The sequence below is a fragment of the Rhinolophus ferrumequinum genome, chromosome 12 (assembly GCF_004115265.2).
Source record: "Rhinolophus ferrumequinum isolate MPI-CBG mRhiFer1 chromosome 12, mRhiFer1_v1.p, whole genome shotgun sequence".
Classification (NCBI taxonomy): Eukaryota; Metazoa; Chordata; class Mammalia; order Chiroptera; family Rhinolophidae; genus Rhinolophus; species Rhinolophus ferrumequinum.
Window position 1 is genome coordinate 42,802,370 of NC_046295.1, and position 64,301 is coordinate 42,866,670.

At 37.3% G+C, this 64,301-nt stretch overlaps 1 protein-coding gene across 2 annotated transcripts; it reads left to right on the forward strand.

Annotated features, from left to right (window-relative positions):
• Positions 1-20,834: 20,834 nt before the first annotated feature.
• On the forward strand, positions 20,835-48,149 carry CEP78 (centrosomal protein 78). 2 transcript variants are annotated; one of them, XM_033123247.1, is made up of 16 exons: positions 20,835-21,184; positions 23,996-24,168; positions 24,263-24,335; positions 25,386-25,489; positions 27,166-27,340; positions 29,427-29,540; positions 29,747-29,811; positions 30,086-30,197; positions 33,543-33,675; positions 35,038-35,083; positions 36,429-36,557; positions 44,046-44,123; positions 45,227-45,393; positions 46,449-46,617; positions 46,940-46,987; positions 47,525-48,149. In XM_033123247.1, exons 1-16 carry the CDS (start codon positions 20,932-20,934, stop codon positions 48,086-48,088), a joined length of 2,403 nt encoding a protein of 800 aa, XP_032979138.1. In that variant the 5' UTR covers positions 20,835-20,931; the 3' UTR covers positions 48,089-48,149. The 2 variants fall into 2 exon arrangements, with proteins under 2 accessions (XP_032979138.1, XP_032979136.1); XM_033123245.1 differs by lacking the exon at positions 46,940-46,987.
• The last annotated feature ends 16,152 nt before the right edge of the window (positions 48,150-64,301 follow it).

A 64,301-nucleotide genomic window follows, 5' to 3' on the forward strand; every position in this document is an offset into this window, starting at 1 on the left:
CTGGGCTTGCCTCGGTGCCTCCAATCTTAACTCTACTGCTTGGCCTTCCCCTTGGAGCGCTGCCATCGTTGCCTCCTTTTCCTCCTCAGCCCTCACCTGCTCTCACTAATCACAAGAATTCAGGCAACTCCAGAGGTTTGTGGTAAATCAAATAATTCCTGCATATAAGTTTCTCCCGTTCTTATCTACTCGCTTTTCTTCGAGCAGGGCTCCCCTATCCTTCATCATGAATGGCCAGTTGTAGATATCTCTTCAGTAGAACTAGTAATTAGATTTTTTTCCCTTTCATGTTGATGCACAATTATGATTATAACTGATTCCCAAGGGGATCTATGACCCATTCTGCATGGCCCAACCAACCAGGACTAGAGGAGAGCACGGAGAACACGTGGATGGTAGGTGACTGGAGCAGGGGCTCTCAAACTCAGCTGCATGTTACAACCACCCAAGGAGCCTTTGAAAAACGCTGAGTCCAGAACACATCCCAGAACACTTGGGCTGGGACCCTGGCATCATTATGGTATTATCACAGCTAAAAAAACAAAATAAAGACAATTAAATAAAATGATTATCTCACTTCCTCTTTGCATGGTAGGACTATGCATTACTCTCTTTCACTTTCTAATTTTCTTTGCAATTTTAGCTTTTTGTGATAACTAGGTCTGGCATTTATGATACGCAGTTAATTCACTTTTGCTATAATAAATAAACATTTAATTTGGAATGAAACAGAGTTGCAAGGCATCATACTTTGTGGAAAGACAAAATAAAAACCCCCTTGTGTGGAGAAGTGTGGGGAATGAGTATAGAGGGAGTGGGAGACTCTAAAATGAACTTGTTTCCCTCTCACTTCTGTGGAAGACTTGAGCTTTCAGTAAAGCATGAGATGACAACACTGCAGTTCTGAATCTCAGGTTCATGGGTTTATGAGCTTTAGTCAATCCTGCAACTTCCTGGAATTGTGTAAAAGTACTGAGTCTTTATGAGTATTTTTCTGGTGATACACTTGACTGAATTAAGCAGATTCTAAAGGAAATTGAGGATCCCATTGCTTCAGCTCCTTGCTGTTTGAAAATATGATCTGAGTATCACATGTGTGGGGAACAACATGGGTTAAAATACAGGCTCCAAGTTCTACTCCAGACCCACTGATTCAGAAATTTTCAGATAAAAAACAAACACTTTTTATTATAAGTCTCAATTATTCCGTGGGTCATACTTACACTAAAAAAAAAAGAAAAAAGAAAAAAATCAATCACTGTTACCTACAACCACATGGATAAATCTCATAGCATTATGCTAAATGAAAAAAGTCAGACACAAAAGACTATGTATTGTATGATCGCACTTACACAACACTGTGGAACAGGTACATTTATAAAAACAGAAATCTGATCAGTGGTTGTCAGGGGTAGAGAGTGAGTGAGGATTGACTAAAATGGAGCATGGAGGAACTTTTGGGGGTGATGAAAATATTCTATATCTTGAGTGTGGTAGTAGTTACACAATGTGTACATTTGTAAAAATTTATAGAACTGTATACCTAAAAAGGATGAATTTTATTGTATGCAAGTTATACCTCAGTAATCCTGACTTTTTAGAAATTCATTTTTCATCTGAAATTCAAATTTACCTGGTATTTTTATTTGCTCAATCTGCCAACCCGATTTGGTCATGGAGTGAAAGAAACTCTTTTAAAAAGAAACTTTCAGTAATTCTTAGGCACACCATAGTTCTTATACACAATGCTAGAGCTCTTTTGTGAACTTAATACTATACTACCAATCATTGAACAAGAGAGATTATAGCACTTGTTTACTAGAGCCAGGGATAGACTCTGGTCCGCCCATAGAGGATTTTTACAGTTAGTGGAAGCAACCGTGTGCTTTATACTGAAGACTGCCCTGCTTTGCAATGTACAGTAGCTAGCAGGAAGACATTTTTGTTCGATCATTCCAGCTTGGCAATTTCAGACAGGGCTGGTGTGTCTTTGTGGACGGAGAACCGGAAGTCGGGGTGAAAAGTTGTTAATGAAGACCCAATGTTTTCCTTTCTGTTTCAAAAAGGGACCCGCAGACGCTAAAGACCATCTTTTTGGTAAAGGAACACTGCCACCTAGCAACTGAATCAAGTATGCTTCCCAGGCTCCAAAGGACTCACTCCAGCTAAACATTTTCAAGTGCACAGATTTGCAAATTGCGGTTTTGGTTGCTTACCACTTAGTATTCAGGGTGTTTAAGCTTTCCATGGAATGTAGGAGAAAAAGCCATTTACCAGTAGTGTCTAGGTTTGTGAAAAGCGAGTGGAAAGGATCTCTAAAAAAGGACAGTAATATAAATAAGAATGGATTCCCTTTAGTATAAACCGGTAGGAATAAGAATAAAACAAAATTAAACAGACTTTGTTGAAAGAAACTTCTTTCTGTCAAAACTGTGCGGATGAAATTCATCTTTATTTTGCAATTCATAAAAGGTTCACGTTTCTGATATATGCATAAGGCTGAATAAAAATTACCAGGAAATAATCCATACAATCTCACATATAAAAACAGCATGACTCAGAAGCATTAAGCTTGGCTTTCACTGCAGATTCCAGAATCAACTGAGTGCTCCCCAAATCTAGCTAATCCTGTAGTCTTCATACTCATCCCAGCAAAATTCACCAAGTCTCATGCCACGGGTGTTTCTAACATGGGGGATAAATCTTGCCATCAGAGAAGAGATACTGTTTAGTTAGAAATTTCCCAAGCATTTGATGTAGGGTTGTTTTTTGTTGTTGTTGTTTTTTTTTTATTTTTTGGTCTTCTCTTGCTTTGTAAGGGGGCTGCAGCTAATTAAAAAAAGAAAACTCTTTCAACTTGTCAATTTAATAATTACTCTTGGCTTAGTGCCACCAATTTTAATAAATATGTTCTTGTGAGTTGTAGCAACAAAGATTCTGTTGCTGTAATAAATATTTACTGCCCCATATTTGATGTTAATGAATCATGATTCCAAAGTAAGGTAGACTTACAGTTGGTTACCACGTGTGGATGTTTTGCAAATTTGTACAACCTCCATCAATGAGATTTCATAAGGAAAAAAATTTTTTTCAACATTTAAATTTTCAATCAAAACAGTCACCTATTACTTATTGCGCACTTAAAATGGGCCAGACATTGAGCAAAAGCTTATATAAATGCAATGGCATCATTATGCCCACTTTACAGATGGAGAGTAAAGCTTGGAGAGTAAGTCATTTGGTTCAGATCACACAGCCAATAAGTGTCAGAGCTACACTTCAATGCCAGTGGATAGAACTTCCAGAGAGTGGGAGAGATGCCTCACTGATACAGGCAGTAAATACTTGGTACATCTTTACCTCAACCAGGCTGAAGGAGGTAATGCCCACATAGCTAGCTAACCTGCTTCAACTGTGTCCTGAGAGAAGGATGGTTGAACCCAAAAGAAACCCACAGCCAGATCTAACCCTTCTCATTACAGAGGGTTATCCTACCACCCAAGGTTCCAAATACCTCAGGTAGGGCAATAAACGTTGGGTAGTGTTCCAGTAAATAAATTCTGTGTAACAAACCACCCTAAAAGTTAGTGACTTAAAAGACCAACTACATTTATTTTGCTCACAATCTTCAATTTGAGCAAGGAACACTGGGGACAGTTTCTCTTTGCTCCACTTGGCATCAGCACAGATCAAAGACTAAAATTGGAGTGGTCTGAAGGCTCCTTCACTTACATGACAATGATGAACACTAGCCCTGGGCTGGAACCTTACCTGGCGCCGTCAGCCCGAACACCTACATACGGCCTCTTCATGTGTCCTGGGCTTCCTCACAAAATTCTGGCTGACCTTAGAGAAAAAGATCCAGACAACAGTTTGATTGCCTTTAAGATCTAACGTAAGAAATTATTTAATCTCACTGCTGTGGGTTGAACTATGTCTCCCCATTCTACCCTCCCCAAAAAATATGTTCTACTTATAACTCCCAGTACCTGCGAATGTAACCTTTTTGGAAATTAGGTCTTTGCAGATGTAATCAAATGAAGATGAGGTCATACTAGATTAGGGTGGGTCCTAATCCAATGGCTGGTGTCCTTAGAAGAGGAAAATTTGGACACAGGACACACACAAGGAAGAATGCCACGTGACAATGGATGCAGGGATTCAAATGAAGTATCTACAAGCCAAGAAATGTCAAGGATTTCCGGCAATCACCAGAACTAGGAAAGAGACATGGAACAGACTTTCCCTCAGAACTCTACAAAAGGCATCAACTTTGTTGAAGCCTTAGTTTTTTGACTTCCAACCTTGAGAACTATATGAGAATAAATTTCTGTTGTTGAAGCCACCCATTTTGTGATACTTTGTTATGGCAGCCCTGGGAAATTAATATTCTCAGGTCTGCTGCATTCTATTGAGACAGACATGAAGTCCCACCCAACTTTAAGGAAAAGATAAATAAGACTCTAACTTTTGGTAGAGAGTAGTAAAGGTCTGGAAGATAATGCAGATTGGGTATACTGCTATAGTCATTTTAAGAAATGCAATCTGCCCCAAGTAGAAAATCCCAAGCCTTAAGACTTGAACATTTGTGGGCAGCTGCTTTGCTGAATGGACTCTACATCCTGGGATATATAAAATTTTCAGTATATTCTACCTGAATGTTGCAAAAAATACTAGGGTTAGAATTTCCTTCTTACCAGACTATGTGTTGGGGTTAGTTAAGTGGAGCTTTATCCTGGGAATAGCCTGTGGATGAATATCCTGTGGCTCTTTCAAACTCTCCTTTGGTGAGAAGCCCTCGGATCTCAAGAACACAAAAATGATCACCAACTTGGGAGGCTCACCTCCTGAGTCTCTCTCTAGTCCTGGTTTTTCTACCTAATGGGTGACTGAAAATCTCTGAACTTCAAGTTGGAAAAATCAAACACAATGAAAGATACGCAGTATTGTTCAGGAGATTATAATCAGAAATTAATCTTCCCAGACTCTACTCTGATTGCTCTCTAAATATGCCCCACTCAATAGGAGCCAAATGTTGCTTTTCTAGCACCATAATTCTGAAGCTAAGGCAGGTGAACAGCTTGGGGAGCCAGGGGAGCTGCACTGCCCCTAACTTCTCCACCCCTTTAGGAGTAGACAATGTTGGTACAAAAGGTGGCTCCAGTGTCCTCTTGCATCACACATTCATGGGGAACCCCCACACCTCCCTTGCCATGTCCTTTGTGGTCTCACACTCTGAAATTTTCAGGGGTGTTACTCCACTCAGCCTTTCCATACTGTGCCCCAGATGACACCAATGGGGATGAGGGTGAGGAAGCACTGGGTACCTTTGGACCTCTGACTTCAGGCTGAGTGGGAATCCAAGGCGTGCCCAGGACCACTGAACCCTCAGCACAAGGGACAGAGCCACATGAGCTAAGGGGGCCTGGAGGACACCTATTTTGGCTCTTCCAAGTTCATGAAGATCACAAGGTGGTGAAGCAACCCTGATGACTGAACAGTTTGCATCAAGGATAAGATCTGACAAATTGTCATCTAGCATGGATGGAAAAAGACACCAAGATTATCTCCCCAAGACAGCGCAATGCCTGGTCTGACAAATCATTCATGCAGATACTTTCTCTGTGTTCACACATAAAGCCATTCACAGCCCTGCTGGGATGGCACCCAAGTGCTACACATTGAGCCAGAGGCACAACGTCCTGTGGCCTGAATCAGTAGGGGAAGGGAAGACAGGATCGGAGCCAAGTTAGACAGAATGCAGACATTCCCATTCCTTCCCCTCTGCCACCTCCTTCTTTCTCCTCTTCATTCCTTTTCCTCCTCTGCCACTCAAACATCCATCAAGCTTCCTCTCACTCTCTGACTCATTCTTTTCCCAGGTCCTCTGAGGCTGCATGGTAAACACTCGCACCACTGATGGATGGGTAAGCCCTTTGTCCTGCATGAAGTCACCAAAGCAGGTACAATGGAGAGACTCTATGAGGAGGGTCTCCTCTCAGAGAAGATGCCCAACCAGCAGAAGACCTCAAGGTTGAGTTCAAATGGTTCCCAGACAGGTTAACATTCCAGACACAACAAATCCTCCTAGAGATGTGGAACTCCATAGGCTTTGAACTCAGAGGTCCAAGTAAAGCAGAAGGAAGGGTGAGATGGAGGGATTGACTAAAAGTGCCTTCAGAACAGGAGTTCCCCTCTTTAACCATTCACTTCAAGCACCCACCATTGCTTCAAAAATTCCAAAAACTAAGGCAAAAGATCAATGGGCCTTACCCACGGATATTGTTTAAATCCCAAAGAAAAGGCCTCCAGGTACAGATAGTTGACTGTCCAACCACAACAGGAAGTTCACCACACAACCCCTCTAAAGTACATACATCTGTACAGAGATAGACTCCATATACTTAAGATCTTATTCTTAAAGATGGACAGAAATCCAAAGATCACCATATATTTAAGTAAAACCTAAGACATTAAAGACAGAGACTTAAACAAACAAGCAAATAATAGAACTTGTAGGAAAAAGAGATAATAAAGGAAGCTGAAGAAAACTATAAAAAGAAATGATTACCAATATCCTCAGAAGTAACAAAAATACTGCATACTTGAAATACGATTCGAATACCATAAAAATTGAATGGCATAGCACAAGAAAGTATACTTAGAAGTCAACAATAATTTCCAAAAAGAAAATAGTTCATAGGTAGAATGGAAAATAAACTTTTAAGATAAGTCCCAAACAAGTGAACTAAAAGACAAAATAGAGAAAAGATAAGAAAACAGAGGCTTGAACCAAGAGGATCAGCATCCAGTTGGGTAGATGCTCCAGAAGGGAGAAGAGAGAAAAATTATCTTATTAGCATATGCTGTAATGTGGTCAGAACTGCAGGACTGAGCGTCACAATATAAAGGTACTAGTGAGTACCAGGAACAAAAAAACGAAAAGATCCACAGCAAGGCACATTCACAGGAAATCTGAGAGATCTGGGGATAAAAAGAGAATAGTGTGTTGGGAGGAAAACCACATATAACCAACAATAGGGAAATCAGAAATCATTGGATTTCTCAGCAGCAACCATGGAAGACAGGTCCAATGAAGAATGTTGTCACAATTCTAACTGAAAATGATTTCCAACCTTGGATTATCTACTTTCACAAACTATTAATCATAACTGAAGATGGAATAAAAACATTTTCAGACATTCAAGGTTTTCAAAATTGACCTCCTTTTCACTCAGCATCAGGAAGCTCTTGGAGGATATGTCACCACTAAAATAAGAGGGAAAAAGAAGAGAAGGAAAAATCCAGCATCCAGGAAATTGGGCCCCTGGGTGGCAGTTGTGCGCAGGTCCAGAAAACGAATAGTCTATATTGAATAAGAGGATGTAGGATTGTTAGAGGGACGTCTTCAGGGAGATACAGGCAATGCTTGTTTGAGGACTTGAGGACACAGGAAATACGCATGAGATTTAAGATACATGGGAAATCTCGCTAATTAAAAATAAAAATTGTAAATTAAAAAAATATTGCCTGTACGAAGAAAAAATAATATTCCAGGAGAGTTAACATAACTAGCGTATACTACAATATTTAAGGTCTAAAACTGATGATTCAATAAAATACTGACTAAAGCATACTATTTTAAAGTATGGGGATGAATTTTGCAAGATGTGGCTAAGTGAGTTTAAAGCCATTGCCTTTGGAAAGCAGGACTGGAGGTGGAAAGAAGTGAGGGAGAAGAGACCTATGCTTTTTGTTGTAAGACTTTTAGCAAGATTTGACATTTCAAAGTGCATGCGTTACTCTGATAAAAAAAATTAATTTGAAACATAACCAAGATAAAATGAGTATTTATCAGAACGAGACAGCAGAGCGGCCTCCCCAGCAGACGCAGAGATGCAGATCTTGTGAAGACCCTGACGGGCAAGACCATCACACTCGAGGTCAAGCCCCGTGACACTACTGCGAAGTCAAAGCTAAAATCCAAGACAAGGAGGGCATCCCGCCCGACCAGCAGCGTCTGATTTTTGCGGGCAAACAGCTACCAGATGGCCGGCCGCACTCTCTGTAGTATCCAGAACGAGTTCCTGCATTTGGTGCTTCATTGTGGAACGACATCAGGCCTTCCCTCCGCCGGCTCACCCAGGACGGCCGCGACAAGATGATCTGCCGGTGGTTATGCCCGCCTGCATCCCCGCGGAGTCACCTGCCGCCAGAAGTGCGGCCACACCCACAAGCTGCACACTAAGATCAAATAAGGTGATCCACCGCCTCCCCCGCCCACAAGGCGGCCTCCTGCCAGAATCCCTTAACCCTGGGGCTTCCATAAAGTTTCCCTTTCCTTGACTGGGGCAGTTCGGAAAAAAAAAAATGAGTATTCATCAGAGGTTTGTGAAATCGGAAGTAGACTTTGAACATTGTGAAATCTGTAAGTACCAAAAACTGTTTGTGAGCTCCATTTCTGTGAGTTTAACAAAACTAGATATTCTGAAAATCCCTCCCATCACAAATATCTAATGCTGGATAAATTAGGACAAACATACCTTTAAATTTCTTACTAAGCTCAAAAGAAATAAGATGGCCTAGAACATATTTTTTATAAGTACTGAAACAAGAGTGGTATGCCAGCTTACCACCAGTGGTATGGCAGCCCCGGCTGCCCCAACGTTTGTCCAAACCAGAAGCCTAGACATGCGTGGGTTAAGTGCCCACAGGACTGAGCAAGGCCCAGGCCTCATGCTCCTTCGTTCTCCAGCCAGGGTTGTCCTCCTGAGCCATCAGTCACCCAGGGCTCAACACTCACAAGGACCCTCATGCTTGGTTTAATATTCTATTGTCATCATCCTGAAATTCTTACTTTTATCTTTCAATTTATATTTTCTAAGTGAGGTCCATGGGACAATAGAACACGCACGCAAGTAGATATACCCAATATGCATGTCCTGTTCCTTGCTGCCCCACTCACATGCAGCAATCGCAATGCCCCACTGCATACAATTCAGATGGACCCCTGATGGGTGGGACTTCAGCAAGACCCAAAGCCTGCAACCTGTATGACTGAGTAAGCAAAGGCTCTGACAGCCCCGAGAGACCACACTTTACATTCCAATCAGAGTCCTTCATGCAGTGAAGGCAATGGTGTTCTAAAAAACATGACCACTGAACGTACTGTATCCTTCCTCACTCATTTACTTCCCTGTGTTGTGTTAGCCAATTGCATACACTGAAAATGATGACATGAAAGGGAAGGGAAAGGTAGAGCAACCCATAGCTCCTTCTCCTTTCATAGTTCAGTCCTTCTTTACACATCAGTAAGCTGAAGGTAGAGAGTAGTGGTAGGAATGCCATGTATGAGAAAGTGACATTAAAACAGCTGAGTTTTGTGCCACATTTCCACAGTACGGATAAGAAAAACATAAGCGTGTACAATCTACGAAGTATAAATTAGGTATTGTGGTGATTCTGCATAGAAGTGAAAAGTTCTTATATTTGTATTTAAAACTCACATTGCACAATATAAATAGAGATGAATGGTAAAATTCATGCTAATTTAAAATTTTGATTTTTCTTTACTTAGAATAACAAGCGATAGCAAATAAAAAATGCCCTGACAAGTTGAGACAGACTTTGAAAAATTTTTTTTTTAATATTTTATATTTTTATATTTTTTATATTTAGTACTGCTAATACCATTTTTGCTGCTTTCCATACAAGGACCCCACATTTTCATTTTGCCCTGAGCCACATAAGTTATGGAGCTGTGCCTGCACATCTCTTAAAATTAGAGCAATGGAGGGTGCAAAGTTATTTGGTGAGGAGGTTATACACCTCATCCTCCAATAGGCACCAATTGTATTTGTTGTTTTTAATTATACAAGTGACTTAAGATTGGGTCCCTAGAAGCAGACTCTGAAAGGGGGAGCTGTTCCGAGCCAATCCAGGGGTACCTGAACTGGAAGGAAGCCAAAAAGAAAGTCCAGTTTCAAGTCAAATCCCTTGAAATCTATAAAGTCATTTAGAACGAACTGCAGGGGAGGTGTATGGAATCGAAAGGTATGTCTTTGAGTTGCCTAGGCAAGGGCTAAGCTGCAGGACTCCTCATATCCTCCTGTGATGTAGCTACTTGTTAAACGCTGGAGTGAGGGGAGAGGGATCACGGATGACCCCTACTTCTGGCTCTCCAGGACACCAACAAAGGTGGCCTAGCAACAAAGAGACACAGGTGCTGGATGTTGGGGGCCACACACCTTAGGTGCCAGAAAGCACAAAACAAATACTTTCTAACTAAACTACTTGAAACATCAGAAATGTAGCGAATGAAAAGTTCAAGTTTCAGCAGCACTCCAATGCTGCTCCCCCAGAGAAAGGTAACCCTGATGATGCAATGTTTGTTCTTGCAGGTCATTTTCCGTGCTCTCACATTCAGTCCATACATATTCATGAATGCCCACTCTGTGTCCACTAGATGCTGCAGATAAATGAGACAGACATGGTCTCTGCCCTCATGCATCTTATATTCTAGGGGGCATAGTACTTGTCGGACTGTCCCGTTATCTTGCCTGCTTCACTTTACAATATGTCATCAATACTTTGCTACATCAACACAGGCAAATTTACTGCATATTTTACTGGCTACATAGCATTCCATAAAATGGATATAGCTTAATTGATCTAACCATTTTCCTGTTGACTAAGCACTGATTCCTAAAATACCTGAGTAAATAAAGCAATACCTTCTTCAGATATTCTCTGAGGCCAACCTAGAGTTCTTGCTTTAGGATGATGTGTGATGATAAATACAGGCATACCACGTTTTATTGCATCTCACTTTATTGCATTTCACAGGTGTTGCCTTTTTTACATATTGAAGGCAAGACCCTCAACCAGAAAAAGATTATAACTCACTTTATGGCGATACTCTATTATGGTGGTCTGGAACTGAACTCACAATATCTCCAAGGTATGCCTATAAAGCAGTCTGTCTGAAGTTAAACCTAAGAGAATGTTTCAGGAATATTCTGTCTGCTAAAGAGGAAGGAAGGTCTGAGAGTCAGGCCAAACTAAGCATGAAACCCACAATAAAGTGAGGAAGTTGAACCAAGATTGCAATTAGAAACCATTACAAGTCTTTGTGGGAATTTCAAGTCATTTTATAATAAGTGTATACTATATTTCCAATCTTAAGTTTGCCATGGCACCCCTGATGCATACTAATAATACAGATGAGGAAAATAAAGACCAAAGTCACAGAACCAGTGGGTGGTAAAAATCTGAATCTGAACCTGTCAGACTCCTCAACATATTTTTTCCAAATTATTGCTGCCTGCATTTTTGCTAAATTATCAGATTTTAAGTGGCAGAATATAAATTGGGTTTGTATTTTATAGCCTGGCCCACGAGAACAGGAGAGACTGATGGTTAGAGACAATGAAAGTTGCTTATCGACAGGATGGGCCTCTAGGGAAGAATATTAACTATTTTTAAGAAAATTGTAAACAGAAATGTTACATATAAAAAAAGCACAGAAATCAGAAGTATCATGAATTTTTAAAGTACACCTGTGTAACCAGATCTTGGCACTCAAAACTTACAATATTACCAACAACTCAGAGCCCCGTCATGATTCACCACAATCCTAATTCCTATCACCATGGATTAATTTCACCTGTTTCAGAACTTCAACAATGGTATCACATATGTTAGGTAGCTTCTAAATGAGTCCCAATGACCTCAGCATCCCGGTATTAATGTCTTTGTCTTTCAATTTAATCTTTAATTTTCATTTCCCTCGTTAGGATGAGTACATCATCTAGTTTTTTGATTAAATATTCTCTTCTTTGAACTGCCTGTTCAGATGTTGCTCATTTTCAGTTGGGTTGTCTGTCTTTTTGTTATTGGATTCATATAAACTGGAGTCAAATTCTTCTCAGGGATAGATATTGAAAGGATTTGTTAATTTTTGGTTTGCCTTTTCATTCTTTAGTGATCACTGTTTATCACTTAGATCAATAATACATCAGGAATTGATTTTTATATATGAGGTACAATAGGATCAAAATTAGTTTTTTTCCATATGAAGATTGACACATCAGCATTTATTGGAAAAAAAAAAAACTTTGTCCATCGTAGTGTCACTTTTGACATAAATGAAATGACCATATATATCAGGGTCTGAGTCCAAATGTTCTGTTCCACTGTTCTATTTCTATTCTTAGGTCAATATCACATTGTTTTAATTATCATAGTTTTACTGAATCTTATTGTCTGGTAGCGTATGTCCTCCAGCTTTGTTCTTCTTGTTCTTTCATATCTTCGTATTACTTGGCCCTGCTTGTCATTTTACACATACACACACAGAGAATGGATTCTGATTGCTACGCATTGCAGTCAACGACCATGATATATCTATCCATTTAAGTCTAATTTCTCTCAATAAAGTTTTTGTTTCCTGTGTAGAATTTTTGTAAACTTTTCATTATATTTATTCCTAGGTGTTTGATTTTTAAAAACATTTTTGTTATAAAACACAGATTCAAGAAACACAAAAAACAAATTTTTAGCTTAATATTATAAGATAAATACTCTTGTAATCACCACCTAGGTCAAGAAATAGAATTTTCCCTGAATCCCCTCCATTTGTCCTGATCCAGTTATAAATCCTCTCTTCGAAAAAATAATCATTTTCCTGACTTTTATAATGAACTCTTCCTTAAATTTCTTTATAAATTTATCACCCAAGTTTGCCTGCCTAGACAGCATGGTTTAGTTTTGCCCAGTTTTAAATGACTTTTTCTCTTTTAATCTAGGTCATTTTTTCATCTTTTATTGCCCTTCAATTTATCTGTTAAAGAATGCAGACCACTTGACCTGTAGAGCCGTCCAAAATTTGGATTTTGCGGAGTACATGTTCATGGTACAGTTCAACATGTTTCTTTGTTCTTTATATTTCCTGCAAAACAGGAAATTGATCAATCCTTTTGAAAAGATTGTATTATTTCATCAGGAAGCAGATAATGTCTGGTTATTGCTCTTTGTGTGATGCTAGCAGTCATTGGTATTTAATGAGTAGATCCATGGACTCGTTAGGGATTGCAAAATTGTGATATTCTAACTTGATCATTTTTTTCATTTATTGGCTGGAGTACTTAGGAATAGATCTACTTTCTCATCTACAACTGGGTTACATAGTGGACAGTTCACAGTGGAAAGGCAAGATAAAAGTTTGGTAATTCCCCCCACTCCACTCCTCACACCTTTTTAAAAATCAGTTTTCATTATGATGATTTTTCCCCAATTATCCTCAGAATTTGGTTTTTGGTGTCCACAGAAACCCATAACCACATTTGATGGGTTTCAATCCTTGTAATTACTATCCTTATTGAAGTGCAAATTGTTCCATTGTCCACCAAGAGCCTCTACACATTTGGCTCTGGGGTCCTTTTGAAATGTCCCCAGCAGTCTTGATAATTGGAAGTTTCCATGTTATTTGGTATCACAAGATTTTCCAAGTTCATCTCTCAGAAATGCTCCGCAGACCTGAAATCAGCCATTTTAATTCCATAACCTGGGCCCGATGGATGTTTTTTGCTACTGACTTTATCATTATATCTTGGCCCATTCAATGGACAGATAGGGGTGTGTGTGTGTGTCTAGAATACATCTTGGTGTTGGTTGTTCTGGCTTAATATTCTCAGGTACGTGATATACTCTTTCAATATATCTCAGGTACGTGATATACTCTTTCAATATGCAGTTTCTATTATTATTATTCTAGAAAACTTTCTTGAGTTATTCTGTTAGTATTTGTTGTTTCCTTGCTTTGACTTCATTCTTTAAGGACTTCTATCATTTGTATATTTAATTTTTTGCCAATGTCTAATATTTGTCACTTTCGCTTGAATCTCTTTTAACTGTTTCTGTTTGTTTTATGGTTTTAGAATATTCCATAATCTTCAGCTATTTTTCATAAGGCATTATTTGTTGTGTTTATTCACTCTTGTGTTTCTCCTGGTTAGGACTTTATTTTTAAATATTTTTTTGTTTTCATTAATCCTGAGATCTGTTTTATGTTTGAACATTACACCCCTTGCATTATCAGAATGAAACCAATTTGGTTGTGACATATTATTATTTTACATATCATGGATATAGTTTGTGCTTCTGTGTACAATTTTTACACGTATGTACAGAAAAGAAACTGGCCTGTGATTCTATTCGTTTTTTTTAAATTAGAGTTTATTGGGCTGACAATTGTTTAAGTTACACAGATTTCAGGTGTATAATTCGGTATTACATCATCTATATATCACATTGTGTGTTCACCACCCAGAGTCAGTTCTCCTTCTATCACCACATATTGGATCCCTTTTACCCTCATCTATCACCCCGACCCCCTTATCCTCTAGTAACTGCTAAACTATTGTCTGTGTCTATGAGTTTTTGTTTCTTCATTTGTTTGGCTTGTTCTTTTATTGTTTTCAGTTTTAAATACCACATATCAGTGAAATCATATGGTTCTCGACTTTTTCTGTCTGACTTATTTCGCTTAGCATAATAATCTCAAGATCCATCTATGTCGCAAATGGTACTATTTCATCTTTTCTTATGGCAGAATAGTATTCTATGTGATTCTATTCTTGTAATATTATTTTAAGCTTTGGTCTGAAGCTTATGCTGGCCTAATAAAAAGATTAGAACACTATACTTTTATTTCTGTTTCCCAGAAAATTCTTATGTAAGATTGCGGCTATTTCTTCTCTAAGTATTTGGAAAAATTTACCAGGAAAGCCACTTATCCCTAGAAATTATTTTTTGTAAACGTACTTAATTACACAATTTTTTGAATAGATAGATTATTAGATATTATTTTCTTTTTTGGGTTAGTTTCGTTAGGTTGCATTTTTCAAGACATTGTAATTTTGGATGAATTTTCAAATTTATAAACATAAAATTATCATAATTTTAACAGCTTTATTGAGATATAATTTATATACTGTAATTTCACTCATTTAATATATACAATGGTTTTCAGTGTATTCACAGAGTTGTACAATCATCACCACAATCCAATTTTAGAAGATTTTTGTCTCCCCATTATATATGAGTAGCTATTTTATATTCTCCCCAACCCTCTCAGTCCTAGGCAACCACTAATCTACTTTCTTATCTACAGATTTGCCTATTCTGGGCATTTCATATAAATTGAATCACATAAAAGTGGTCTCTTATGAGTGGCTTCTTTTACTTTGCATAAGTCTTTCATAGATCATCCATATTGTAACATTTATCAATATATAATTCGTTTTTATGGCTCAATAATATTCTACTGTATGGATAGTCCACATTTTGCTTATTCATTTATCAATATATTGACATTTAGGTCATTCCATCTTTTGATATTATAGATATTATAGATATGTTTCTACGAACATTCATGTACAAAGTTTTTCTGTGGACATAAGTTTTTATTTCTACTGAGCACATATCTAATCGGAATTTTGAGAATTCTTGAACTCTTGATGCCTCTCCAACACAATTCATATGATTAGTTTCCCCAAGTAATTTTGGTAATGTGCCATAAAGACATCTCCCTAAACATTTGTTAAATATAATGCAAAGTTCTTTCTATTCATTTTCTGCTTGTACATAGTTAAAATGCTTTTGATGAATCTAAAAGGGTAGAAAACTGCAAAGGAGCATCTTTACGGAAGCTGTTATTCACAGGGGAAAATTACAAGCAAAATGGGCATTTTGCTGAGCACCGAGGACTGATAGCCCCACTGCCTGCCTCTCATGCCAAGTGAACAAAGGCACTTAATAACTATTGAATCTTGCTCTCTCCACTGGAGAAGAACAGACTGTTCTAAAGTGGTGGAGGGATGCTCCTAGCAGCTATTTGCAACTCTGTGAACTTGGGTATTGTGTTGCAATGAAGCAGTGTATTATCTAAACGTAACTACAGAAACTTGAAAGTGAAAAGAGAGAGAAATGGCCAGAGAACTTGTTCTCATGGTGATCCACTCTTCATTCATTCATCAAATACTTACTGATCAGGTTGACTATGTGTTTAATACTGTGCTGAGAACTGCAATGAATGCAGAGATGTACCTCCACTTTCAGAGAACTTAGATGCCAGAGGGCAGATAAGATATGGATGACTTATGGCAGTTCCAGGCGGGTCCTAGTAAACTGTTTATAAGTTCAGAGAAGAGAAGGGATCCATATCTTGCTTGGATTCTCAGTGAAGTTTTCCAGAGAAGGAGGCACAAGGTGGGTGACTAGAAAACTTTTAGTATTATAATAGGTAGAGCTGGAATGGAGCAAAGATACAGAGACAATTAATTAGATCCATGAAATTTTCTTTTTAAGTCTGAAAAGAGAAATTAAAGCCAACTTATGGATGGTCTTAAATGTCAATCTTAAGAGTTTGGGCTGTATTGTGTTGGCAATAGGTGTCATGGAAGGTTTGGAACTGAGTAATGACATAATCAAAGAACCTTGGGAGGTGTACCATGGTGTAAGTACCATGGCTTACTTACAGTGTAAAATGAACCACTGTAAGTAAGCAGGCCTGAAAGGAGGCCATTGCAGGATGGATTACTGAGAATGAAAGGGAGTGGGGCACAAGACAAGGCTGCAGAGATCATGTCTCCATCATGCCCAGGGGATGCAGTGCCCTGTAGACTGTTGCACTCAAAGTGCCAGTACACAATGAGATAAGGAGCTGTTCTAGAACGGAACTCAACATACTGCTTCCTTCATCAAGAAAGTCTTGTCTGCTGAACTAAACAGACATGATTTTCATTCTGAAGCAAACTTCTTATCTTAAAGAACAGTAACAGTTCTCAACCAGCAGCCAGTCTGTGGACTTCATGTTGAGTAGCATTATTTTAGACCGTTGTGAGGAAGTGTGTCTTTATGCAAGAGCAATAAGAAGTCACCAAAGGATTTGAAGAGGAGGTGGTGGCGGCTGCATTATAGACCATAGGTTGGAAGGTGGCCAGCGTTAGTGGAAAGAAGACAAGGAAGTCTGTGTCTGAAACCTAATTTTCCTGGTGAAATAAGAGGTATCCTCTTCAGGTAAGAGAGCAGAGTCTAGTGGTGACATGAAAATGGAGGCGGTTTGGAAGAACCACTGTGAATAGCTGTAAGTAAGGGAGTAGAAAAAAAGAAATGGGGACCACATGTCACTTAAAATAAAACAGCCTATGTTTTGTCAGAGCTTGGGACTGGACCTAACAAACTCATTCCTCTAAAAGCAGGTCCAGAGATGATGAATGTTAGAGATGAGCAGACAGCATTAGCACTGAGGTCCCATGGAATGGTAGGTTGGCTTGACAGTCTGAGTATCATGTTGTCAGTGTGGACTAGGAGTGAGTACAGTGAATCAGAGGTAAAACGATCCCACTTAACTGTATTCTAGCCAAACATTCACTCACCAGACCCCTGAAGGAGGAGAGCCCATCTCTTGTACTGCATGTTCTTTCCAAGTCATGTACCTGCAGGGAAGCCCAAGCACTTTGTCTTAGGACAGGCATAACCATGGTTTGTTAGAGGATCCCAGAGGTGCTGTATGGAGGCAGCTTTTGCTCACTGTTCAGGGAAGCATGTGGGTAGAACTCGCCAGATGCCAAAAGGAGAACTAAGGTAGGAGCCAAAAGAACTATTAAGCCATATTTAAATGGAAATAGAAGAGTGATTATCAGAATATTAAGCCTTGAAAGAAATCTTGCCAGACAGAAAATAAGTAAGCTTGGGGAAAGTAAATTTAAAATGAGTATGTTAATATGACGAAGGTTTCCCTGAGCTGCATCTGTAGGCAGCGGCCACAAGGTGTTGATAATGGCTTCCAGAGAGAATAGAGGAGAATGCTCCAAAAGTCATTATTCAGCATTTCCTATGTACCAACACTGTGCTAGACACAGGGAATATAGGCATAAATGAGACATGGTCCCTGCCTTCAAAGGAGTTATGGTTTATGGAAGGAAAACCACCTAAAGAGATGCTTATTATTAGATACACTAAGTGTTACCATACAGGGATGTCAGGGAGCAGAGCAGTTAGGCACTAAACAAGCAGGGAAGGAGAGATGAGGACTAGGGAAAGAAGGCCTCCCAGGGAAGGTGATCCCCAACCTGAAGCTGGGAAACACGTGGAAGGCAGCCCAGTAAGGAGGGAGTGGAGGAGGAGGGTCCTAGGCAAAGGAGCAGTACCTGTAAAGTCCCAGGTAGGAATAATAGAACATCAGAAACTTCAAGCAGTTTCACTTGTTGAGGGGACATTCAGGGAAGAATATAGCAAGAAATAAGTCAAATCATGAAGGAGCCTATGTAGCAAGCTAAAAAATACAAAATTGACACTGCAGGCACTGCACAATCTTTAGCTTTCCACAAAGCAGTCTTAGGTATGGAGAAAGAGATCTTCGTTAGAAGTCATCAGCCTAGAGTGGAAGTTAAGCCTGAGCAGGGGATCAGATCGCCCAGCGAAATTGTGAAATGTCAGAAAGGGTGGACACTGAGGATGGGAACCTGAAAAACACCAACATTTAGAATCAGCAAGAGACACCCAAGAGTGAGACAGAGAAGAAGGAATTAGAGAAGTGGAATTAGGTGGCTACATGGAAAAAAAGGAAGATTTAAGAAGATAGTGGACAACTACATTAAGTGATGCCGAAGACTATAAAAATGGATGTAGTAACAAAGAAATCATACTGAAAACTGACAACAATTTAAACTTCCATCAACAGGAAAATAGACAAATTATTGCATTTTCCTACTTGGGAATCCTATACAGCAAGGAAAATATATGAACTAGATCTTTACAAATTAGCATGGATGAACCTAGCAAAGATAACACTAAATAAAGAGGTAGCAGAAGAAAACATAGTACAATGTTATATGCTGTTTAAAAATACTTGTAAATATAGCAGAAATATACAGACATACATTGCAATGATGAATACAAAGTTCAGAAGAGAGGTATCCAAGGTCAATTAGAGAGTGGTTGTGATTGGGAGAGTGGCTCTTCAACAGGAATGGTGATATTTCATTTCATAAGCTGGTCGGAGGGTAGAGGAATGTTTGCTACACAATCATGCAGCACTTAATGACGGGGCTATGTTCTAAGAAATGCATCGTTAGGCAATTTTGTCATTGTGCGAGCATCACAGAGTGCATTTACACAAACCTAGATGGTATAGCCGCCTATATACCTAGGCTATATAGTACACCAGCATCGTAAATACAGTCAATCATTAAACGAAACGGTTAATGCGGTGCATGACTATATTATAGTTTGAGCATGTTGCATGTAGAAGTCATTATTGACCACATCTAGGGAATTTTAGTGGAGTGTGCGCATGTTGGTAGTGGGTGGGGGTATCCGGAATGCAGTGGATGGGAGAGCAATGCTGTAAACATAATGCCTGAGGCCTGGGTGGAGGACTACCATTGTTCTAGAAACTGGATATAAATACGTACAGGTTATGAGGTCAATGTTGAAAGATAAACTGAAGCGTATTTAAATTTTTAAGTTTATGTGAGCAAAAATCAATTCAAATCAGGCAGCATCAAACTGGAAGTGGTTAGGAGCGCTCCACCAGTGGGAGCTGGGGAGAGACTTTCATAGGAAAAAGGAGAAAGCAAAGGGGTTGGGGGGTGGGGGATAAGGATAAGGGGGATCAAATGTATGGTGATGGAAGGGGAGCTGACTCTGGGTGGTGAACACACAGTGTGATTTATGGATGATGTGATACAGAATTGCACACCTGAAATCTATGTAACTTTACTAACAATTGTCACCCCAATAAATTAAAAATAAAAAAAAATAAAAAAGAAAGCAAAGCAAGGAAATTATTGACTGACTATAGCTTAAAGCCTAGTTGACTGCTTGTGATTGCTTGTCCCTCCCTTTTTGACTTCATAACAGTGAGGCATTTAAGGCTTAGGCTTTGGTTTTCGTATGTAGGTCGCCACAGCATTCGAGCCACATCAGTCTAACGACTTCATTGTTTAATTAATTTAACACCAATTGTCTTGAGTTCTTCCACTTACTTAGCTGGAAGTTACTTAACTTCCCGTGCCTCGGTTTCTCTTTTGTAAAATGGATATACAATAGTAAACTTTCTGCGGAGTTGTTAAGAAAATTAAATGATTTCATACTGACTCAGTGCTTAGAATAACGCCTAGGAGACAGAAAGTACTAGTGACCACAGTTAACCATCATCATCATCCTCAGTACAAAGAAATTACTAGAAACCACAACAATGTTCTGAATGCGTGGAATACTCTACAATTTGCCAACAACTGTGTGAGATGAGTAGAAACTACAGAAATGAAAAGTTCTTTGCAGAAATTAACACAGATTTGAAAGATGTAATGGACCACAGTCGTTTCTACATCCTTTTTAACTGTACCCTCCCGGGCGCTGCAAGCACAGATATTTAGGAGGTGTCCGGAATACCTTTGAAAATGCGTTGCTACCTCCATAGCACACTTTCATTCGGATTCCCTTGGAGGGAACCCCAAAGTCCTAAAACCACATACCTCTCGCATCGCCCTCGCCTCGAAAGTCCCGCCCTTCAGTCTCCTGCGCCGTCTCCCCGAGAGGCGGGGCCTGCGTGCCGACGCACGGCGAGCGCGCTGACGCACTGGCGCACCGCCCCCGCGGGCATCCGCCCGCCGGCTTGAAACGCAGTCCCGCGCCGCGGAGAGTGATGAGGCGGGCGCTAACGGCCTGCGAGCGCGGTGTGGAGGGGCGGCCTAGCTCGGGTCCCGGGCCCTGCGTGTGCTGGCCGAGCCACTGCTCCCGCACACGGTACGCGCCGCCGCCGCTGAGCTGTGGGCGTCCGAGGGGCCAGGCAGCGACCTGGAGCTCTAGGCGGGTGCGGGTTGCGCCTCCACCGCCGGCGTCCCCCGAGGCTGCCCTCTGGCCATGATCGACTCGGTGAAGCTGCGCCGCGACAGCGCGGCCGACTTCTTCTCCCACTACGAGTACCGGTGCGCGCTGCAGGATTCGGTGCCGCTGCCCGCCGTGCGCGCCTGCCTGCGGGAGGGCGTGCTGGACTTCAACGCCGACCGCCTCCGCTTGGTGGACTGGGCGCCGCTCCTGAGCACGCTCAAGATTAATAAAGATCTGCCCCTGGTCTCTATCAAAAGCTTCTTCCAGCCGTGGCTTGCCGAAATAGGTTTGTAGTTCCAGCTTCCACCGGCCCTCGTGTTGGTGCCGTGAAGCGGGATTTTAAACGGTGCAAGGTGGAACCTGGGCGCTGGAACGGGTGCCCAGCGTCGGGGTGTGTATCCAGGGGACGGTGCGTGCGGCCCAGGAGGCTCACCAGCTCGGTGACTCTGGGCAAGTCCCTTAAAGCCTCTAGGTCTCTTTTCTTAACTGTACCATGGGCTTAACAGGACCCATTCTTTGCTGTAGTTGCAAGGATTCGCCGAGTTAATGCTTGTAGAGCGCTTAGCACAGTTCGGGACATCATTAAGCATTCGACAGATGTTACCGAGTTTTATTGAATGATTTTGCCTAACGTAGAACAAAGCGATTAGGAAATTGATACATCCCACACTTTCACTTCATTTTAAGACAAAGATCTGTTAGGGGGAAAACTTTCAATAGTAGCATTATATAGTGGAAAGAGCATAGGTGTGAATGCAGCCTACGGTTTGAATTCCAGCGCTTACACTGTGACCTGGGCAAGTTACTTTGGAACTACAATCACCACACTTGTAAAATGGCATTAAAAACCACGTTTTCCATGGATTCTTAGAATTTGCAGGTTATGTGTATGAAGGATCCTGGCACTTGAGTGAGCTCAGTCAGCATCAAGCACTGCTGGACACTAGGCTCCGGCCCTAGAGGATCTCCCTTTCTACTGGGGGAGGCTGCAAGTGAACACAAGCACCGTAGTTGGTACTCTGGAAAAAGTGAGTTATGGTGCTGCAGAGACAGAATATTTGAAGAGAAGTTTCAGGGAAGGCTTCCTGGAGGAGGTGCCATCCGTTCTAAGAATGTAGAAGCTACTCAGATGGCAGGAGGGAGCTGCTTGCGTCAAAGCTTGAGAAATATAAGGATATACGGCAAAACTAAGGTACAGAAGTAGGACTTCAGGTTTGAGAAAGAAGTGAGGGTTGAGACTAGAAACCTGGTGAGGGCCAAACGGGAAGGGGCCTTGTTTGTCCTGTCAAAAAGTTGGATGTTTGTCCTCTAGGCTGTGGGAACCACTCAAAGATGATGAGATGCACTTTTGATTTGGAAGCTCACGTTCATATGCAAGGCAATTGATGGGGGAAGAGGGCAACTTGTAATCTAAGGGCCACAATAAAAGGTACAGGTAGGGAGGACTGGGTTACAGAGATCAAAAGAGAATAGAAGCGGGAGGGCAGCAAGCTTGAGTGATAATTTAAAGCAGCACTTCATCTGTGACACGCAGAACACAGTAGAAAGGGATCGGGAATGGGGAGAGGATCTTCGTATCTGATGCTTTAAAAGCAGCCTGTGGGACATCCAAACGTGTCTGCTAGACAGGTCTAGCCCAGGGTACAGATCTGTGCTCTATGGGAGGACAGGTGTTTGAAAACATGGGAGAGGACTGCGGTGACCCACAAAGAAGATCCAGAAAATCTAGGTCTGAATGTTTGTTTTAGATGGACACACTTAATTGTTTATCAGCTGAGAAAAAGTAGCCAACAGAGAGGGAGGGTGTGAAGGTTTAGAAAAGGAAATAATTATTGATTTATTTTAAAAAACCTGAACACTTGTCATGTGCCTGGCTCTTTTCTAGGCTCTGGGGTTTGTGCCATATGTTACCTCTCCTGCAAGGACAGTTCAACTCATCACCTAGATAAGAGAACTAGATTATTCAGGTTATTCTCTGCCTCTCATTCAGGTGTAGGAACTGTTCTCTGCCTCTGAAGGGACTTGACATAACCAAAGTAATAACTTAGAAATCAAGAGAAATTCCAGTTGGAAGAGATCTCAATTCCAGTCAAGGCCATTCTGTACTTAATCTTGCTTAATATTTTACATTGAATGTAAGAAAAATGTATTGCAGAGACCATTCTCTTCAGAGTTCCTTCACTGAACCTTTGTCGCTTGCGTCCAGTGGGTCTAGCTTGTAGATTTTAATGTCCTAGATTTGTTTCTTCATCCTTAATTACATTTTACCTGGACTATTGCAGAAGCTTCTAGCTGGTTTTGCTGCCTCTGAGCTCAGTTTCTCTCAATTCATCTGCCTACTCGTCTTGAGTGATCATCTAAAACGAAAAGATATGCTTAAAATAATGCTTATAATGGCCCACTCCCACAGGATTAGTGCATGTTGGTGCGCTCAGCTTGTGTTGTGCACAGAAGTATGAAATCTGAGCTGTGCTCTGCCAAGTCTCAGGAGGCTAGTTGGCCCTGAGGAAGGGGTGCTTTTTCTAATCATTCCCTTTATCTAACTAGTTGTTGTTATAGCAGAGGAGCACTTTTTCTACCCTGTTCCAATAGTAACTGTTCCAATAGAAACTGTTCCAATAGTAGCCCAGGTCCTCGTCACCTGTGGGATAAAGGCCACACTCTCTCCCAAGCTTGCTTCAGCCAACCATTCTATTTTAATTTCTGTCTCTTCTCCCTCTTGCACACCTGGCCTTTGTTCATCCCCACCTGCAATATTGCCAGTGTCCAGCAGGTGTCAGGTTTGGAAGTCTTCGCACTTATGCTCCCTCTGCAGTTAATGCACCTCCCGCTCTTTGTAGCTATTGTCATCTTTCTAGATTCAACTTCAGAGTTATCTTGAAGCCATCACTGAAATATAACTTTCAGCTTCCATGGGAATGTCTTCGCACATAGTTTATGTTTTATATCTCGTGGTTGAAGTTTTGAGTTTACGTGTCCCTCCTTAAAGAGAACTTTTAAGAGCAATCATTTCTATGCCTTAGCACAGAGCGGATGCTTTTTAATGATGATAAAATGTATGATTGAAATGACTAATATCACAATAATTTTTCTTTAGGTTCTGACAGAAATAAAGTATGTAGAAGTCGCGTTCCTGCTATCAGAAACAAAGATGTGACCTTCCAGCTATGTAAAGCTCTTAAATGCTGTTTAAGTGCATCAAGTGCTCTAAAGAATCTGGAGTTAAATGGACTAGTTCTGAGAGAGAGAGACTTAACTATTTTAACCAAAGTAAGCCTTCTTCATTGTGTCCTGAGAACATTTGATAGTTGCGTTTTGGGGAAACTAAACCAATAATTTTTTTAACTTTTTCTCCCCATTGAAGGGATTGAATAAATCAGCTGCTTTGATGCACCTGTCTCTTGCAAATTGTCCAATTGGAGATGGAGGTTTAGAAAGTGAGTTTCAATCTTGTTTAAGTCTCTTTCCATCACTCTGGCCTCATGATTCCCTACAGACCACGTTAATTCCTATCTGGACCTTTTCTCGGTGCTGCCTCTATCTAAATTGTGTCCTGTGCCTGCTCAAACCTTGGTCCAGTCTCACTTGTACCATGGAAGTTTCTCATGCTCTATACTTTCAGAACTAATTTTACTTAAGGTTGTGTTAAGCTATAAGCCACACAAATATACAATATTTTGCATTTTATATTTTTTGCATTTGTTCTTTTTATGGTTTCTCTTCAAGAAATATGGGAAGTGAAATAATAAGATGTAAAGAGAAAAATACCATCATCATTAAATAGTTAAACGACCTATATGTAATCATAATTATAATGCACTATGTGCTAAAATAAGAAGCATATGTAGAGTGCTGTGAGAGCATATAAAAGTCCATCAAACTCAGTGGTTTTGGTGGGGGTGTACCATGGAAGTAATCAGAGAGAAGGTGACTATTAACTGGGGCCCTGAAAAATTGGTGTGTTCACTGTTTTCCAGTCGTGGTCTGGAGGGGTAAGGAAGTCTGCATTTCAATTTGAGGGAACAGCGAGTTTGAGACCCTCTGTCTTACATCACTCTAGTATATTACATAGCACCTAATAAAATTCTGGGTTTATAGTTGACATTAAATCGTTGATTGATAATCGAAATGAGATTATAGGAAATGAAAATAGGAAGACTCGTATGCTGTTTAGGTTTTCTTATGTCTCAAAAGGTAGACAGTACTTTACTGAGTAGTTGGAGATAAAGGTTGCAATATTTAGAGTTCAATTTAGCATCTAAATAGAATTAAACGTTGCTATAAACTGGAATAACACTTTGTTACTGACATATTTTAGAATGCACCTATCCATCCATTGTCTGGGAAGATTGTAGATAATGATTTTTTTTAGAGTACAGCTGTAAACCTCCAATAGACTCATGAAAAGCGAGTAAATCAGGTTTGGCCAAACTATAGGTTCTTCATCTAACTGTATGTGTGTGTGTTTTTTTTTTTTTTTTTTTAAGTTATTTGTCAAGGTATAAAGAACTCTGTCACTCTTAAGACAGTAAACTTCACGGGGTGTAATCTGACATGGCAAGGAGCAGATCACATGGCCAAGATCTTAAAGGTGATTTATGTTTAAACTTTCATGAAAACATAGTATGTGATTGAAGCACATTAATGTATTGATACAATATGGCAGTTATTTCTGTTTTTTGATACATGTGATTGCAGTTTTAGTTTTGCTGAAAGATATGACCAGTTTTCAGTTTGCAGTTCTACCATTTAGTAACGGTAGTCCACTTAATCTTTGAAATCAGAGACTTAATGTATAATACATTATAAATAATGCTTTCATGTATTTTTAGTTATTGAAAACGTTTATTGTGATATTGTGAAGAAAATTTATGCTATTAGGCCTTCAAAAGACTTAAATGCATCAAATATGTATTGTTAACGTCTGTAATTTATAAACTAATAAAAATCACTATATTAGCATTTTGTAAATATAGTTTGCAAATAATGTCTTAACTTTACAATGGTTATAACTACTATATTTAGGCCCAAAATTAATAATTGAACATGAAGCCTTTTTAATAGTTTGATGGTACAGATCAGAGATGAGGAGACTATGGCTGGTGGGCCAAATCCAGGCCAAATCCAGCCCATGGCTTGTTTTTGTAAATAAAAAGTTTTCTTTGGAACAGCCACGCCCATTTATTTACATGGTAACTATGGCTACTTTCACCCTGAGTTGAGTAGTTGCAGCCGAAACTATATGGCCCACAAAGCTGAAAAATTTACCTTTGTGCTGTCCAGAGCAAGTCCATTGACCCCTGGTAAAGAAAACATTCAAGAGCAAGGATTCTGAAACCAAATGACCTAGGTTCAAATTCCAGCTCTCCTATTTCATTGCTTTTGACAATGGACAGACAAGTTACTTAACCTCTGTTCCTCATTATGTGATTAAATGATCTAATTTGTGTAAAATAGTGCCTGGCACATAATAAGCACTATGTAAGTGTTTGTGTTATTTCCTCTTCAGTAATAAGGAATAATCTAATGATTTTCCTTTAGAGTGTCACAGGAACTTCGAGTCTTGTTCAAGAATATAATAAGATTTTTTTTCTTTTAAAGTCAGTGTTCCTTGTTACCAAAATTTATTTTACGAATATAGAGAACTGAATATGTCTTTCTGACAATACCTGTGGTTAAAAATCAAACCATCAATTTTCTTAAGGCATTTCAAACTGGCTTTGCATATTCCAGGCCTCTGAAGTTGGTGTGTATAGCCTAAGAAGTATGTGAGATTCATTGGGTTAAAAGACGAAAATATTGGAACCTCTATATTTGTTTTTGTATCATTTAAAAAATATCTGTGTTTTATAGTGTACATAAAATATATACACAGAATTTCAATGTATGTTTTAATAAATAAGATACTCCTTAAAAAAAAGTTTCCTGGTAGGATATCCAATCAAGTGTTTGGAGACCACTGGAAGACAGAATGATAGAAATTAGAGCCTCAGCAATGATAGAATTTATCATTGATAGAACCAATTCCCTGACTTGGCAGATATGGAGAATAAAATTCATAGAATGTAATTGAGTTGTCAAAGTTTACGTAACTAATCAGCAAAAGGTCATCCCAGTGGCTATATCTAATTAATCACTGGCAAACTGGAATCTGGGTCACTGGACTCTTAAACCACAATCAACTGTTTAACTTCTCCAGTCGACTCTCCTGGCATTCCTTGTTTCCTTATTTAAGCGTCTCATTTGCTTCTTATTACACCTTTGAAGTATCAGACCATGAGAAGACATGAGGAAACCTGGGCTGAGAGTCTTCGTTACCGGAGACCTGATCTTGACTGTATGGCTGGCTTGAGGCGCATCACTTTGAATTGCAACACACTCATTGGTGACTTTGGCGCAGGTGCTTTTGCAGAATCTCTTAGTGAGGATTTATGGCTTAGAGGTAAATTATAAAATTGAAAATATTGAATTTTTTAATGTTAAATATTAGTTTTTGGCATAATACTGTTGTCATAGGAATTTCTGTAAAAAGCCTTATTCTTTCCTATAGCTTTTATTATGCTTTTAAACTTTATTTAAGAGTTGCATATATTCTTTACAGAGAATACAAGGTAACAAGAAAAAAATTATTCATGATCTTAATACCCAGACATAATTACTGTTCATTTTAGTGTAAGCATGTTCAGTCTGTTTTTCTATAAATATATTTATACACTTAGAAATCACGAAAATGGAATCGTAGTATACTTAATATTTCATAGCCCTGCTTTTTCACTTAATGTTGTATCATGTGATACTCCATTATATCGACATGTAATAGTTTATCCATTCTTTGCAATTAGTGTTAGACAGGTTGTGCTTTTCCCTCTCGGAAACATGTAGTGAGCAAACATGTAGTGAACCCTTTGTATATTCATCTCTGTGTCCATTGGGATTACTTCTGTAGAATAAGTTATTGAAAGTAGAATGACTGAGTGTGACATTTTTCAGAATTTGGATGTATGTTGCCAAATTGCTGGCCAGAAATGCTGTGCCAATTTATAGTCCACCCTAACTGTGTGTATGAGGCCTGCACCCTCGCAAATACTGGCTTGTGTCACATTAAAAACTGTAAAACTACAAAAATGAATATCCTTACCCTTTTTTAACGCAAATGGGGTTATAATATTTTTCGTTTAGGATAGTATGAGCATCTTAACAAGTCAATAAATCTATCACACCATTTTTAGTGACTGTTGAAGAGTTCCATTATATGAATATGCCCTAGTATAGCTTATTCGTTCTTGTTAGATACATAAGCTATTTCCAGTTTTTCACTGCTATAAACAGTACTGTGATACACATCCTTCCCTATATCTCTAATTGTATACTTTGGTTAAATTCTCAGAGTTGCTGAGTCTAAAGGGCATACACATTTTAAAGGCTTTTTTGTTGTATGATGTTAGCCTAATCTGATAGCTGAGCAGTCACATTTTATTGTTTTGACCTATATTCATTTGATTTGCTAGAGAGATTTACTGGCTATGTTTATTAATTTGGCTAGGTGGTTAATTATATCCTGTGTCCATTCTTCTGTGGTAAGAGTTTGTAAGAGTTACATCGTATCTGACTTGCTATTTTTGTGTGTCATGAGGTTTTGAAAGACTCCAGTTGTTTCAATGTAATAGTAAACGCAACACTTTTTTTAAAAGGCTCGCATGATAATTTCCTCTTATGTAATAATTTTTACACCAGTGTTTTTGTGATGATCCCTTTGGTTTAAATGAGTAGGTTGTTAAGCCTCAGAACTACTAGCATTCATGATCATTTGTTCTGTTTTGTATCTGACCTTTTACCAGGAGAGAGTTATTCTTGACCATCATTCTTTCATGATAGGCTTTTAGCATAGAGTGTAGCATAGAGCATTTTAATGTATTTAGCATATATTTATACATTCTTTGCATTTGTCATTATATTTGCATCCCCTGAGACTTCTTTTCTTTGCCTTTTTCTTAAAACTAACAGTTATTATATTTCTTCTAGTTTGTTTTTCCCTTTTCACTAGTTTCAAAAATGATTTGGAATAACAGTTGTCACCCCAATAAACTTTAATTAAAAAAATAAAACACAATGATTTGGAGCTCAAGATCATGATCAAAAGAATACAGTGCGATTTCTTTGCCCCACCCAATTTCTGCCTATCAAATTTACACTGCCACTAGCATCCTTGCTGATTAAGAAATGAAATTTATTTTGTGATGTTTTTCATTCATAGATTTTATAGAGTTATTCTTCAACTTTAATTGTAAAATGTTTGGTGATTTATTGGTACTAAACGCAGGATAATTATGGCATATACAAGAAGATTTTTATTGAATTTTGCATTATGTATGTGCATATACTTTTTAAAACTTTTTTTCCGTACATAATATTAAAAACCTGCTATGACTAGTTTTGCGAAGGAATCTTCCACACATGAATCAGTGAGAGTTGTGTATACATTAAATCTGTATAGAGGTGGCAAGTGACCGCTTGTCTTTCATCAATAGCTCTTGACCTGCAGCAGTGTGGCCTCACCAATGAAGGAGCAAAGTCTTTACTAAAAGCGCTTGAAACCAATAGAACTCTGGTCATTCTGGATATAAGAAAAAATCCACTTGTTGGTATGTCTCTCCTTTTTTTTTAATTGATTAACAAATAGCAGAACAAAAAGAATTTGTTCGTGTATTAACAATTTTTAAAACCTAATGTGTTTACTTTCCTAATCGTATAGTTTTTTAATACAAAGTCTTGTGTGGCTTTTGTTTTTAAATGGGAGTAGCCACTTGTTAGGGAACTATTACTACATTTTCAATTTATTTTACTTTAGATCATTCTGTGATGAAAGCAGTTATCAAAAAAGTTCTCCAGAATGGAAGGAGTGCCACGTCAGAGGTATAACATATTTTAGTTCTCTAAGAATTTCTCTTCTGTCGATTGTTTTTCTTCTTTTTCCTAATAAAATAAAATTATCAAGGTACTTTCAAGTTTTTAGTCAAATTAAATGGCTTTTCTGTTTTTGAAAATATTGCGTGTATTTTTAATTTGGGGTCCCAAAAATTCAGATTGCAAACCTTTTAACTTAAAATATCTTAATAATTTCCAATTAAGATCAAACCCTCATAAGTAACCTTTATCTAAAATAGAGTGTTTATTATTTCTTTTCCAGTATCAGTGGATAACTTCTCCATCAGTGAAGGAACCATTTAAAACTGCTAGACAGAAAAAGAGAACTATAATTCTGGGAAGTGGTCGAAAAGGAAAAGCTACTATTAGAATTGGTAACTCTTTCTATCTTGGCTTTTTAATGCTACTAGAACTTATGCCTTTTATGTGTTTCCATATGCTAAAATTAAAATCTCATTGTATGATACATTGATGGTAACAACCAGTATTAAGTATGCATATTAGAAGGAATATAATTGTTCTGATACAGATTATGAGAATTTGTAGAATGTAGAAATAATAAATTTAAGAAAGAGATACTAATATTTTTATTTTTTTTTCTTAATTAACCTACTTTATTGTCTCACAAAAAGTTCATTACTTTGAATATATTTCCTGGTTGATGATTACTTCTAACACCTTGCAGTTGGAATTTGGGGTGTGTTTTGATGACCATTATAGCAGTGGTGCTTTTGAGTGATGATTTCTTTTTTTAAATAAAGAATTATCCTTCTGTGCTATAAGAAACAAAATTTCTTTCCAGTTCCTTTTCCCTTCCTTATTCCCTTCTTCCTTGGATATTCCCACCTACAGTTATTTAATCAGGTAGCACCTTGCTTCTTTTAATGATAAAATAAGAAACTTAATGTGTAGTCCTTATGAAAGAACTCTGCAAACAAGTTTATTGACCTTAGGTAGAACACTAGAAAAAGAAATTGTAAACGTTTGCTATAATGTATATTTAATTTTCCAAATAATAGGTAAACCAGAATTTTAAAATTAAGCCTATAATTTTGTGACCAAATGTAATTTAAATAAATCTTTATAAAACCCTTTAACAACCAATGGTGTAAGTTCCACATTCTCCTGAATATGTAAATTTGATATAATCTAGTTCAACTGATATTTTTATATTGTTTCTAAAGAGACTTTAACTTTTATTTTTTAGAACACATTATCTTTAGTCACAAATACCTTTTTTTTCTTTTCTGTGATAAGAATGAATGGCAGAGTGGAATTAGTTAAACCAAATCTAACATGAACCTCACCCTTTCTTGTGAGTAAATATAAATTTTGAAACAGTAAAACATAAGGTTTAATATAAAGGAAGGAACACAAATTTTTTAGGTTTATGATCAGTCAGTTTCCCAGAAAAATGTTTGCAGTTCTTTAGTTATATACCAGATACATGACGATCACCAAACAGTTAACAATAATCTTTTATGTAGCTGCTACCTGAAATTTCTAAAAATTGTTGTTTGACTTAATACCACTGAGCTATACACTTAAAAAATGATTAAGATAGTAAATTTCATGTTATATCTATTTTACAACAATTTTCTTTTACATATGTTTGAAGATTTTTGTTTAGGTTTTATGAAGGTATTATATTAGTATAACAATAGAAATAAAAATAGAAAGCACCTCTAATTTCATTATCCCATGAAGCAATGTTTACATTTTCTTTTTTTCCCTCTTATTGTCTATAAACATAATTCCACATTGCTTAAATATACTTGGCCATTCACTGTATGTTACATTACAATTTTATATGATTTGTAGTTGTACTTTTTACTGCATTTACAAGATTTCATTGAGTTGATCGGTTAATTTTCTAAATTAATGAAAAATTGGAAATAAACCTAAATATTAAATCATTTTTTTCAAATGCTATTATAAATGTCTTCATAAATACAACTTCTTTTTTTACTATTAAAATGTGTGGTTTTGATTCTCCATTAATCAACTTGTTTGGTCAATAATGTATTAAGTAGTAGTTATTAAGGGTGTTTATTAAATCGAAAGCTTACAATTTGCCTACCAATTTTTATTTCAAAGCAAAGATATTTTAGTAGTCAGATAATACATACAAAGAAGTTGAGTTTGTGATAGCACACTAATTATTATTATTAAAAATTTATGTCATGTATAAAGCATTCTTAAAGTGTCTAATATGGAGGTTTGATATAATATTAGAAATAAAAAAATATATATATATACACATATATATTTTATATATATCTGTAAAACAAGTTAGGAACTCTATAATTTTAGTACCTGCTAGTATGTAACAGGGCATCATGTAATGAAAATAAAGCAAAAATTTTTTTCTTAGCATTATTAAACAAAGTGGAAATATGACAAGTTTACGAGCTCACTGAGCTATTTTAAGAGTAATTTTATTTTATTTCTTGGACTTTTTTTTTTTGTATTTGCCTCAGTTATTTGGAGACATAGAGGTAAGCCAAATCAGTACCTGGCTATATAGTTAGATCCAGATAAGTTTAGGGGTAAAATAATTGTGTGAATTGTGTCACATTCATATTGTAATGATGTGTACAAAAAGAAGATGGAACTTTTATTCAAATTTTTTTTGTCTCCTAACAAGATAAATTCTTTTGGTTTTAATTACAGGTATATTTGCATTAGTTTCTGAAAGTAAAGAAAAAGGTATACATATACAAACTACATACAAACATTCTTTGCTAGAGGATAATTAAATAACAAAAATTTAATAGCATAACATGAACAGAGCTCCTGTATATTTAAGAGGCATGTAAATTTATCCAGAGAAATAACAAAGAATCATATTGTGATTATCAATAAGCTACACTATATGAAATGTTTATTTTCCATGCCATCCTAATGCTGCTAAAGTAGATCTTCTATAGTAAAATAGATTTGAAGGATAAATATAACCATTTTTACAAACCTATATTGTTTTCAGTAACATAGAAAATATTTAAATATGAATTTTAATATATGGTTTATTCTAAATAATGTATTAACAAATAGGGTAGTTTTTGCTACCAAATATTTCATAGGAAGATACTTGACTGTTTAGTATTGAAATGTAGGATATGTGTCCACATTTCACTCTTTTGTCCAGTGGGTTTTGTTTTTGTGTTTTCTATATGAAATCAGATGTGCAATAAAGGCCAACAGACTTATAGGAGAGTAATATTGACTCACCTACCACCCAGCAACTTTCAACCTCATAACTTTGATAGTTTTTATATAGAAAAATTAATCTTAAATTGAAATTTTGGTCTAATTCAGAAAATTCTGTTTGTCAGGAGTCATGGGTGTACCTGTGTTTCTCTATTCTTGAGATTCAGAAATGCTCAATGTATTTTGAGATTCAGTAAACTGAATATTTCTACATGATACATAATGTATCATGTGTAATTTTTCATTCCCTGGGATATATTTATTTGTGCATGTTCTGCACATCTCATATAATTGTATTTTAGTTAAAATGATAACTTGTTACTGTAGAGAACTTTTTAGACATTGCTGCCTATGTCAAAACATTTTTACAAAATGATCCTGTCTTTAATGGCTTTGACACCATCGTAAAGTGCTTATTTGTATTCTTTTAAAAGTGTGCACATGTGATAATTGCTCTATAGACCTTTAGTGCATCTTGAGTCTTTCTTTTAATGCTTTCTCAAACTTAGGATTGGCTGCAAAGAAGCCTGTAACTAATGGAAGAAAACAGTCCCATGGTAAAGAATATTCTCCTAAACCTTTACCTCCCGGTGTGTCTGGTTTCCTGCCATGGCGTACTGCAGAACGTGCAAAAAGGAACAGGTAGAGTATTTTTATTCCCTATCTTTAGTCATTCAGAATTCTTTGTTTTGGAGCTTCTGATATGTGGGAGGTCTCTGGTGGTTTCTATAGAGGAGCTCTCATGCAGAGTCATTTGGAGCAAAAATTAATAGAAGAGCCGGTCTTATTTTACTATAATATAAGCCCAGGTCTTATATAATATGATATAAGACCAGGTCTTAATATAATATAATACCGGGTCTTATATTAATTTTAGTTCCAAAAGATGCATTAGAGCTGATTGTCTGGCTAGGTCTTATTTTGGGCGAAACACGGTAGTTCACCTTTAAGGAAGAAAAACAAAAGAATTTTAATTGGAGTTTAAAGTTATTTGTCACAATAGATTCAACCCTGTGAGTCAAGAGGAGAGTAAAATTATCTCTAATTGTGCAGATAAGAAAGATTTCATCAAAGGGGGTGGTTGAGCCAAGTCCTGCAGCACAGAAGTAGGAATTTGAATGTGTAGGAAAGGGGGGGATAACATTTTAAACATGGGAAAGAGTGTAGTGCAGAATGGATGAGAAGGTATGGATCAGACTTAATCTAACTGCCAACTGGCGTAACTCAGTGAAGCGGATTTAGTGACTCACTCTAGACTTAACTAGTTTTAGCTGATTGCTTACCCAGGAGATAGCTATTCATAGAAATTTTTGTCATAGAAGTGTAAAAGTCCTTTAAAAATGTTGAACTATATAATTTTACGCTTGCTAGTGAATTAGATTGCTATAGATTAGTTTCACACGACTTACTTGGTAGTATTCAAGAAATTGGGGATTAACAATTGCTTAAGAAAACAGAAAATTTATGTTAAATAGGAATTGAAGTGGATACTATATAAATTATCTGTTCAGTTGCTCACATTAAATTAACATCTGTAGTCTCCTTTGGACAACTGACTACTTTTTTTACAAATGGTGATGTGAATTATTACTGCATAAACTATAGTGCTGAGGCCCCAGTCTTTGCACATTAGTTTTTCATCTGCACATTAATTTTGTGGTTTCATATCTTCTTCTTGAGACACTTACTAATCTCAAGTACCTCCTTGTCATAAGGAGCTATAAATTAGAGAATGATTAATATCACCAGTTAAAGAAATCTCAACCACTCTGAACATGGGAACTGAAGGTGCCTCACAGTTCAGAGGTATCACAAAGCCAATCTGCTAAATTCTGTTCCATTGTCTCCATAACAGAGCCTTCCAGGTCCTTATTTTGAACTTGTTTATTTTTAAACATAATTCTATATGGATATTGTACACAATCCTGACAAGTTTCATTAACTGGGGTTAATTGATGATGTATTTCCGTTAAAATATAACTTAATGTGTTTATATTTCTTTAGGGGTTTTCCATTAATCAAAACTCGTGATATATATAATCTGTTGCAGGTATGTAGTTATCATATTTATAATGTATAGGGGGTTGAAGTGGGAAAGGTGGAAGACCATTCTCTTTGCTTTTTAGAGTTAACAGAATTTTACAAGAAACATTTCCCTCCCTAAAATAATTCATTTAAAAGTTGTCAAGTCACTCTCTCAATGACACTTGGTAGTTGGATAGGGCACACTGGGGGCCTTGTGATTTTATCTGTAAAAAAGGAAGCTATTTCTCCTGCCTATAAATTAGCTGTTACCCAGTGAAATTAACTTGACTACCATTTCTAACCAGATACATGGAGCTGTCTTATTCAGGAACGTCATCATGCTCTAAAGAAATGCTATTTGAGGGCTATGTAAGTTCCAGATCCTGAAGCCAAAATAAAGCAACAAATCTGAAAACCTCTGGTTTCTCAGAGCACTTTTTCCTCTCTCACCAAAACCACACATGCTCCCTGTCATACTGCCTCATGGTCTTGTAGCAGATGCATCCTGGTTCTCCTTCCCAGTAAACCTGAGAGACTGTAAAAGAGCACCACTGAGATTGAGCGAAGAGCACCCTGGGTGTCAGTACTGCCCCTGTGTGCCCAGAAGAAGAGTGCACACCTCCTTCTACTATTGGGACCTTCCTGTACTGTAGGGTTTGCTGCTTGTGGTCAAAATCACATCCTAGTGACTTGTCTTCTCTGCAGTTGTGTATTACCAGCACACTTCTTTATGATCTGTAGATTTTTTATGGGATTGTGACCAGGTCCACTATTAAATGTTTGGAAACAATGAACAACATTCCAGTGGCAGTGTACCTTGGCAGGAAAGTTGTATTATTATTACACTAGTTTTAGCTGAAGGATGATAAGAAGATGAGGTTTTTGATGAGTCAGTTTTAGTTGTGTATGTGTACGTGACTTATTTTTTTAAATTCTAATGTTTAACTTTCTATATTCTAATTCTTTATAAGTCCCCTATTGATGGATTTTCCTCCTAAAATCTACATTTTCTTCTAGACTCTTTGTGTCTGTGATAGAGAATAAATTCCTTATCTGCAGTATAAAGTTCATATGAGAAAAAAATGTTTACTCTGTCTTCTCACTTGGCTTATGGGAAAGATATTTAATAAAATAATATGGGCAACTCCAAATATTAATCCTAACCATGTATAACAGAATCCTGTACAGTAACCCAGCAAAAATAAGTTGCTGTCGTTTTACTTTATCATTTCTTGCTTTAGACTAAGGAGCAATAAAAGAGAGATTTATAAATAATAACTTAATAACTCGGATCACTTTTCTTAAATGTCCTTTAATATTTGGTATCTGGTTTTTGTTATCTCTTATACTCCTTGTCTTCTTTCTTTCAGCAACCAGGTTTTCCAGTTACTGTGACAGTAGAGAGTCCTTCCTCCTCGGAAATCGAAGAGGTTGATGACTCATCAGAAAGTGTTCCAGAAGAGCCTGAGAAAACCAGTTTAAAACAAGAAGCATTACAGGTACAAAGTTACTGCTTTAAAGATATACAGGAGATTATTTTTCACACTATAGTTGTTATCTGGTGGAAGCCTGATTATAATACTGGACAGCTTCCCTAAAGGTTCTGTTTTCCACTCCCATCTGTGTCATATCCCCTTGAATGGTTCCTTAGCTTAGACCAAGGTGAAAGATGGACATTTGAACTCTTAAGAAGTAAAAATCAAAACATATCATCAGTAAAATATTTTCTTTTCCTTACAACCATACAACATAATAGATTTATGGAGAACTTTAATCATAAGATAAACTCTTAAGAAATGATTCTGAATGCAGTAGTCAGCTGATTCAGTGCTCTTATTTTACAGATCAGGAAATTAACACTTCTAGCTGAACTCTCTATAAGAGGAAACTATGACCTTATTTTTAACAAAAGTAAAGTTGATAAAATAGTTTTGATGTTGATATTCTCCTTTCCTAAAATAAAAAAAAATCTCAAGAAGCTACATTATATTGCCTAATAAACTTCACATCTAATGTCATTCCATACTTCAGTTTATATGGATAGAAAAGAAAAATTGATTTTTATAACAAATTTTTGCACCTCAGAATTATTGTATTTATTATTTCAACTTAAACGCAGAGTTGATAATTTGTAGTAAACAAGGGAATCATCATTTGGGGGGACCTTGTCTTTTTTTGTGCTACAAAGTCCACATTTAATTTTAAAAACTTATTTAATATGATTTTCTTTTGATATAAAATATGACAGATTTAGATAGAACTACTTATCTGATTATTACAGTACTGTAGGGATTACTATTTGATTTTCAAAAAAGCCAGATTTTTCAGTTTTTAAATTAAAATTAATTATAACATAGAGAAATTTTAGGGTAAGTACTTAGAAAATTATAAAATATTACAGTGGGAGGAATCTATCAGTCATGTAGAATTCATTACTCCTTTCATCTTATAAATGAGCACCTACAATTTATGGCATGTAAGTGGTTTATTCTAAGTTGCAGAGTAACAGACCAGACTCTAGAAGTGTCTAATTCAGATTTATTCTCATTTTAGATTTGTTGTTATTTATGGCCTTCATCAGGCGACTAGAAGATTGTATTTCTAAAAGCAATTATAGACATTGGGGAAGACCAAGAAGGTTAGAAACTCTAACTAGGGAAAAGCTGATTCAAGATACACTGAGGACCCTTTCAGCTCCCAAATTGTCCATTAAGAGTTAAAAATTAAGTAAATTATGTATATTCTTACAGTGGGAGAACTATAAAGCAATAAGATTGAATGAACTAGAGTGGGGTGTCCAAACTGCGGCCCGCGGGCCAACTGCGGCCCGCAATTCATTTTTTATTGGCCCGCAGCAAATTCCAAAAATATATTTAGTTTACTTAAATAAACCAGCTGAGGCAATATGTACTTCACTTTGAGTGAGTGGCCCGGCTGTTCGTGTATTTTACCGCATAGGGCCCTTGGTGAAAAATGCTGAAAAAAGTTTGGACACCCCTGAGCTAGAGCTATAGGCAGCAATGTGGATGAATTTTTAAAAATAATGTTGAGTGAAAGAAATAAGATAAATAAGGCTGCATACAATATGATTCTCTTTACATAAAGTTAAAAGTTGGCAAAACTGTCTTGTTAGGGATGCGTGCATGTAAAGGAAATGATTGTCAGGTAATGAGGATGGTGTTTAACTCTAAGAGGAGAGGAGGGATTTGTGAGATGCTGGCAAGTAGCACTTACAGACGCGAATGGTAGTTATATAGTAGGTAATCTTTTTATTTGTAACGCTGACAGTTCTGTGAACTTCATTATGCATATTATTTTACAACTGAAAATCTGCTTCAAGAAATGGTTCTCTCTATGTGTCAGTGGCAGGAGACTACATCTGACCATTGAATGACTCGGGGATAGGGCCACTGACCGCCCATGTAGTCAAAAATCTGAGTACTATAACTTAAGTCAGCCCTCCACATATGCGGTTTCCCAACACCAGTTATGAACAATTCAGGTTTGAACTATGCGTGTCAATTGAAAAATCTGCCTTTAGGTAGACCCACACAATTCAAACCCTCACTGTTCAAGTGTCAACTATACTTCATTCTAAGCCTCTCGCTACTGCTTGCATTCACATGTTCATCATTTAGCATTAATGGAACATATTCTATGTACCAAGCACTCTTCTGAGTTTTATATGTGTGTTAATTCATGTAATCCTCACAAGAATCCTATGATGTGGGAACTCATCTCCATTTTACAGATGAGTAAATGGAGACCGAGAGTTATTGAACTTGTTCAGGGTTATATAGATAAGGGTTAGGGCCAGGATTTTGCCCCAGAGAACCTGAATTTTTTTAATGTAATCTAAAAGAGAGATTTAGTAATTATAAGCAAAAAAACAATGCACATTTAAGGAAGATGGCAAATTTTTACCTATCCAGTTAGAGACAAACACATGTTCTTTCTTTCACACACATAAATCTTGTATTGGCAGGCCTTTTCCTTATTCAGCAGTTATTCATTGACTGTCTGCTTTGTGCTGGGCATAGGTGCTGGGAATAAATGCTTAAAATGCACTACCTTCCCTTAAATATCTTGCACTTTAAGTGAGGAAGAGAGCCAACAGTTATAGTAGAGGTTACACCAATTAGTACACTGCCATTAGCAGTATAAAACCTTAGAAATCTTTTGGAAAGCAATTTGGGGATAGGTACCTCAGCCTTAAAAATGTTCATTTGCTTTGATCTCAAACTAATTTTTATTGATTTATTGCATGAAAATTATGCCAAATATGGAAAAAAGCCTTCATGCATAAAAATATTTTGTCTTATAAACTGAAAAGTTTAACCATAAAGGAATAATTAGTGTGGACTGATAAACCCTCTCAATCAAATATTTTGTAGCCCACTAAAAGACAAGGTATGGATCCCATGATTATGTGAGAAATGATTGATTCAGTGTTAAATGGAAAAAACTTGAACATAAGATTTGATATAGATATGACAGGAGGTTTGTTCCAAGAAAATATTCACTAGCCAATATGTAGAAGGGAGAAGGGGAGAGCAGATGACAGGAAGAAAAATTACTCCAAAACCGTATCATTCATCTTATGTAAGTAATAGAATATCAAGCAATTTTACTTTCTGATTTCCTTTATTTTTTTTTTTTCATTTTATTGGAACAGTGTGTTTCTCCAGGGCCCATCAGCTCCAAGTCGTTGTCCTTCAGTCTAGTTGTGGAGCTAGCACACAGCTCAGCTCCAAGTCCAGTCACCATTTTCAATCTTTAGTTGCAGGGGGTGCAGCCCACCACCCCATGCGGGAATTGAACCAGCAACCTTGTTGAGAGCTCGTGCTCTAACCAACTGAGCCATCGAGCGCCCCATCCAGGAGCACAGCGGCAGCTCATTGTGTTTAATCTAGTCATGGAGGGCACAGCTCATTGGCTCTTGTGGGAATCAAACCGGCAACCCTGTTGTTCAGAGCTCTCGCCCTAACCAGCTGAGCCATCCAGATGCCCCCATATTTCCTTTTAAGGACCATGAATTACTTTGTAGAAGTAGGGAACACTTTTTCATAAAAATTTAACATTATGTTCTAATTCCCTCCACTAGAGGGAGAAGCTATTTCATATAATTAGCACTTAACATGCTGTTTAGAACTAGTTAAGAATGAAGTATTTTAATCTTCTTTCTCTGGTTGTGATGGGGGTTTTTGTTTGCTTATTTGTTTAGAGTATGTGAAATCAGTTTTAAATATTGATAACGTTTTGTAAATAGAGTAATTTTACTTTTTTTTTTCCTTTTTCTCATTAAAAATTTGGCTGGCTTTAACTGGTAATGAAACATTAAAGAATTTGAAGTTTTTAGACTGTTCATTAAGTTTTTAAACATGTTCTACATATAAAAAATTTATGTTCATTGAGCAAATGTTTGAAAACAATGAAAAACTTATTAAAGGAAATAAAAGCCACCTCTGCATGTACACACACCTAATCTGCCCTTTTGCCTTAAAAAGATATCAAAAACATTTTGTCATGTCACGAAATACTCTTGTACATCAATCAGAGAATCTGAGAAAGCTAATGGACAATCTCCCAAGAAAAACACACAGGTACATTCTGAATCTGGAACTCCGGAAGCCCATTCATTAACTCTGGGTGGGGCGTCTTGTTATCAGTTTTTAGTGGCTTCATAGAGCATTCCTTCATATGGGTGTGCTATTTTTATTTAAATCAATCCCAATTTGGAGGTTTTTAGCCTACTTCTAGGGTTTAGTTATAAGCAGTCCTATGACATCATGTTGGCAGATAAATCTTTGCGCACATCGTTGATGATTTGCTTAAATTCCTGTATGTAGGGTTGGTATGTACTAAAAATTACTCTCCATAAAGTGGTGCCAGTTTCCTCTCCCCGTGATGGCATATCAAGTTCCTCCCCTCAACACATACACACCAGGGGTAAACTAAACTTAAGATGACATTCCTTGTTTAAGTGATTATTCAGAAGCCTTTAAAATATTAAAATATGCTTGTTTTAATAAATGTAGGTCTTCTGTTTATTTGTGGTTGTATAAGAAACCATCCAAGACAGTGGCTTAAAATAATAACAATCATTTATTTTGTTCATGAATCTGGGAGTTGAATAGTATATTAATTTTCTGTTACTATAAACTTAGTGGCTTAACATAACCCCTACTTATTAGTTCACAGTTCTTTGGATTAGTACTGCAGGCATAGCGGCATGACTGTGTTCTCTGATCAGTCTCAGAAAGCTGGAATTAAGATGTCATTCACTGTGTTATCATCTGGAGTCTCTGGGAAAGAATCTACTTCCATGCTTTTTCAGGTCACTGGCATAATTCAGGTCCTGTAGTTGTCGGACAGAGTTCCCCCCTTTTCATAGGAAAGCTGCCCATCAGTCAGTAGACAAGCTTTTGTTTCTTTCATGATACAGAAGTATTTAATAACCACAACGTCAGTACAGGAAAACACAGCCTGTATCTCATCCTTTAAAACCAGAATAGTCAAGTGGAAAGTCAATACAGCTTCTTTTTACCTTAAAAAAAAAAAAATCTAAAATACACATTGGAAATTGAATTATTTTTCTTCTTTCTAGAGATGTGATATCTGTGTTTTATGGTCAATAATATTCTGTCAAGCATCGTACTAAGCCAGTGTACTAAATCAAAGCAGACAGATGACCCATAGCTCTTTGCTGTCTCCTGTTCCTGCTGAGCTTGACCAGTAACACACTGTCTTCGTAGGAAGACTTTGACAGGAAGAAGGAATTGCAGAGCCCTTACCCCAACAGGAAACCTAATGAACTGATTTATACAGAAAGGGTTTTAAGCAAACCTGCACAAACGCTTCACATCCTATAAGAACAGGATACCTTTTAGTCTGTTTCCAGCATAAGCACACATTCCTTGATTCCCAGTGAAATAGGAGCGCCAATATAGAAAACATTTTTGCTTTCACAGCACTAACAACTAAAAAGCACACAGCATAAAATACTTTGATCTTTAAGTGGGTAATCATGGAAGTTCCAAGGTTACGTCCACTAGGTTAACCTGAGTATTCATCTATAAAAATATTTTTTCAAAATGCTTAAAAGAATTCTAGAAACGGGGACTACATCTGGACCAGCAGAAGACATAGTGATACAAGGACTGCAAATGTAAGGCTAGGAATTGATTTTCACATGTAGCTTTTAGGTGAAGGACATCTCTCTCAGTTGATTGTTACAGCCAACCCTAGCTGTAATAACAAGAGCTCCAGAAATCTTAAGACAGGCAACTGACTTGAGTAGCACCCTAGATAAATATTCCCAAGTAGTCAAACACCTCTTGGAGGCTAAAAGACTGAAACTTTGACACATGTTAAAAGCTGTGAATGCACAAAAAGATTCACGCAAAGCCTGCTGGGACAAAGAGGGCTGGTAATGGTTGGTGCTGACACCACCATTGTGTGTTGGGGAAGAGCCCCCCATGTGGAATGCGGGAGGCGGTCTTGTTCCAGAGGAGCCCAACTCAAAAGCCAGTCGAGGGACAGTGTTACCTCCTAGAGGCCTCCCTCTTGTATTCCTTGCCACGTGATCATACTTGACTTTTTCATAGCCAGCAACAGAGAATCTGCCTCTCCTCCCTTTTTGTACTTACAGATCTTCAGGAAGAGCTGTTCCCTTTAGTGGGCTTTCTAGTTAGGTCACGTTCATCCAGAATAATCTTCCAATCTTAGGATCAGCTGATGTGATGCACCTTAATTACATCTGCAGCATCCCTTCACTGCAGTACCTAGATTAGTGTCTGATTAAATCACTGGGAGGTTTGTGTATTTCAGCAGGTCGGAATCTTAGGGGCTATCTTAGAATTCTGGGTACCACTAGTAGTGTCCCTTACTTCAGGATCTAAGTGTCTTACTTCTTGGAAATTGTAAGGGAGCTAACCAGTGTCCGTTCCATTTTATTGACCTTGGTGAATGGGAGGGTTACTACTTCTGTGAACAGGAATGGCACCCAAACTCCTGAATTTAAACATGGCTCTACTAAATTAATGATGTGGCCTTGGGTGTGCTACTCTGCTACTCTGCCTCAGTTTTCTCATATGTAAAATAACGTGGAATTAGTTATTCTTTCCTCATAGGGTTTGTTTTTCTGTTTGTTTGGCTTTTTTTATTGGGGAACATGTTTTTCCAGGGCCCATCAGCTCCAAGTCATTATCCTTCAATTTAGTTTTGGAGGGTGCAGCTCAGCTCCAAGTCCAGTTGCCGTTTTCAATCTTTAGTTTCAGGGGGTTCAGCCCACCATCCCATGTGGGAATTGAACCGGCGACCTTGTTGTTGAGAGCTCGCCATCCAGCTGCCCCTCCAGCAGCTCAGCGGCAGCTTATTGTCTTCAATCTAGTTGTAGATGATGCAGCTCACTGGCCCATGTGGGAATCGAACCAGCAACCCTGTTGTCCAGAGCTCACGTTCTAACCAACTGAGCCTTCCGGCCGCCCCGTCCTCATAGGGTTTGATGATTAAATTATTTGACACCTAGGAAACTCTTAGCACAGTGGTTGGCATATAGTCAAGTGCTTTAAAAGTATTTACTTTTTAAAAATGCATTTGAATCTGCAATTACATAATTTTTGTGTATTAAGTATGTTAATAGGACTTCCTTTATTAAAGGGACCCACAAATAAAAATAGAATTTTCCCTTCTTGGCCTTAATTTTTTTATTTCCGACTTACTATATTATATACATATGCCTTGTATGGTGAGCTCCCACAAATCTATTTTGGAAAGAGTAGGAAATAAATAAATCGATAGTATGCTCATTTGATATACTTTGATAATTAATTTCACTAGCATGTTGTATTAGTGGACTGTAATCCTGAAATCTGAGTTCAATTCTGGCTCTGCCCCTAAATTTTTGATGAGATCTATACCTGGAAAGGCATTTGGATATCGTACTATGAATTGTTTATAATATTTACTCTACTTCTTCACACTAGGAAAAACTGGAGGAGTGTCTGAAGCAATTAAAGGAGGAAAGAGTAATAAGGCTTAAGGCTGACCAACGAATCAGTGAGGTAAACAAGTTTTTCTTGTACTTCTGAGAGCTTTTTGGCTTTATTTTCATTTGATTTTAAGCGATACACACATACAGAAAGCATGTTTTTAAAAATGTAAAAATCTTACTTTTTGCTGTGTGTGTGCTTTTATATGACTATTTTCTGTTCGTGATGCCTCCATTTAAGCACATATTATTCTTATACTGTATGTATACAGTAACATAAAAGACATGATGACACTGTCTATTGGCAGTGTATTAAGAAAGTGAGTCATATAAAGAGATAAGTATAAGGTATTAGAAAACTGCTAAGAATGCAATGAAAGAAAAATAGGTAATATGCGAATTACATTAGACTAATTGGCATGAAAGAAGGGCATAAACTATAAAAAGTTCTATATAAATATAATTTGTTATTACAAGGTAAGTTTAGGGAGGAATTTCTGAAAGTGTATATTGGATTGGCAGACACTCATTCAATAAATATTGGGTACCTGCTTATTTAAGGCAAAAAGTGCATCATGAACAAAATGGCCTTTCAGAGAAATACTAGAGTTGGGCTTATACAAGTGTGTGGTTTTAGATGAATTGTGGGGGGAATCAAGGGAGTAAATACTTTCAAGAAGCCTAGGAGAATATTGGTAATCATATAGTTAATAAATTGGGTATGATTTAGGAACTTTCAAACTTACACATTTAATTATTTTGCTCACTAAAGTTAATTTTCTTAACATTCAGTATAATTGTAATATGCTTTGTTCAAATCAGACTCTGTACTTCATTTTCTAATTTAAGGGAAACCTTAAGCAACTAATTTTCTAATGCAGAATGAAGATCCATTATGAATTTAACCAGTTAGAAATGTGATCTTTTGAAAAATCATTAATAAAACCATAACTTTGGTTTATTTATATACCACCTAAGTGTTAGATAGGATACATTGTTGGGTAGTTCTGGATTTTGATTATTATATGATAGGGTCTCTGTCTTCACTGGTGGAAAGTTAGATTAATTACAAATTGACTACATTTTAAAATGTTTTATTTTAGTTTTGCTACTTAAAAACTGTTTTCATGACAGTGAGAGAAAATCATGTCAGACATTTTCGATCTTCTTTTATAGCTGGAACATGAAAATGCACAGTTAAGAAATATAAATTTCTCTTTGTCTGAAGCCCTTCATGCACAGTCATTGACAAACATGATCCTGGATGATGAAGGTGTTTTGGGCAGCATTGAGAATTCTTTTCAGAAGTTCCATGCTTTCTTGGATCTCCTTAAAGATGCTGGGTTAGTTCATTTCTCCCCATGGTGTTCTTATCTTCACAACTGTAATGGTAGTTTGCTGAGGAAGTTGAGCAATTTTCATCATTTCCATAGTCATAATTAGTGTGTAATTATAGGTAATGTAGTTGATTTTTATTTTAATGGGGAATTAAATTTTAAAAGAAATGCAAAATGGTAAACCTGCTTTGGTAAAATAGAGAGCCCATTATAAAAGAGTAACCTGTACAAAGGGTACCAAAAACATGTATACACATTTTAAGAAAGGAAAAAACTGTGTTAAAATTATAATACTCAACATATACCGATAACAAAAGATGAATACAAGACGTGTATACATTTTTTGGCACTTATTAGAATAATAAGTATAGTTTTTGATAAAGACTAAATTGAAGGTAATTTTAAGTGAAAATATTCCAGAGTGCATAGGACTTTTCCTACCTTTTATTCATTTTGCTTGTTAAATAAATTTGAATTAAAATTATTTTTGTCCTAGACATAAAAAATTGTTACTAATCTGCAGGGCAGTATAGCTATATAGATCAGTGGTTCTCAACCAAGGGTGATTTTGCTGAAAGAAGATGCCAAAAGAACAAACTGAAATTGATAATTGAGGGAGTAATGTTTTGTACGTGAATAGGTTGGTGTCGGGAAGGAAGGAACAAACACATTCTTGGAAACTGTAGGAAAGGTGGTGAAGAACTGTGGGGATAAATGTGAGGATAGTGGATGAGGTGGCTGATAGATGTGGAAGCTGCTGGTGACACAATTATTAAATGGTAATTTAACATTGTTTAAATGGTAATAGGTGAGGAGATGAAATCAAATGGTAACACATTGCTGGGGGGAGATGGAGTGATTAAAGGATTGAGTGATCTGATGTGGTGCCAGAACATGAATATGGAAAGAATTTAGGAGAGCTAGAGCCTTGTAATCTGGAGTAGGATATTGGCTTTTAAGATTTTAGAAGTATTTCCTGATTGTAGGTGCGGGGAAATCTAAGCTGCTCGTTTGTATCTATAATAACCCTTGCCTTTTCTTCCTTGACTCCTCTTGTCCAGGCTCGGGCAGCTTGCCACAATGGCTGGTATAGATCAGTCAGATTTTCATTTACTAGGTCATCCCCAGATGAATTCTACTCTTCGTAGTCCACCTAAAGAAGAAAAGGCACTTGTAGAAGAAAAAACAGAATCAAAGCAGAATGCCGTAGGACAAATGCAAAATATCCAAGTGAGTGAACAGAACAGAACTTAATGATTCTAAGAGTGATTAGCAAAAAGGGCATTACCAAGTCAGAGAAAATAACAACAATCTGTCTCAGTTCACATGCTTGGGAGCTAGAAACCTCTTTGGGGTCCTTTCTAAATCTGAGATTAGTACACTTTTGCCCATTTTATGATATTGTATTGCTGTAAATAAGAAAAATGGAACTTCTTTTGAAAATTTATGACTTAAAGCAAACTATCCTCAGTGAAGAAAGAAATGATGTATTAGAGAAAATACTCCAAATTTTAAATTGTACAAATGTCTATTCTATTCATATTTCATCTAGGTTTCTATTTGTATGCAGTCAGCTTACAATGAAGGAACACTAATGAAGGTACAAGTACTGATACAGATAATTTTTAAAAATAGGTAATCCAGATAGAACAGGCCATATTTTATAGTTAATCACCCAGTTACGGGAATGGGAGGGGGAAATGTCTGCTTTTCCTCTAACCTTACTTGGAGCCCCCATCTCCTGTCTCAGTCAGTCTCGATGGGTCCTAGGAACAGACAACTTGAGATCACAGTCTAGTCACAAATTGGATAGCTTACATGTGGCTGGAGAAGAGAAAAGTAATTAATTTTCTTAGGGAAACTTTCCCCTCATCATTCTTTTTCATGAGAGGGAGAGGGAATGGGTAGTCACTACCCCAACACAAACGTCTGAGAGCACAGCAGACGTGGCCTTGGCGATGGTGGAGGTGGGGATCCTGTGGCAATCAGAAATCAAGTGGCTCTAAAATCTTTGCAATGACCAACTGACTGTCTTAATAATAGGATCACAGAATAACATTGAAGTTTTGCACTCTACTTTTTAATGATTGCCTTTATTCATTACTTAATTTTTGTCGTATTTTGTTTTTCCCTCCAGTTTCAGAAAATTACAGGTGATGCTAGAATTCCTTTGCCTCTTGACTCCTTGCATGTCCCACTTTCTACTCAGGATGCCTTGGAAACTTCCAAAGACAACTTGGGAGTCCAAGTCACTGAGCAACGACAGGAGTCTTTTGAAGAATTCATTGCTAGAACATGTTCTCCTTCAGTAGATGTGATTTCTGGAACTGGAAGTCAAAGAAAAGAAGACGAGTTGTCTAGAAATAGCAGATCTTCTTCAGAGAAAATGACCAAAACAGGTGAATATGCCAAAAAACGCTCTACTAAGAAACAGCCTGGAAAGGACCTGCATTCCTGCTCCGACTCACTTGTAAACCGGAAAAGCAAAGGAATCAGGCAAAATAGCTCTTTGGTTGATGAACCAATTAAAAGTGAGTCTTTGAAAAACCACATTTCTGTCAAGAAAGAAAGTAGATTAGTGACTGTTTCATCCAAGACAACTAAAAGTAACTTCAATCTTTTAGAACATTCTGAAAGTGATACTCTTGGATCTGATTTTGAATTTCAAGAAAGTATCCATACTCTATCACGCTTGACATAGGTCTAAATCTTTTGAAATTATGTTTTTGCCTTCAACTTTTAATAAATTTCTTATGTTTTTATTATGGAATATCGTGTTTTTAAATACAGGACTGGAAGACACTTAGAGAAAGATTTATCTATTCTTTTCATTATAATGAAACTTTTGGTGTATATTTCCTTTTGACTTTTTGCACCATTCACTCAAGTTTTTTCTGAGGGCCTGATACGTACAATACTATTCTAGGTGTTACTGTTTTCGTCAATGAACAAAACAAAGACTTTACCCTCATGGAATTAATACTCTGTGGAGGGAATAAAAAATAAACAACAAAGCAGGGTAAGGGGACTAAAATGGAATAGGAGTGAAAAAATGGAATGGTTTTACCATTTGGTTTAATATGGAAATGTTATAAATTGCATGGCCAGAAGCCATTGACATATCCTAAATCATATCTGGAGTACCATACATTTACCAAGTACTTAACCATGTTTATGGATTATAGCAACTCTATAAGGTAAGGAACTTATATTATGCCCATTCTACAGATGAGGCTGCGAAGACAGATTATGTGTGTGCCCAAGATTACACAGGTGTAAATAAGTGGTAGAGCTAGGATTTGAACCAGAATCCATGCTTTTAATCACTTTGTTATCCTGTTTCCTTGTTAAGAAAGGAAGTGCTTAAGGAAGATATTGAGAGAAAAGCCAGAGAGCACCAGAAGAGCAAAAGATGGGGGCTATACAAAAGCACGCCTGCCCCCTTCCTCCATCTTGGTAGGATTTTATAAAGGCAGAGTATATAAGAGCACGTGAACACAAATCTCTGGACTAAATTATAGCTCTTTAGTAAAATGTGCATAAATAAGTCCTTAGTAAGACGGGAGAAAAGCTGGAGTGTCAGATTTCTTCTAGAAGGTCCTGCCTGATTATTAGAAGAGCTACTATAATGCTATGTACAGAGAGTTCATTAATCATGGATTCAGTGTTATGGTAATACAACAATGAACAAGATGTAGTCTTGGCCCTTTCAGAATAGAGTAAGGGGAAGACACACAAGCAGATGTCTTGTGTGTCAGTTATAATGGGAATACTTAAGGAATTTAGCCAGTGTTTGAGGAAGAAGAGAGCTGTGGGGCCAAGAAAAGTCATCTGAAGCAATATCTAACCTAAGTCTTGAAGGATTAGTTAGAAATTGGTGAATAACGCAATGAAGGGAAAGAATATTCCAGGTAGAGGGAAATGCATAAGTACAGAGCCATGGGTACCAGAGTGGTATGTTTGGAGAACCACAGCTATAAGTAGTTCAGAATTAGTGGCCTGTCAGGCAGTGGCAGGGCACAGGGAGAATGAGAGCAAGGCTTACAATCCATGTTGTGTGGAGCTGGTTCTTTTCTCCTCTGGAAATAGTGAGCTAATAACAGAATGGAAGAATGGAAATGACAATGTTCGGGTTTGCATTTAAAAACTCTCTTCAATATGGAAGATCAATTTGAAGAAGCATGGAGATCAATTATGCCTTACTCTTCTGAGAGCATTGTTTTTTAAGTGGGATTTAAACATTCTCACCATCTCTCCCTTCTGTACTGAAAAGGTTCTGTGGGCAAACATAAGGGACACCCTGGCTTATACAAAGATAAGCCAGTTTCTTTGCCATGTAACACCTTGGGGCTGCTGTAGACTAATGTTCATTCTGAATCTCCAAGGCAGGCATGTGGTATGTAGCCCTTCTCAAATACATTTGATTATAGAATCTTTTGTAATACCGTGTTTCCCTGAAAATAAGACCTAGCCGGACCATCAGCTCTATGTGTCTTTTGGAGCAAAAATTACTATAAGACCCAGTCTTATTTTACTGTAATTTAAGACCGGGTCTTTAATAGAATGTAATATAATATAATGCCATATAAGTTAATATAATAATGTATAAGACCGGGTCTTACATTAATTTTTGCTCCAAAAGACGCATTAGAGCTGATTGTCTGGCTCGGTCTTATTTTCAAGGAAACACAGTAGAATTTAGGAAATAACAGATAACTGGATATGCATCTGAAGATATTTTAAATATTTTATTCAAATAAAAATTTGAATATTGTCCACGTATATGCAGTAGTTAAAACTCATGAAAATGGATGAGGTTACAGAGAACTGTGGGGACTGTCAAAGTTTAAGTGATAAGCAGAGAAAGGATTCTGAGGAGGTGATAGAGTTTCAAGAAGGAGGAAGTGGAGAAAGCATCATACCGCAAAAACTGTAAGTATCCACAGGATTTTGACAGTTAATGTCCTTGGTGACCTTAGTGAGAGCAATTCAGTAAAATGGAGGCTGGACGAGAAAGCCAGATTGCAGTAAGTTGAGGAGACGGGCTGCCCTGCATGGACAGTGGGATAAGCTACTCTTTGAAGGAGTTTGGATGAGAAGAGGAAATAATTAGCTAAAAAATTGTTTTTAGAATGAGAGGAACTTAATTTTATAGGTTGAAAGGACTGAACCAATTAAAGAAGATACGGAAGATGCTGAGGAGTGAACGGCTCATCGATGCAGCAGCGTCTCAGAGAAGAAGGGGGCATGAGACATGTTAATGCCCTTTGGAGTGCACGAATTCTGAAGACATGGGGGGTAGATTATTTGATTCCTCAGTGACTTTGAGGTGGCTCACCTACATACATTCGATGCAAAATACTTAGATAAGTAATTTAGAGTATCAGGGAAACGTGGAAATATGGATAAGAAAACAGGAAGGGTTCACACTGCAAAATACATAAAAATGACTCTTAAAGTTGGCTGGGTATTGGTAAGTTTGGAGGGAAATAAAGGTGGGAAGAGGTAGAAGTTAAATAAGTTTATACTGACAGCCTCAGTTTTCTTTGACCACAGATTTTTAAAAGACACATGCACACACATAGTTTTAAAATTCATATTTTACGTGTTTTATCACTTGAAATTACTCCAAGAAGAATTACAAATACGGATATTTTGCTGCTTAATATATATAATATTTGTCTTTTGAAGGGTCGTTAAATTTTAAGTACTAATGAAGATTTAGTACTGAATTTTCACTAATTTAGTACTAATGAAGCAATATCACTTAATTGAAATACAGTATTTTCACTTGGGTTACAGAAGTTTATACGCATGTATCTTCACTGAGAGATTATTATATATCTTTACTGAGTGTTTACCAGAGCATATGCCATCTATGCAAATAGGTTGTTTTTGTAGTTGTTTTGTTTTTAACAGCATCAAGATGTGATACTATAGCAAAGAGTTTGTCATCTTACCCTAAATCCACCCATAATTACTAGTGGTCAAAAACTATTGTATGCCTATCCAGTACTATATCCAGTAATCAGTCAGTCTTATTTCAAATGGATATTTACAGAGTAATCCCTAATCTCAAGAAAGTAATACTTGATTTTCAGAGCAACAGCAAGTTAGGAGATGATTAATTTTTAAAAAGATTCTGATTATAAACTACACGCTTAAGATTTAACATGGATGACTGAACACATTCTTTTACTTTTCCAGAATCCCACTGAAATGACTGGAGACATGTTAAAACAAAATTAATAGCAAAGTCAGAAAACCAGAAAATGAACAATGCAATTTTTAGAAGATAAAAAGCAGATTACTGAAGGATCAGTTAATTAAAGAGTGGTACAGCTAAGCCTTTCCACTCATCATTGAAGCACCTAATTCTGTAGTTTGCCAACAGGAGACTAAAGCTAAAAAAGCAGCTCTCGGAAGTGGGAGTTCTGACACGGGAAACACTGGGAGAAAAAGGGCAATATCCAAAATGACTCCAAGGAGAAACTCAAGCTACCCACACTCACTCCCTGGTTGTGGTGACCTGCCACTCCTTTTATAATCAATACAGATGCCTATAATCAGAATTTATATTCATTGAAAGTGAACCAGAATTCTCATTTGGCTGAAAAGAAGCACTTCCAACTTCAGTCTTAGGCCCTCATCTATAAGTATGGACAGCCAAGAATCATCAAATTTGAAGAAAGCCAGTAACATAAAAAGAAACACCAAATTAAAACATTAACCTGTCCAAGAAAGTAATTACTAGAAGAAACAATAAATTTAAAAATTAATACAATTAAGATCTTCAGAGATGTATAAGGATATTTCATCCATAAAGAACAAGATGCCACAAAAAAGAAATAGATTTTCTAGAAATTAAAAGTATGATTGTGAAAACAAAACACTCAGAAGATGGACTTTGATAGCAGAATGGATTCAGCTGACGCTTAAATTCATGAAATGGAAGGTTTAATTGAGGGATCCCCTTAATATACATTGCAAAGGAATGAGAGATAAAAGTTACAAAAGAAAAGTGAGAATCCTAAAAGAACACAGAAATTGGCATATAGTAAGTGCACAAATACATGTTGAATTAATGAAAGAACACAGATCCAGTATTAGATTTCTTACCAGCAACTAGAAGAAATGTTTCTCTAGGAATTTATAAGCAAACTGAACAATGAATCTATGAAGGAAGATTTTAAAACAAAATGATGATGCCATGTGACCTGCCATTCTCCTTTATAATCATGAGAGATGCTTATAATCAGAAAAAATCTAAATAAATATTAATGCATATGTGAAAATAAAGTAAACTAAAATTCTAGGTTTTAACATGAATAGAGGACAGGAGCAGCATATAGAAGGTATGTTCAGGATCCTATTCAAGGAAAGGATGTAATGTTTACATCTGGTTGTTGATAGAAAAATATACTAAAATATATTTCAAGCTAAGTGTATATCAAAGGATAGGTTAGTGATGCTGCAGTAACAAGCCCCAAATCTAAGTGTTTTAAAATAGCATAGGTTTATTTGTGCTCGTGCTATATGCCTTTAACAGATTGGCTAGGGGGCCTACTCCATATCACCCTCAACCTGGTGTGGAACATTGCTAGTTGCAATACCCAAGGAAAAAGAGAGTGTGATGCAACATACACTGATTAAGCTTCTGCCTAGATGTAATACATGTCACTTGTGCTCACACTTTATTGGCCAGGAAAGGCACATGACCATGCATGAGTTCAACAGAGCAAGGAAGTGCAAGCTTACTATGTGCCAAGAGGAGAAAGAAAACCAAATACATGTCAATTTAATAACTACCAAACTACCAGGAAAGGGAGGATAAAATTTAAAAATCCAACAAAAGGCAGGAAAGAAAAAAGTAACAAGCTACATAGAAAAACTCACAAAATAGCAAGACCAAGTCCTTTTCTCACAACTGTAAGTGGGTAAAATTCTGGAATTCCTTAAGCTTGAGTGAAAACACAAAATCCAACTATGTGGTGTTTACAGAATACAAATCTAAAAAAACCACTGTGATTGTAAAGAAATAGACGACAGCATATCAGGCAGATGCTAACAGAAGTGGATGTAGCTGTGTTAACTCCACTCTAAAAATAAATAGAACTCAGGATGAAAACCATGAAATGGGATAAAAATACAGTTATCAAATACTAATGAGGATGCATAGCAACTGGAATTCTCAGAGATTGCTGGTGGGAATGCAAACTGAAGGGTCACTCAAAAACAGTTTGACAGTGTCTTTAAACATTAAACATCATGTGACCCAGCAGTCTCACCCTAGAAAGATTAAAACTCGTGTGGACATAAAAACTTGTACATGGATGTTTATAGCAGCTCTATTCCAAACAGGTGCTCCTCAACAGGTGGATGGACGGATAAATAATGGTGCATCCACACAATGGAATATTACTCAGCAATAAAAAGGAATAAATTGTTAATACATACCCCAACTTGGATGAATCTCAAAAGTCATATGCTAAGTGAAAGGAGCCAAAAGGTTACATCTTTAGGTAATCTCAAAAGATTACATACTGTATGATTCCATTTATATGCAATTCTCAAAACGACATAACCATAGTGATAGAGAATAAATCAGTGGTTGCTAGGTATTGGGAGGCAGAGATTTGATCACAGGCTGTGCAAGGGACTTTTTTTTCAGTGATGAACTGTTCTGTATTGTGATTGTAGTTGTGGTAACATCAATCCATACGTATGTTAAAATTCATGGAACTACACCCCTCTGCAAAAATAAAAAGGTCATTTTTACTGTATAATGATTTTGAAACAAAAAACTCAGGCCTCTTTCCCTCCCATCAAAAGGGCAAGATAGAGAAGATACCATCTAACATATTTTGTATTCATCATGAATACAAAGTCTTTTGGAAAACCTATGAAACATTAATAAAAATGATTCATATGAAGGAAAATAACTCACAAAAATTATATAGATCATGTTTTCTGCATAATGTAATAAATCTAATAATAAAACTTGGAAATTTTTAAATTATCTTTTAAATAACTCGGTGTAAATCAAATTACAGACGATTTAGAATTAATAAAAATTCTCAAAACCTAGGGGATCTGCCAAATCAGGTGTTAGAGGAAATTTTATAGGTTTTGATTTATTTTTCAGGAAGTAATAAAACTGAAAATAAGTGAACTAAAAATTAACTTTAGAAGCTAGAAAAAAAGGTAAACAAAATAGAAGTGAGGAATTTAAAAAGTTAAAAGCAGCAATTAAAATAGAAAGCAAACAAATTTAATAAAACGTTTTTAAAATAAAAACTAGTAAGAGGCAAACCTTCAGAAAATATGATAAAGAAAAACAGCAAGAAGCAATTAAAAATATATAACTAGCATTAAGAATAATTTTTAGAAAGATACATACAAATAGAGACTTTTTAAATTACATGGGAATACTATTTACAGTTTACTTACAATATGATTGTATACCGTCATTCCAGTAAAGCTGAAAAACTACATGAAGTGTGAAGACTATAAAAAAATAAAGATTCTAAAAATTAACAAGAGGTAGAAAGTGTAAATAGACAAACATCTTTGCAGAAATTGAACAGGTAGTACAAGAACGTCTTTAAAAAGGCAAATACTACCAGACAAATATTCAAGGAACACATTTATTTGTAAAGCATTCCAGAGGACAGAAAAATGATATAAACCTTCCTAGTTCGATCCATGTGGTTAGCATGATCTTATACCCAAAGTGCACGAATAAAACACAAGGAAAACTGTCAACCAATCTCACTTAACTAGAGGTGCAAAATTACTGTGGCCAACTAAATTAACAGATGAAAGAATGCTGTATCATCTTCAATGCTGAAAAAGCATTTGATAAATCCAACATCCTCTGGTACCCTTAACAATGTAGAAATAGAAGGAAACTGCCTTAGTTTAGTTTCTGTAGTTTGATTAAATATACCTACCAAAAATTTACAGCAAACTTGGTGAAAATTTTGAAGTATTCTTGCTAACTCAGAAAGAAGACAAAAATAGCACTAAAAACTATACAGGATTGAAAGTGAGATGAGACCGTCATTGTTTGTAATAAGGCTTTTTGGACCAAAAAGAAACCCATGATGATCTACTGGCATGCCATTACAACTAATGAAAAAGCCTAGTAAGGAGGCAGGCGCAATATCAATACATCAATATCAAAAGCTTTTGTATAGGGCCAGCCCAGTGGCTCAGGCGGTTAGAGCTCCATGCTCCTAACTCCGAAGGCTGCCGGTTTGATTCCCACATGGGCCAGTGGGCTCTCTCAACCACAAGGTTGCCAGTTCAATTCCTCGACTCCCTGAAGGGATGGTGGGCTCCGGCCCCTGCAACTAAGATTGAACACGGCACCTTGAGCTGAGCTCCCGGATGGCTCATTTGGTTTGAGTGCATCCTCTCAACCACAAGGTTGCCGGTTCAACTCCCAAAAGGGATGGTGGGCTGCGCCCCCTGCAACTAGCAATGGCAACTGTACCTGGAGCTGAGCTGTGCCCTCCACAACTAAGATTGAAAGGACAACAACTTGACTTGGAAAAAAGGCCTGGAAGTACACACTGTTCCCCAATAAAGTCCTGTTCCCCTTCCCCAAAAAAATCTTAAAAAAAAAAAAAAAAAGCTTTTGTATGTATCAGCAATAACCAGCTAGCAAATCTATGGTGGTAAAGATCCTAGTCGTCTAGAAATAAGGTTAACAAGAAATGTAAGGCCTACACAAGTGAAAAATATCTATATTAAAAAAAGGGGATCTCAAAAATGGAGAAGCATGCCACATTTTTCTAAAAGAAGACACAACATAATAAATGTCAGTTCTACCAAATTATAAATTCAAAGCAATTTCATACCATAATAGCAAGGTTTTTTTTTTTAAATGGTTATAACAACCTGATTATAAAGTTCATCTGGAAGATATAAAGCACAAAATAAATTCTGAATAGATGCCAAGGCAATCCATAGAGCCAGGGTAGATGAAATAATGTGGTATTGTCATAGAAATAATCAACAGATTAAAAGCACAGAACAGAGAATCCAGAAACAGCAATGTGTATGTATGGAAATTTAGTATTTGAAGAATGGTGTTACAAGTTAAGTAGGGAAGGGTTGAACTATTCAGTAAATGATGTTGACATTATTGACTACTTGGAAAACATTTTCTTCTTTTATTCCATGAACAAGAAACAAAATTCAGAAGAATTAATGGAAATGTAAAAACAAAAGATCGAAAAAAAATTTTAATAAATGTGGAGTGAGGAAGGCCTTCCTAAGCAAGTCACAAAACCCAATATCCATGAAAGAAAAAAACCAGATTGATAGATTTGACGACATCAAAAAATGTAAAATTTCTGTACACAAATTGAATATAAACGAGACAACAGATGGGAAAATATGTGAACTATATCAGAAGTTTAAAGATTCTTAATGTAAAATGTGCCTACAAACCAAACCAAACATGAACAAAGGATATGAAAATATTTTTATAAAAAGGAAGAAATATAAACACCAAACACATAAAAACATTTAACTTCATAAGCAATCAGGGAAATTAAAATGAGATACTATTTTTCAATCCTTTGAAATGGCAGATACTAAAAGACTGGTACTTGCTAGGGCTGGAGATAATGTGAGGAAATGAGCACTCTGTTGTTGCTGAAGGAAGTGTAAGTAGATACAGCTTTAGGGATGGACAATTTGGCAGTGTAAATACTGAAAATGTATTTAGCTTCTGATTCAACAATTCTGATTCTAGGCATCCAGCCTTAAGAAATATTCACCCAATTGTCCTAAGAGTCAAGAATAAGAATGTGTATGGAGGCAATTTTTTTGAAATAATAAAAATGAGCACCAACATAGTTGTACATAAATGCAGAAATTGTTGAATTAGCACATACGAGGTCCTACCATGCAATACTCTGGAGCAGACAAAATAGTAGCTCTAAAGTGTGGACATGAAAATATTTGTAAGACATATTGATAGGAAAGACAAGTTGCACAGTAATACTTATCGCACACTCCCGTTTACATTTATATGGTTAAAAACCTGTTTACATACATGTAGCATACATGTGTGTCTGTGTGTGCACCTAGAAAATGGCCTGTAATGACACATATCAGGCTGTCGACACTTGCTTCTGCTGAAAGCAATAGGGTAGGGAATGGAGGGAGGAAAGGGGGCTTTCCATATTTTATTCCAATTACGTCTAGGTTGTTCGATTTTCTTAAATATGCATATTTTTATGGATGACCAGTAATTTTCTAAATTCCTCTTCATCAGAGAAAACTTGGAAAAGTCAAATATATCATCTGTTATCCTATATGTCCTGTGTCCATTTACTTTTCAGAATGAGTCCGTCCTAATATCTATGTGAATGATAGTGAGCTTCACCATGTAACTTCTCAGAGCTTTGTACCTGAAATGTTCCTACATAACATATTTCAACTTTTTTTTAACCACAACCCCCAGTAAAAATTATATTTTATGCGAAGTAAAAGGGCGTCATCCTGGTCCACACCTACCTTGTGTGCACCACATAATAAATAGAAATTTTCATCAAACCACTCTGACTGTACTTCTAGTGATTCACTCTATGTTCTGTTCTATTTCATGTAGAAAAGAAAGTTCTGTTTGCAACCCACTAAGGAGGTTTCACAATTTACTAATGGGTCGCGTCCTGCAGTCTGAAAACACTGGCTCGAGTTCTTCAAACATTTGCTTAGTCTCCCTGACAAAACTGCCCTGTGTATAGAACGCAAGTCTTTCCCACATTTGCTTTGTTTTGTGGCTGAAAGTCGTTCTCCATTTGTGCATCACTTCCAAAGCCCAGCTTTCTTGAGCTCTTCAATTCTCAATACCCTTAAGGTAATTTATATTAGACTCCCCATTAAAAAAACCCTTTTGTTACACTGAAAGCCTGAATTTTCAAAATGACACATCTACAAGAGGATTCTAAAATGTAATTTGCTCAAAGAGTTAAAAAACAATGGAAATCAATGTCCTGTGACTTAAGGCTGTGACAAGGCAATCACTCTCTGTGGGTGGCTGCTCACAGGCAAGTAAAAGTCCTACTATAGCGGCTGAAAGCACGCAGCCCAATGCCTGTGTTCTCTTAGTACAGTCTGTAAATTTTAAACCAGTGTGAATTGAAAAAACAACCAAATAGTTTGTAGATAAGGACATCTCCTATGGCTTAAGTAGTCATTAACTTTGTTCCTGACAGACCAGTGAGGATTAGTTGGTTTATTTAATGTCTTAGAAAGGTAGTCATCCAAGTCCTGGAAATGTGAAAATGTGAAGGAGGCTTTTATCTCAAAAAGAAAATAAAAGAAAATGGAAAAACAAAAAAACTTCACAAAATCTCAAAACTAGGTAATCTCAGGTCACTATCTTACAGGATAAAATGTGAGTAGGGTTTGAAAACACTAAAATCAGGTGGCGGGGGATAAGAGAGATGTTGTTTAAGGGTACAAACTTGCAACAAGTAGTCAGTCCTACAGAGCTAATGTACGGTATTGCTAATACAGACCACTAATCATCAAACTTTCTGAGAGATCTTAATTATTTCACCACTAAAAAGAAATAATTATGGGATGTGACAGAGATGCTATTGTGTCAATGGCAATCAGACTGCAACATGTATGTATCAAATCACCATGTTGTACATCTTAAATTTACACAATGTTACATTTCAATTAAAACAAACACACTCAAATCAGTTTGCTATGTAGTCAGCTCTAATTTCTTTACACCAAAGTCAAACTTCACCTAAATCTTTCCTAAGAATTGAGTGTTTCGTTGCATACCAGATAGTACATTAGCCCAAGGTTTTAAAACCTGTAAAGGCCAGAAGTGTTCTCTTTAGACCATGTATCAGTCACACAAGCTACACAGGTAAGTGAGCTGCTGGCTGTTTTTGGGATGAGTGGCTAGAACAGCAGAAGTGAGGCTATGAATCGTGTTTCTTGGTTTCATGGTCCTTCAGGCTGATAGCATTTCCTACAGTTGCTCTCCTCCCCAATTTAGTTAATATAATTGTAAGTTTAAATTGGCTAATGCATCAAAAAGTTTTGGTAGAGTTTCCTATGCATTTTTATTTTTTTAAAAATTAAGTATTAAAATCTTTTGATTAAATAACTTTTTGCAGAAATCACTCAGAGTGAAGTCCAAAGTCTTTAAGGCCTAGATTTTGAATACAATTGACAAGATAAAGTTTATTGTTTTCCTCACTGATAGGAGTAGATTTTCCCTGGATCTCTTACTGGGGGGGTAAACTTTTAGATCTTTAGCTTCAGGTTAATATAAAGCTACAGGTCTAAGACCCTCAATTGTCCATGATTTTGCCAGGTTTTTGAAGTATTTCCTTTTTTAAACAGGACCAGGACTGAACTTTCCACAACCCTGACATAAATCTTCTCCACAATTTACAGAGACATTATAATCATATAAGGTTTTTCCATATTGGGTCAACTTGAAACCCATAATTCTTCTCTACAATAAAAAGATGCCTCTCCACCTGACTACTTGGCCCCCATCTCCCTTGAAGGAGAGTTGAATGCCTTGGGCCTTGGCTTAGAAAGCATTGCCTGCAGGTTGTTGGCCTTCCATGGCTGTAGCAGCTCACGTTGCTGCTTCAGTCCTGAAGTTTACTTCTGCTGTTTGATGAGTGGTTTGAGTTGCTATTATGGAAGACTCTTGGAAAAATTCCCTGTGTAAGTCTGAGTTCCCTCAGCAAAACCATGTCAGATCCTTTTAATAGCCTGGGAACTTTTAACAGAACTGTGACTGTGTTCTAAAGCAAAACACACTAGGCTTTCTGTGTTCCTTTCAGGAAATGCCTGTATTGTGAGGAAGAAGAATAATGTGGTGTCTCTTGAAAGGACTAATTCATTCTGAAAAACATGCTTGAATCATTCCTTTGAAGTATATGCCTGTATGTCTGTGTCCCCAAAAAGAAGTTGAAGATTGTGATTGGTTGACACCAGGAACTTTTAGTTTTTGTGTTGGGAGAAACAACAAATGGGTCAAAGGATTTCTTGGAATAATTATGCTTTCAGAGGTTTGGCTGAATTTCTCAACAAAATCCTTGGTTGGTGCCTACTAAGGAGTGAATTTCACCAGCTCTGGACCTTGGGACTGGGGAAAGTCTCATTCGCAGACAGATGGTTTTAGAGTTGTATTGAGTTGTATTTAAGAAAGAACAAAAAAGAAGAAACACATTTTCTAGCTTCTATCACTTGGTATGCTATGATTTCTGTTTCCTGATAAAAAGAATCAAAGGGTAGAGAGGCATCCCCAATTTTGGTTGCCCTAAGAGCTGAGTCTCACTGTGTCTGCGGAAAAAGCAAGACATGAACCTGAGCAGTTCTGGCTCTTAGATGAGCTCACCTGCCCCCACCTTCGGTTACTATATCAAATAGGAGCTTCTCATCCAAAACTGTTACCGTGTTTCCCCGAAAATAAGACCAGGTCTTATATTATTTTTTGCTCCAAAAGACACATTATGGCTTATGCTCAGGGGATGTCCTCCTGAAAAATCATGCTAGGGCTTATTTTCCAGTTAGGTCTTATTTTCGGGAAAACATGGTACCTCAGAAATGAACATCAGACCTTCTCATTGGTTTATTTCTTCCTAAGGCCCAAGCAGAGGAACAGGCTGAACAATTATTGACTTAATTAATTTATTCTGCTTAGTTACGTATAACGAAAAAAGAAAAGTACGTGCATGGATGTGTGTATCTATGAGCATGCACGTTTGTGTGCATAAAAATATGTGCACATGGCCTTTTATTTCTGGCTTCTTTACATTCTAAATCAAAATTTGCTTCATATCTCTTATGCACAAGAAAAAAGAAAAGTGCATAGCAGTGCATGTAGTATGCTACCTTTTGTGTAAAAGGAAGGGAGGGAGTAAGTACATATTTATACTTGCTTATATTTGTTAAAGAAACTCTGGAAACATACAAAAGCATCTGGTAGAAGTGGTTTTTAGTAAATGGAGATGGGTGGGGCCTAGATGAAGGATGAGGACATTTTCACTATACATCTTTTAGATGTTTGATTTTTGAACCATGTGACTGTATCACCAATTCAAAAAATGTACTCACTACCTAAACTAAAATTGTCTTCAAGGGCTGGATAGTCTCTGTCTACATTCTGAATTTCTGTAATGTTTGAACATTTTAAAGCAATCATGTGTTACATTTTCCTCAGGAAAACTTAAAAAGGGAGAAAATCACTATAGAACAACAAATGCTATTCACATTTTTCCTACATAAGGAGGCCAAGGAAAACAAAGGCAAGGTATCAGATGTTTCTCTAGGGACAAAAACTGTATCAACACACCAAGTTCAAAGAGTAGGGCAGAAGAAATCTCCTAACCCCTGAATCTTCTACACAAACAGGTTTCAAAATTTATATTGCAAACCAGTTAGAAAGCTTCTCCTTTAAGCATAGTCTCAAAGACGGTTAACATGTCCCTAGGGCAGTCAACAATTGCAGAAAGATTGAAGACCAGGATAATTTTGCATTGCAGAAAGACTGACGACCAGCTAATGTGATGATAAACAGATGATAAGCGGTGAAAAGTAGCTTGAGATAAAATGGTGCCATAGATCTACAGGGAAAACCAGAAAATCTTACCCAAGTTTTCTTAAGATACCATGGATCAACTTTAGTGCTGGCAGAATCGGGGAATGTCACCAGTAAAAAGTCACCTGAACACTATCTGAAACCCTTGCCTGCTATTTGGAGAGGATGGAGCATTTTACTGAGGGTGTGGCAGCTTCCCGAGGCAGCAGGGCAAGGCAGGCACGTCTGTGCTTGTGCAACTGCTTCCTCTGCTCACGCCCTTCACTCTCTAGATCTCATCCGTCTATTGCTCAGGTTCAGCTTGCATTTCTCTGAGCTTGCTCTCCTCTGGAAGAATTTAATAGACTTTACTGACATCTTTAAGTCATTTTAGAAAGCAGGGAAATGTGTAGAAGATGAAGGGTTATATTCTCTGGACTAGAAATGCAATGGTTTTGTTTCAAACCAAATCTCCTTAGTTTGATTGACCAGATTCATGGCGATTCTAGTCAAATCCTTGATCTGGGTTTCAGCTTTTCCTTCTCTGAAATGGGAAAAGAGATTACCAGCAGGGCACAGGAGATAACACCTGTGGAGCCATAGATGGCAGGACTGGCCCAGCCCAGCAGCCTCACTTTACCTCCTTGGGCCAATTTTCTCATCACAATGTGAAGGAATTGCACTAAATTCCTGAGATCTGTGATTTGAATTCAATATACCCAAAAATACATGTAAGACACACTGAAAATATCGTATTTAGATATATAAGAATAACCCCATATTATTTGAGAATAGATGCTTTTTACGTAATTTTTCATAAGTATCCTTTGTCATTTTCTTTCATTTATAACCTTATAGAATGCATAAAGAGTTTCTTTTGATCACCGAGTTCCATATCATCAGTATACCTGGCTAGCGTTCGTTAATCATCTTTAGTTACCAAAAAAAGTTTATTCACATGTAGAGATTTGAGACTTATGGGGCCAGCCTGAGAACCGAGTCATTCTAGGTTGCCTAAGAAGGTTTTTCGGTGATAGATAACATCAATATAAAGATGACAGCAATGATGATGATTCTTTCATCATTCCTCAGTTCTACAAGCCTCCACCCCAACCCCTGGGCAGTCCTGGGAATAGCTTTGTACTGATTTATAGGAAAATGTAATTTTCCTCCCCATTGCCCCAGGACAATGCTGAGACAGTCTGGCTCTCAGAATGTGTGGGTAGATGATTCTAGATGACATTTCAGGATTCCTTTCAGCTCTGTGAGTGTGAGAAACAAACGCATACTACTCTGGGCTCTGCTCCTCTAACAACCTCTTTTTCTCCCACAAAACATATCCCGTCAAGAACCTGAAACTCACCAAGGCCTGCGAAAACTTTGGGTAGTTGTGCAAAACCAGAGAACTGTGATAGAATCGGGTGCCAATTGGACAGACATGAATGATTCAGTAATCTCCCACTTGCAGCCTCACTCATCAGTGAAAATACTGACTGAGAATTCTAGTTGTGTGGTGACATGTTAGTACCAGAGGCAGCAACCAGCAGGTCAGCCTCAGCAGAAACACCTTGTGGGAGGATGGGCCTCAGCGGTCACAGGTTCTCAAAAGTTACAAAGCGGCAACCCAGGATTGCCAGGGCTTCTTGGTGGTCTTACCATCTATCCTCACCCCACTCTTAACCAACTTTTACAAAGATGATTACGTTTCAATGTTCGCTATAGAAAATTCTGGAGAAATTAAATAGAGACCCACAATTTCTTTCTCCCAGCAACAGAGACTATTGGCACTGTCCTTTATTTCCTTCTTTCTGTCCTACAGAGTCACTCAAGAAATACCAAGCGTGTACCATGCCTGATGCTAGGGTGCAGCCATGAACAAGATGGGCATAGTCTCAGCTCCTAGGGAATGTGCATTTTTAGGGTGGACAAGGAATAAGTACACAAGTGTTTCAGAGACTGGAAAGTTATGAGAGAAACAACCTGGGCAATACGGTGACGAGGGTGTGCTGGAGGTACTTTTAATCAAGTGGTCAGGCAAGATGTGAGGAGGTGGTGTCTGAACTGTGGATCCAGGGCTGGACAGAGCCATCTTTGGGAGGGTGGAGGGAGAGAATCCTGGGAAGGGAAGGAGATTGGCAGGGTCCTGGGACTGAAGGGGCAGTTTGGAGGTTGGCCAAATCAAGGGCTGAACCAAGAGGTTACTAAGGACCAGGTCAAGTAGGGTCTTGTGGGCCCATCAATCATTGTTCTAAATGTAGCAGCAGGGCAATTACGGACTCACTTCATGTATGTTTTTAAAAGATGACTGTTACTGCTGTTTGCAGACTGGATT

Coding starts and splice junctions, on each gene's coding strand:
- CEP78 (XM_033123247.1), top strand. CDS start 20,932: ATGATCGACTCGGTGAAGCTGCGCCGCGACAGCGCGGCCGACTTCTTC. Junction 21,185..23,995: donor GCCGTGGCTTGCCGAAATAG/GTTTGTAGTTCC, acceptor ATTTTTCTTTAG/GTTCTGACAGAAATAAAGTA. Junction 24,336..25,385: donor TGGAGATGGAGGTTTAGAAA/GTGAGTTTCAAT, acceptor TTTTTTTTTAAG/TTATTTGTCAAGGTATAAAG.